Below are 72,089 nucleotides of genomic sequence, written 5' to 3' on the forward strand. Positions count from 1 at the left end.
GGGCCACAGCCCCGTCCTCCAGGGCATGAAGCAGGTATGGAGGAGATCAAAACTCCAGACATCCAGAGGCCCCCAGAACACAAGAGACCAAGGAAGACCAACAGAGGGGCAGCCGCGCCACTGTCCCAGAAAGAGCTGAGGAGAGTCCCAGCTGAGGGCTCACTCAGCAGCCGCGGAGCAGAACCACCAACGCACCGATGTCCGAGGGAGTCCGCTACTGGCAGGGGAAGTGGTGGTAGGGGGAGATAGGCCTCCAAACCTTGGAGGGCCTAAGATGTCCCCAGAGAGGTGGCGCCTGACACCCAACCTGACATATAGACACAGAAATACAGGCACACACATATACAAACATCCATTCCCACCCTCATGCTCTCATATGCACTTACTCCACACTCAACCAACGTGGAGACAGACATAAAGAGACGCTGTACACACGATCACACTCCCCAAGCGTACTCTACAAACCGGGTCTAGGTACCCTTGCCCCTGGAGGGGGAACTGCACCCAGACCCAGGTGGTATTACCCTTTTCCCTGTGGTGGGGGGAGGCAGACCGCCCCGACTCCGCAGCAGCAGGGAGGCCCCACACTCCAGACCGCAGTCGGACGGCCAACTCCTCCTCCTAGCCCCCCCGCTCCAGCAGGTCGCAGAGAATGGGGGTGAGAGAAGACTCCAAACCTCCCTCCACCCGCTCATTGTAGTGTTGATGCATGTGTGTTCTAAGGTGCATTTAAAACCCAGGAGGGCATGGAGCTACCTGCCAGAGAGCAGCAGGTAAGCGCATGGTCCCTCCTGCTAGCCCTCAATGTCTACGTGTATTTAACCTTGAGAGGTGGGCAACGACGCCAGGGGTGGGGTGTACACCCTGATGGTACTTTGGATTCCGTGTATCGTGCCCACCCCCAAGATCCTATATGTATGTGTAATGAGAGTGTGAGTAATGTGAATGTCTAAGTTGTGGGATAAAATTTAGGCAGAGGCAGCCAGAAGGGGACAGGGGGGGGGGGGGGGTAGCCTCCTCTGCACCCTGGTGACATACCCCTACTCCAAGGTCCTGCATGTGTGGGTGGTTGTGGTGGAGCGGGAAGAGGGAGGCAGCTGGAGATGGGGAGGGAAGGAAGGGAGGGGCATGTGACCCCTCCCTGGGGCCAGCTCCCCCGCTGACCCCAGTAGGCACCCCCATACTCCGCAACCCACCAGGGAAAGGGGGCCCAGGCCCATCCAGACCGGGGCCCAATGCAGCAGCGCCTCCCGGCCCCACAGAGCCCGGGACAGTCCACCCAACCCCACCACAGAGAAAACTGCACCCACCCCACCATCCACTCATCTTCCAGACTACATAAGACAATAGACGCCCAGGCTGAGATCTTCCTCCACCTCTCCTGTATCTCCCCCTCCTGCAGAGAAAGCTCCCGAGGAGAGGAAAGCTCCTGCAAGATGTGACAATCTCCCCCACCAGTTGAAGAGCCCCCCAGGTGGCTCGATGCACCGGCGGCACCCTGCTCCAGGGCCGGGCCCCCATGCACCCACCCGCCCACAACCCCGGCAACACACCAACCAGGACCCAAGCCCCCGAGGCCCGGCCCGAGCCCCAGCCCAGAGACGGAGCGCCCCCAGAACCTCACGCCCATCCCGGACCCACTCAGGGGCAGCCAGGCTACCAGGTCAGTAACCCACGTCCGTCAGCACAGACCCTCCCCTAGCCCCGCTGCACGCAGCCGCGAGGAAACAGTCACCTGAGAGCCAACAGAGCCCCTAACCGGACACGACCGCTACCCCGGGTTGAGCCCCCCAAGGAAGATGCCTCCGGGGAACCCCCCGACGCCCTAAGCCTGTCCCTACCCCCACACCAATCACAACAGTGAAGGCGGGACCAAACTATGACCCCCCACCCCCACTAGGTGATGGAGCTGATCAAAGGAGCCCAGAGCAATTGATCTGATGTGGTGGCAGAGGCTGTATCAAGACTAATGTAATCTAATAGATAATTTCTATATTGGTTAGAATTAAGATTATTTTTATTTTTCCAGTTCATGAGGACTGTTTTCTTGGCTATGCATAGGGCAGTGAAAACCATATGGGCGATATTCTTTTCTGAAGTGACATTATCTAAGCTGCCCAACAAACACACTAAGGGGGAAGTTGGAATGTTACATTTCAGACACTTCGATAAGTCTTCACATATCTCGCGCCAAAACTTCTGAACTGGTGGACAGAACCAAAGAGCGTGGATATAATTGTCCGGTGAATTGGTTTGGCAGTGTGAGCAGTTGTTGGTAGACGTAAAGCCCATCTTGAACATCCGATGACCTGTATAGTGCACTCTATGTAATATTTTGTATTGAATTAATTGAAGACTGGGATTTCTAATTAGATGAAAGGTTTTTAAGCAAATCTGAGACCAGAAGTTTAGGTCTAAGTTAACTGATAAATCCGCTTCCCATTTTGCAATAGGAAGTGATATTGATTCATCTGTTTTAGAAAGCATTCTGTATATTTTGGATAGTAATTTGGGGGTTTTAAGAGTAAGAAATTGAACCACACTTGGTGGTGTTTGTAGTTCAACTTGACCCGGTTTAAATTTCTTTTTTACTATGGATTTAATTTGTTGATATTCTAAAAATCTTTTCTTGTTGATCCCATATTGTGTAACTAGTCCGTCAAATGAGATAAATTCTGTTCCTTCTAGTATATGTTCTAAATATTTGATTCCTTTACCACTCCAATCTGAAAAGTTTATCATATTATTGTTTTGTAATATGTCAGGGTTGTTCCAGATAGGTGTACGTTTGCATGGGATTAATGAAGACGCCGTCAATTTTAGAAACTCCCACCATGCTGTCAGAGAAGAGCTGATGTTGATGCTTTTAAAGCATTCATGTCGTTGGATGTTTGAGCTGATAAATGGTAGGTCTGAGATCTCTAGATTATTGCAAAGTGCTTGTTCTACGTCTAGCCAAGGTTCATCTAAGAGGGTATGTTTTAGCCATCCTGAGATAAACTGAAGCCTGTTGGCTAAGAAGTAGTGCTGAAAGTTAGGCAGTTCTAGTCCTCCTTTATCCTTGGTCTTTTGTAGTGTTTTTAAGCTTATACGTGGGGGTTTATTTTTCCAAAGGAATTTGGACATACATGAATCTAGCGATCTGAACCAATCTTGTGGCGGTTTAGTTGGGATCATTGAGAATAAATAATTTATTTTTGGTAAGACCATCATTTTTATAGCGGCAACCCTTCCCATGAGTGATATGGGTAGACATTTCCATCTAGCCAGATCATCTTCTACCTTCTTTAAAAGTGGGATATGGTTTAATTTAGTTAGATCTGCAAGCTTGGGAGAAACATTAATACCTAAATATTTTATATTTCCCGATTGCAGTGGTGTAGAAGAGGAATTATGGAGGGAGCAATTAATCGGTAGAACTGTAGATTTTGACCAGTTAATTGAGTAATCTGATATTCTTGCAAAAGAGTTTATCAATTCAATCACCCCAGAGATATTGGTTTGTGAATTTTGGAGAAAGAGTAACACATCATCCGCATAAAGGCTGATTTTATGTTCCACGTTCTTGCATTTTATGCCCTTAATTACTGAATTCTGTCTAATTGCTGCTGCTAGTGGTTCAATAAAAATTGCAAACAGTGAAGGGGAGAGTGGGCATCCCTGCCTGGTGCCCCTCAAGAGACAGAAGCTGGAGGATGTTTGGTCATTTGTTCTAACACAAGCTGTTGGGGAATTATATAATATTTTTAACCAGTTTATGAAAGAGGATCCAAAACCAAATTTGTGTAAAGTTGCAAATAGAAATTTCCAGTTAACTCTGTCAAATGCTTTTTCTGCGTCTAAAGAGAATATTGTAGTTTCTAGGTTTTTACTGTATGAGTAGTCTATCAAATTAAGTAATCTACGTGTATTTGTTGATGAGTGCCTACCTTTTATGAAACCAGTTTGGTCAGGATGAATTAAGAGGGGGGTTATTTTCTCCAGTCTCTTTGAGAGAGCTTTGCAGATTATTTTAAGGTCTACATTTATAAGGGATATTGGACGATAGCTTGAGGGATACACAGGGTCTTTGCCTGGTTTTAGTAGGAGATTAATGTTTGCAGAATTCATATTTGATGGAAGTCTGCCCTTTTCTTTAATTTCCAACAACGTTCTGTAGAAAACTGGTGCTAGAATCGACCAGAATTCTTTGTAGAATTCTGCAGGAAAGCCGTCTGGACCTGGAGCCTTATTATTGGGCATACTTATCAGGGCTTCCTGGAGTTCACCTGGTGTCAGTGGTGAATCCAGTGCCATTGCTTGAGTGTCTAATAATTTTGGAAGAGTTATGTTGTCCAAAAACTGATCAATTTCTTTTTTAGATGGGTTTATTTGTGGTGAATACAACGTTTTATAGAAATCCCTGAAAATGTTGTTTATTTGTATCGGATCATATATTGTGTTCCCAGATGAATCTTGAACAGCACATATAGTTGTTTTTTCTTTATTTATTTTTAGCTGGTTTGCTAGAAATTGACCGGATTTATTACCATGTTCATAATTTTGTAGGCGTAGTCTTTGTACTAAGAATTTTGTTTTTTTTTATCAATTATCTCATTTAATTCTAGTTTTGTTTTGCGTATTTTGTTCAATGTTTCCTGATCTTGGTGGGACGCGTAGGCTTCTTCTAGTGATTTGATGTTTTTTTCTAATTCCTGAATATTTTTGTTTTCTTTTTTCTTTTTATGTGATGAGAAAGAAATTATTTTACCTCTCATCACAGCTTTCCATGCTTCCCATAGAACAGAAGCTGATGTTTCGGGAGTGTCATTATAGTCCAAATATGAAGTCCACTCTTTTTTAAAATATTTAATAAAGTCTTCATCTTTAAGTAGTGATATATTAAATCTCCAGTTTTTTCTTGGCGTAGTATTATTCTTGTGCATTAGTGTTAAAGATACAGGACCATGATCGCTGACAGCTATAGGGTGAATCTCAGTGTCTGAAATGTCGTTCAGCAGTGAGCTGCTGACCAAAAAATAATCCAGACGAGAGTAGGAGTGATGGACATGTGAGAAAAAAGTATATTCCTTACTGGTGGGGTGAAGGGAGCGCCATGCATCGCAAAGACCAAAGTCGCTCATATACTGTTTGATTATATTTGTGGACTGCCAATTACGCTGAGTTCCCGCTGTATCCATGTCTTCATTTAGTCCAAGGTTGAGGTCGCCTCCAAGAACAAGTGTGCCATCTAAGTGTTCAGAGAGTGCACTGAAAAAACCGTGAAAGAATGAAAGTTATAGTTTAACATCATTGGAAACATGCAGGCCAAGTTTCTGGCTGACTTATTTACAGCGCCATGTGTCTCTCAACCTCACAAGCAAGCAAGCGCTCACCCCTCCCTGAAGACAAGGAATGCAGCTCCAAAGCAATAACATGATAAAGAGACAGCAGCAAGTCCTAAGCAAAGAGTCCCAGCAAAGCAGCAGCAATGTGGACAAACAACATCAGAGAAGAAGAGCAAACCCATCATCCTGACTGATCGGATGAATGGCACTGTGTCTACAACAAGCTGAAACTTCACTGTCCATGTGAAGAAAACGTTTGAGGAGAACTGAACAGTTGGAGTTTGACATTTGCCACCTGTGGAGTAAAATGGCAAGAACAGACAGTGGGACACAGGACAAAGCTGAAGGAGAACTGCCGGCTGTTGGACTGTTGAAGTGGGAGAGGACAACAGAGTGAGAAGACTAGGTGAGAACACATAGGAATTATTTAATGTGGGAAATCAAAATTTGCATTAGCAAACCTGCGGAAAAGAAAACTGACTGCTTAACTTGGAAAATTGTGAAGGAGTCTGAAACACTGCGAAAATAGAAACATACAAAATCACACAAACAAGCAGAACATGCATTAACCCTACTAACAATTCCAAACACAAAATAACTCATGAAGACTCATAGCACATTAGTTAAGAAATGATTAAATAATAGCAGAGAAGTGTGTAGGAAAGGCAGCTCTAAGAACATGCTCTGCTGGATATGCAGCTCCACAGACATGCATTAGACCTGCCTAATAACACAAACACCCATGCAATGAAATTTAGCTTGTTATCTTTCATCAGTGTTAAAATAGTGTCAATTTAGCAGACACTTGTTATCAAATACTGAATTTATCCAATGCAAAAAACTGACTCTCTAGGTTGCAGGACAACAATTTAACCTTTGTGGGGAAAAAAAGATTCTGGTTTGACCAACCAGTGATCTGACAATAAATTTAGTCGTTGATATAGTAAATTGGGAGAAGCTTCCTGCTTGATTGATGCAGCACAAGTAATTTACTGTATGAGGGAAATTGTCTTTTGTGATACTATTTTGAACATGCATTTCTGTTGTCCTGTCAGCTTAGTGGGTTAATAGCTGATATGCAAATTAGTTGATCGTTCTTAGATTAATGAAAGGTGACTGAATTCTAGCACGAGTGAATGAGATGTGTTGGAGTTTGTTGTGTGTTGAGTGGAGACTCTAAAACACTGAGTTTCCTGCTTTGATGTGAGAGTGAATCCTGTATTTAGATACACAACTCTGAATATGTCAGAACAAACGTCTTTTGTGAAGTGCATGACAGCATGTCACATGTTTTATGATGAAGGGAAAAGGAAGACTGAATAAAATCTGTGGCTTAAATGAGTGAAGAGCACAGACCTGGTGATTAAACTCATAGCTAATATGACATTAGGCTTATGTTGTATGTTGTGCAGCTGATGGTTGGTTTGGAGTGAATCTAGCTGATGATTCTTCTCCTGTTGTGAAGTTGATGAGGAGTTTGTGTCATGACTTAACAAGGCCTTTTTATTTGATACTTTCACAGTGCACTGAAAGTTTGGTTTGATAATCTCTGTTATTTTTCATTTTTATCTTTTGAACAGGCACTGATTTTGTTTGTCTATTTCTTTTCTTTAAGCAGATCTGCACGTCAGGAATTAAAAGTGCTATACGACCTGTCGAGAAAGCCGTTACAAGTGAGTTTTCTCCACATTAAAATGGGCTCTGGAGAAAGCCACTTATTGGGACAATATTAAATGAAAGTCCCGGCCTAAAAAGGATTCAGCGATGTAATCCGATCTAAAGTTCTTTTTTTCTTTTTGAGATGACGTCATTTTGCTGAAAGTGGAAACTAAATGCGACAATCGGCTCCACTATCAGCAAAGAAAGAATGAATGCATGAATGAATGAGTGAAAGAAAAAAAAACTGACTGACTGGTAAAAGCTGACAGGACTTGACCACGACTCAAGGTTAACCTCCACCTAAAGGGTGGATGGATTTATGTGTTTTTTGTTACAGGAGCAGAAAGATGACAGCAACATCCGAGGTTGCGTGATGATTTAACCTTTTAAATGCCATTTTTATGTTTGTGAACTCTGAAAATTTAACCTTTTTAGTTTAAATTCTCTGTTTGTGAATTTACCATGTGTGTGTCATTCACTACCTTGTGTTGCTCACAGAGATTACTGTGAGAAAGTGTACACACCTGCGCAGCGCTAACATTTACATTTCTTTTTACAGCAGATGGTTAATCATGTTTTTGATCATGTGATTTACAAGAGGATTAGTTAATGTTTTTTCCTACTACAGGATTTCTGGGTTTATGTGTGAAGAAAACTGTGTTTACAGGTTATGAGTGGTGATACTGTTACACTGTGTTTTTGGGAAAATGTAACGGTTACTTTGATGAGATGAATAACATTCTTTCCACAGCGATGGATGGTTGATTTTATGGTGTTTTTATGGCACCTCTGGAATGTGGATGGCCGACGCCTGCCCACCAGGATGATCAATGTGTATTGCTAATGTTTGTTTTCTGAGACTGCATGTAGAGGAGTCAGCGGAAGCAGACAAGTGACATGAGAAAAATATATAAGGGATTGTTTATGGAATAGTTGAAGATGGGCTATTGAGCTCATAGTAATATTTGAGTGGAGTGACTTTGCTTAAGAGCAGTCACTGATTACATTAATGTTGACTGAGTACATGGGATGATCCATGTCTGAGGCAAATTATGGAAATAATTGTAGTTTACTGATTTGAGAAAACCTGCACATGACACTTGTCTTGCTGATGTTGAAAGCTTATTGTTCTTATGATACAATTGTTTACAGGTATGAAGTTTGATTTCACTTCCAGATTTTGCTTTCCAGGCCATGATGGTGTGTATGCAGGCTCCTGGGAGAGCCAGGTGTTAAGCAAACTTAATATGCAAAACACACTAAGATTTTCATTGCTGGATTATAGGTCCGGGGTGGAGCTACTCCAGCAGAGATGCCCTGATGTTGCCTGGGATGTGATCTAGCTAACCTTTTTCTTTAAGACAGGGATCCAGGTTTGATGAGTTGACTCGTGGGAGTGTCCATGAGTCAAGTGGAGGGGTCCAGGATTAATATTAAACAATGTTTTCTATTATTGTTGCAGTGATTTGTGTGATTAGCCGTTTATTTACAGGTATTAAACCTATGCAAGTGGTGCATCCATGTTCAGATGAGGCTTTGATGGCCTATAAGTGAAGTTCACTGAACTAAAGAATGTTGTTTGATGATTGTTGACATGCTCTCCAAATAGAAGTTTTCCCTCTTAGCAAGGAAATACAGGTGCAGCAGTAATCTCCTGAGAAATCTTAAGAGGCCCAGTGAGAAGCAAGAACCATTCCAGGCATAGCTGACAGCCCAGGCAGTGGTTGAGGTAAAAGGTCGAGCTGGTTGGGGCCCATCATGAGATCAGACTTTGGAGCCACAGCAAGGACCATGAAACTGCGTTGGAATGAGAGCTGTGCCACGGGGGGTTTCCAGAGGCCAAGAGAGGAGATTGTGGACAACAGACGGGCACCTGAAGGATGAGGGGAGCGTGCCAAGCTCCATCGACAGCGCAGAGGGAGTCTAAGGATGACATCATGATTCTGTGAAAAGCACAGGAACCAGAAGCTATGGTGGTGATAACAGCAGTTTCCTATGTGGTCTGCAGCTTTGGAAATAGCTGAGACACATGTTGACAAACAATAAAACTAACTGGTATGTTTGAATGTTTATTCTACATACATTTGGACTCTGGTCCTATGGACAGTGATGGAAACAACTGGAAGAGACATTAATGACGCCCTGCAGAGCTTAAACCACTCTGCAGAGAGACATGTGATGTGCACACCCGGAGGAAGCACCACCAAGCTGAGATGTTTTTGAAAATGTTACTTTCTTATTTCAACTATTACATTAACAATTTCTTTGTTTGCTCGTAAGATGCAGTTTGCCATTGGATGAGATCAATGAATGGGATAACTGCTAATACATTTGTTAAACTGTGTACCTTTTCAGTAATTTAGGGTGATTTGACATATGCTGAGTATAAAAATGTTTGCATTGAAACTGTCAGACATGAGGTATTCATAACTGGGAACTTTTCTAGCATAAAGGGCAAAAAGGGGGGAATGATAGGTTTTGTATTGTTGATTGTAATTTATGCTTAGAAATATTTACTTATATATGCTTAGAAGTATATAATCATTTGTAGATTAAAAGAATGTCTCATCCTAAGAGGTCTGTAACAACTCTGTGTAGCATGAAGAGGGGGGTGAGTTCACTCCCCTACAGAGGAGAGGTCGTATCTTCTTTTGCTGATTTATGGTATAGCAAACACACGTATATCTGTTTAAGTATAAGAGCCTTTTGTTAGATGGACCCAGACTTCTGGCACCAGCTTTGGGGAGTCTTCACAGGGTCACATCTTGACCTCACACAAATCACTCACACACACACACACACACACACACACACACAGTATTCTTTGTTCACATGTATCCCTATGTAAGATGTTATATGTTAATGACCCTATGCATATTCATGTAACCACAATAAAAGGAGTGCTGTGGGGAACCTGGCTGAGAGTCTCTGACGGAGGTCAAGTGGTGGGACGACACTTGGCTCCAGCCAGATACCTCCCTCATGCATGAGTAAACCAGAGCCTTGTGTCTTGCTTTTTGTTGCGTAGCAGATTGTCCTTTATGCTAGGTTTATGCTACAAACCTATCAGCCAGCAACACAATTCCTGGTGAAATGTGGATGGTTTCAGAAAGCACCACAGGCCCGGGTGTAATGTGGATGCCATCAACGAGTAGCAGAGGCCCTGTAACTCGTTGATGTAAAGTGGATGTAAAGTGGATGGCATGAGTCAGCAAAGTAGTTCTGGTGCAATGTGGATAGCCTCAGCCAGCAACGCAGGCCCTGGTGAAATGAGGATGTATCACCCAGCAGCACAGGCCCTGGTGTGGTCAATATGGCCTCACAGGGAGCACTGTCCCTGGTGTAATGTGGATGGCCTCAGCCAACAACACTTTTCCTGGTGAAATGTGGATGGTATTGGCCAGCACCACAGGACCTGGCGTAATGTGCATGTCCCCTGCCAACACCACTGGCCCTGGTGTAATGTGGATGGCATCAGCCAGTATCACAGGCCCTGGTGAAATGTGGATGTTTTCTGACAGCACCACAGGCCCTGGTGAAATGTGGATGGTATTGGCCAGCCCCACAGGCCCTTGTGAAATGTGAATGTCCTCAGCCAACACCACTGGCCCTGGTGTAATGTGGATGGCATCAGCCAGCAACACAGGCTCTGGTGAAATGTGGATGACCTCAGATAGCAGCGCAGGCCCTGCTGTCGTGAAGTTGGCCTCAGAGGGAGCACTAGCCCTGGTGCAATGTGGATGGCCTCAGCCAGCAATACAGGCCCTGGTGTGGAGACGATAGCCTCACAGGGAGCACATGCCGTGGCATAATGTGGATGGCCTCAGCCAGTAGCACAGGCCCTGGTGTAATGTGGATGGCCTCATCTACCAACACTGGCCCAGGTGAAATGTGGATGGTACTGGCCAGCACCACAGGTCCTGGTGTAATGTGAATGTCCTCAGCCATGACCACAGGCCCTGATGAAATGTAGTTGGCCTCAGCCATGACCACAGGCCCTGGTGAAATGTAAATGTCCTCAGCCAGTAGCACAGGCCCTGTTGTAATGTGGATGGCCTCATCTAACAACTCTGTCCCTGGTGAAATATGGATGGTACTGGTCAGCACCACACACCCTGGTGTAATGTGAATCGCCTTAGCCAACACCACTGGCCCTGGTGAAATGTGCATGATATCGGTCAGCACCAGAGGCCCAGGTGTAATGTGGATGGCATCAACGAGCAGCAGACGCACTGGTGGGGTGAAGATGGCCACACAGCAATCACTGTCCCTGGTGTAATGTGGATGGTAGAAGCCGGCATCACAGGCCGTAATGTAATGTGGATCACCTCAGCCAAAAGCACAGGCCCTGGTGTGGTGAAGATGGCCTCACAGGAAGCACTGTAATGTGTATGGCCTCAGCCAACAACAGTGGCCCTGGTGAAATGTGGATTATATTGGCCAGCACCACAGGCCCTGGTGTAATGTGAATATCCTCAGCCAGTAGTAAAGGCCCTTGTGTTATCTGGAACGCATCAGCCGGCAACACAAGCCCTGGTGTAATGTGGATGGCCTCAGCCAGCACCACAGGCCCTGGTTTGGTGATGATGGCATCACAGGAAGCACTGGCAGTGGTGTAATGTGGATGGCCTGAGCCAACAACACTGGCCCTGGTGAAATGTGGATGGTATTGGCCAGCACCAAAGGCCCTGGTGTAATGTTGATGTCATCATCCAGCACCAAAGGCCCTGGTGTGCTGATGATGGCCTGACAGGAAGCACTGTCCCTGATGTAAAGTATATGGCCTCAGCCAACAACAGTGGCCCTGCTGAAATGTGGATGGTATCATTGAGTAGAACAGGCCCTGGTGTAATGTGGATAGAATCATCCAACAGTACAGTCCCTGGTTTGGTGAAGATTTCCTCACAGGAAGCACTGTCCCTGGTGTGAAGTGTATGGCCTCAGCCATCAACAGTGGCCCTGGTGAAATGTGGATGGTATTGGCCAGCACAACAGGCCATGTTGTAATGTGAATGTCCTCAGCCAGTAGACCAGGTCCTTGTGTACTGTGGATCGCATCAGCCAGCAACACCACAGGCACTGGTGAAATGTGGTTGTTTTCGGCCAGCAACACAGGCCCTTGGGTAATTTGGATGGCTAGCAGCACAGGCCCTGGTCTGGTGAAGATGGCCTCACAGGAATCACTGGCCCTGGTGTATTTTCGATGTCATCAGCAAGCAGCACAGACCCTGGTCTATTGAAGATGGCCTCACAGAAATCACTGGCCCTGGTGTATTGTGGATGGCATCAGCCATCAACACAGGCCCTCATGAAATATAGGTGGCCTCAGCCAGTAGCACAGGACCTACTGCAATGTGAATGGCCTCAGCCAGCAACACAGTCGCTGGTGTAATGTTAATGTCCTTATCCAACCCCATGGCCCCGGTGCAATGTGGATGGCCTCAGCCAGCAGCACAGGACCTGGTGTAATGTGGATGGCATAATCTAACAACACTGGCCCTTGTGAAATATGGATGGTATTGGTAAGCACCACACACCCATGTGTAATGTGGATGGCTTTAGCTGACACCACTGGCCCTGGTGTAATGTGCATGATATCGGCCAGCATCAAAGGCCCTAATGTGGATGGCCTCAACGAGCATCAAAGGCCCTGGTGGGGTAAAGATGGCCCTTTACTCTACCAGCAATACATGACATAAATACACATATAAACATTATAAGACATAAATACACACATAAACATTATAAGACATAAAAACAAGTCAAAGATATTTGCAACAAACAGAACTCAGTGGAAGAAAGTTACTTACCAGCAATACAACACATAAATACACATATAAACATTACAAGACATAAATACACACATGAACATTACAAGACATAAATACACACATAAACATTATAAGACATAAAAACAAGTCAAAGATATTTGCAATAAACAGACCACAGTGCAAGAAAGTTACTTACCAGCAATACAACATATAAATACACATATAAACATTACAAGACATAAATACACACATAAACATTATAAGACATAAAAACAAGTCAAAGATATTTGCAACAAACAGACCTTAGTTGAAGAAAGTTACTTACCAGCAATACAACACATAAATACACATTTAACAGCAATACAAGACATAAATACACACATAAACATTACAAGACATAAATACACACATAAACATTATAAGACATAAAAACAAGTCAAAGATATTTGCAACAAACAGACCTTAGTGCAAGAAAGTTACTTACCAGCAATACAACACATAAATACACATTTAACAGCAATACAAGACATAAATACACACATAAACATTACAAGACATAAATACACACATAAACATTATAAGACATTGTTACAGGAAAAATGTTTCTATGTTTCTTTACCTTCTTTTAAATGTGCAAGCATGCCCTTTTGTCTATGGTTAGATTAGTTTAGAATTATCTTTTTAGACTTTCTCAGCAAAGACATACTGTTTTGGGACATATTGTTTTAGATTGTTTTATCTCTCACAGCCTTCTCCCAGCTCTCTGCTGACGAGACTAGCGCCACATATGGAGTTGTTTATTTTATTTGTTTTGTATTTTCTTATCCTGTTCTCACTGTCTTTCCTATAAAAATTACCAAGCCACTGTGCATGGGGTGAGTTGTCCTTAGCAGCTCACCCGTGTACACGTTTGATAAAGAAAGTAACTTTGTCTCATTGTGTCTTTATTTCTCCTGGGTTTTTTACAGAGTTTTCCCCCAACATTTCTTGGTCCTTCGGAGCCGGAGCGCCTCCATCGTGTCCCATCTCCGTGACCAGTCCACGTTGCTCGTCTGTCGACAGCCCACACACTAGGTGTGTGGTCAAAGACCAAGGGCGTTAAATTCGAGTCTTGGCCAACGTTCTTAGAAAGCGACCCACGGTGGTGGGGCCCGATCGAGGTGGACCAGACCCGGCGACACTGACCAGGTAGATACAGACACACTGACACAATCTTGCGTAAAATCGTATTTTAAATTCAGGGAATTTAAAATAGCGAAAGTAGCTCGTCGCGACTGGAAGCTCCCCACTTCTGTGGGTTTAAAGTAGCTCGTCGGCTGGTAGCTTGGAGCTCGTCGACTGGAAGCTCCCCACTCTTGTGGGTTAGGTTTGGAGCTCTGAGTAGCTCCCCCAGCTGGGTCAAGGGAATAAGTAGCTCGTCTACAGAAAGACTGGCAGCTCCCCTTATTATAAGGGTTCCGATCGCGCGAATAAGTGTGAATGTGAATGTATGTGTGTATTGTTGTAACTAACGGAGCAAGCTGACTTTTCACGGTCCAATAAGAGACTGAGCCGCTCCTACTGTGTTTTTCTTTCACTGCTGTTCGCTGAAGTGCTGGTGGCTTGGGAGAACGGTCGAGTTCCGCCTCGTAAAGTTCACACCGCTTTTGGAAATAGTCCGAAAGTAGAAGGGCGTGTGAACAACCACTCTCATTCCTCATACCAGCGAAGGTGGATAGCAGCTGTATTGCCAGTGTATAAATAAATAAATAAATAAAAATAAATAAATAAATAAATACATAAGTAAGATACACTAAATAATAAAAATTGAAAAATGGGGAATAAAACCTCTAAACCTGTTGCCAATAATGGGCAGTATACACAAAAGTTCATTAATGACGAACAGTGGATAGAAAATAAATATCCAGGTGCAGGAAAAATCAGCGCAAGGAGATGGCGTAATCCTAAAAAGACGTCATGTCCTGGGTGGGAGGGTACGTGCAGCCCCGCAGCTTTAACACAGCTCAAAGATAGCTTATTAAAGGAAATAAGTGCAACCACAAATCTTAGAAAGAAAGGAAAACGCACAAATGAATTAACTTTCCTAGATGCATGGAAAAAAGAGCAACAGAGACGTGCTGAGAATAGAGAAAAGAGACAGAATAAAAAACAAAAGCAAAGCTGTGAGGTGCCTGAAGCAACGGCTGCAGCCCCTCCCCCCTATGTTACTGCCTCTGCATCAACTCCCAAGCAAACAGACAAAGATGCAGCTGTGAATAACCCTTACGGTTCAGTGCAGGCAGATTTAGCTAAAATGTCATTAACACATGCACCTGAAGCAGATATAGGGGAAGATCATGTAGGCAGGGAAATATGGCCTGACCCCCCAAGCCCCCCAGGAGTATTTCCATTAATAAGTTCACCTAACCCCAGATATGGTCAGCCGATTGGACCTATGGGGCATCAAGACGCACACCCCACAATTCTTGTGTTTAGACCATGGTCACATGAGGATCGCAAAAATGTTCTTAAAGATGTCCCGCCCCTGCATGACGGTTTTGACACATGGAAGAGAGCAGTTGAAGCAATTAGGACTCAGTGGTATTTAAACGGTCATGAAATGTACCAGGTACTTCAAGATCTTTTAGGTTTGAAGTTTGGCTCAGTGAAAGGCTCTTTCACTGGGGGGGCAATTAATAATCCTTTAGATTCTTTAGTGGTCGGCAACGGACCACAACCCCTGCGTGCAGGTGACCCTGAATTAGAAGGCCAACTACATAATTTCTATGAACGTGTGAAACTACAGCTGGCCCCCAAGCCAAACTACAATAAAATAGGAGAGGTAAAACAGAAAGAAAATGAAACTGCATCAGACTTTTTAGACCGCCTGCGCCCAGTTTTTAGGCAGCATTCAGGTTTAGATTATGCCGATGGCGATGCAACGCCATTCCAGCAGCAATTAAAAAATGCGTTTCTAAATGGCCTGCTCCCACCAATCAGAGCACATGTAGAGAAACATTGGGTCACAATGAACACTGGCAACCTGCCAGATGCCCTGTTACATGCTGAACACGCCACAAAAGTGCACAAACAGAAAAATAAGGCTGACGTCTTCACCATAGATTCAGAGACAGGTTTCCTTGCATTTTCGGGAGGCTATCAGAGACAGAAAGGGAAGCAAGGTAATCGACAGCAAGGCCGCAGACACAGAAACAGAGACAGCAGATATGAAAGAGACAATGCCTGTTTCAACTGTGGAAAACGAGGTCACTTTGAACGAGAGTGCAGAAGTAAGCCACAGACACATAATAGTAGGAGGAACAATGACAGGCAAAATAGTGGCGAATCTATGGAAAACAATGACATGTGACTAGAAAACACACAAGACATGAACATTGATGAGGGAGGGGAAGTTTTTAACATAGAACAATTGCTATTAGGGTCAGAATACAAACCAATGCTGCTAATTCATGTGAACGGGCAACCAATCCAAATGTTGTGTGACACCGGAGCATGTAAAACGGTTCTAAGGCAGCCGCCTAAAAACTTACAGTACTCAAAAGACACATTAGTTGTGAAGTCAGCCACAGGCCACACCACTGTACAACAACTAACTGCCCCGTTAGAACTAATGCATACCGAAAGTGGCCGCAGGTGCTTCATTAAATGCATATATGACCCGTCATGCCCAGTAAACCTGCTAGGAAGAGACGCTCTGACAGAACTCAAGATAGGCGTGGTACCGGAAGAGAATGGCATGATTGCTGAATGCATGCTAAATGACAACACACCAGAGCCAGATAGCATTAACACGGCACACAGCAGCAACGTGTGTCTCTCTCAAGGCTACGGTGTCCCACATTATTACTGGACTCTTGAGTTGCCCGAGCTCACAAAGCTACACAATGTGGCCCGCAAATATACACCCCCCACATCCTATTTCCAGAAACCCACTGACTATCACAACACGTTGAGATTTAAACAAACTCCAGGCCCAGACCCACTTTACGATCAGCAAGTGTGGAAGCTAGGACAACAGAGTTTGACTTTACAACACCTGTATGTCACAAAGTCGGGAAATGCAGTGTGCTCAGTAATCCAATCAGCAGCCGTGAAGGCTTTGAACCGCATGCCTAAGCCACACGTGTCTGTAGCGCATGACTATCATTCAGACTGGAAGGATTTAGGAAATGTGTTAGCCAGGGTTGAAGCAGATACTTATGAAAAAACGGAAGACACTCATGAAGGCTGGCTTCAAGGCCGCCGGACGGGTTGTTTCCGACACACACTGGGTTGGCTGGTCGCAGTCAGGCCCGCTGTACACCTAGCCGATGCCGCTGAAACACATGCACAATTAACTGAATGACATCAGGCAGCACTAGCTCAGCTGCCTAAAACTCTCTGGTCTACAGGCCCTGCTGATGTAGGCCTTGTAAAAAATGCAGATGAAGTAAGAGTAAAACCTCTCTCAAAACACAGACCACTGATATCTCAATACCCACTCACTACTGAGGCTAGACATGGCATTCGCCCAGTGATAGCAGACATGGAAAAGGCAGGAATTTTAATAAAAACAAAGACAGCCACCTGTAACACTCCTATCTTTCCTGTTAAAAAAGCTATCACGGGTGCATACCGTCTAGTACATGACCTGAGAGCTATAAACGAAGTGACTGAACAAATCCCACCTGTGGTTGCCAATCCACACACTATTTTAAATCAGGTCACACCGAACGAACAGTGGTTCTCAGTAATCGACCTTTCAAACGCTTTTTTCTCAGTTCCACTACATCCAGACTCACAGCCATTGTTTGGCTTCACCTTTGAGGGTCAGAGGTACACATACACTCGTTTGCCCCAGGGTTTCCAGAATAGCCCAACCCTCTATGCAGAAGCACTGAAGAAGTCAATGTCTAGCTGTAAGCTCCCACAGCTAGGTCAATACTTGCTGTATGTAGATGACATTTTAATAACCGGTCACACACAGCAGGCGTGCAAAGACAACACACTTGCTGTGCTACAGCATTTGGCTGAACAGGGCCACAAAGTCTCAAAACACAAACTGCAGCTGTGGAGTGATAACGTTACATATCTCGGACACACACTCACAGGCCAGGGCAAAACACTGCTGGGAACCAGAAAGCTGGCAGTGCAAAACACACCCAAACCTAAAACAAAACAACAGATGATGAGTTTTTTAGGTTTGTGTAATTTCTGTAGAGCTTGGATTCCAGAGTATGCACTAACAGTTCAGCCACTCCAAGACATGATTTATGGCAAAAACCTCGCTTTGCGCGACACAATAACGTGGACGGTAGAGGCAGACACAGCATTTACTAACCTAAAGGTGGCTTTACAAACAAATGTAGTCCTGGCCCTGCCTGATTATGACAAGCCTTTCGTGCTGCATGTTGATGGGGGGGCCGGCTACATGAAGGCAGTTCTGACACAGGCTTTTGGTGACAAACAGCGCCCTTTAGCATTCTACTCGTGTAAGTTAGACGCTGTAGTTTCGGGCCTGCCGACTTGCGTCCAAAGCTGTGCAGCGGCCACAGAAGCAGTAAAGAAGTCAGCAGACATTGTCTTAGGCCACAAACTAGTTGTCAAGGTCCCGCATGCTGTCACATCTATACTGCTGCAAGCCAATCTCTCTTACCTGACTCATGCCAGACAGCTATCGTATGTAGGCATTTTACTATCACAGTCTCACATCACACTGGAAAAATGTGGCACACTGAATCCAGGGACTCTAGTGAGCACACCAGCTGATGGAGATGTGCACAACTGCCATGCAGAATTAGACAAAGACACCAAACCCCGCCCTGACATCCATGCTGAGCCACAAGCTGGTTTTACTGATGTCTTTGTGGACGGATCGGCCTCTAAAGACAACACAGGCCGTAATTGTGTAGGTTACGCAGTAACCACAGACAGTAGAATAATAGAAGCAAAACCACTTTCTTCTTCATATTCTGCACAGAGCGCTGAGCTGATAGCTGTTATTCGTGCATGTGAAATACACAAAGATAAACAAATAAACGTTTATACAGACAGCCAGTATGTTTTCTCTGCTGTGCATCATTTTGCAAAGCTCTGGCAAAACAGAGGAATGATTACATCAACCGGTAAACCAGTCCAGCATGGCAGCCTCTTACAACGACTGCTGACTGTAATAAATTTACCACAACAACTCGCATTGTGTAAATGTGCAGCACACAAAACTGATAGCTCTTTTATTACTACAGGCAACAATTTTGCTGACAGTGCCGCAAAACAGGCGGCACAAAAGACAAACATGACACTGATGGCAGTAAACACGCATCAGATTCCACTGGATGTGTTGCAAAGTGAACAAAAAGCAGCGAGCACAGCAGAGCAGGCAAAATGGCTAAAACACGGTGCAGTTCTGACAAACGATTTAATGATGTGTTATGGCAAGCCAGTGTTGCCAAAATCGCTCCACAAGATGGCGGCATTAGTGACTCATGGCTGTACGCATTTGTCATCGGGGGGAATGACCTGTATTGTCCACTCTCATTTCTACACTGTAAATTTTGAAACTTCAGCAAAACAATTTGTCAGAACGTGCATGACGTGTCAAAAATATAATGCTCAAGGTAACCTGCGACCAAGGAGAGGCCGTTTTCCAACTCCGCCTCATCCTTTTCACACAATTCATATGGATTTTATTGAACTAAGCGAATGTCAAGGGTCAAAATACGCCCTAGTGGTTATAGACGTGTTCTCAAAGTGGCCGGAAATCTATCCAGTGAAAAAGGCAGATGCAATTTCAGTAGCAAAGTGCCTGTGCAATCACTTCATACCCACATATGGCATTCCAGCTTTGATACGATCAGACAACGGCACTCATTTTGTAAATGATGTCATCACTAAGGTCTCTGAAGCACTCGGTTTCAGCATAAAACACCACTGTGCTTATCACCCTCAGAGCGCAGGCCTTGTAGAGAGAACTAACGGCACTATAAAACAAAGGCTCAGGAAATGCATGGCAGAAACAGGAAGGCCGTGGCCTGAATGTTTGGGTTTAGTGAAGATGTGGATGCGCTTAACACAAGGCTCCCATAAACTAACTCCATTTGAAATCATTCATGGCAGGCCGTTTCCACTGCCTATTACCAGTCAACCAATAGACAAAGCAATCAGAGAAAACACATTAGCAGAATGGATGTCTAAGCTGTTAGAAAACAAAGAGATCATTGTACATAATCAACAACCTGATGATGTTTCTCCAGTGTCTTGCAGACTAAAGCCCAGTGACTGGGTTCTGATCAAGGTGCTCCAAAGGAAAAACTGGAGCACACCCAGGTGGGAGGGGCCATACCAAGTCCTCCTCACTACACCGACCGCTTGCAAAATTGCGGAACGACCATCCTGGGTCCATCAGAGTCACTGCAGGCGAGTCAGTGAAGCCATCTAAACACAGCTGATGGCAGGCTTGCCTACTTGTTGTGATCTTGCCCGGTGGAGGGGTCAGCTTTCCTGGCCGGGGGGTCTACTCGCGACAGGAGGGTGTGTTCCGTCGTCATGAGGTGGTGGCTCTTATCAACTGCAGCGGCCCTGACCATGGCCGGGCTCCTCACCTTTGCTTCCGTGAGGGACAACAAGTCACGCTATATGGAGAAAAGGCAGACACTGTATGACAAAGGAAAGTACACCAAGTTTCCCCATGGCTACGCCACTAACTTCTGGTGGCAGTTTATGAACACTACAGCTCATTTGAATAACAAAACTGACTGCTATGCATGTACCCATATGCCCCTATCCTCACAGACGTCTGGCCTGTGGCCGTACAGCATACCTGAAGATCGCAGTTGGTGTCTGTTGGGCCTGGCAACACATCCAGGCTACGGTACTCTTTGGTCCAAAGCCAACTACAGCATCCCAGCAAAAGCAACCTGGAGGTCATCATCACTCACAAATGTGAACTGTTCCGGACAGACCTACCTACTGACCTGGCCCCAAGTCTCAGACCCACTGCCTGATGTAATTCTACTGAACAAACTGAACGCATCACAACTGCCAGTATGTGTGATGAACAATGGATCGCGGGCAGTGGGGGAGCTGCCTACTCACCTATGTAAGTCCATATACACTTTCTGCCCACCAAGGAACGAGAGGAAGTGTATGACCTGTTCAATCAACGCCACCTGTGCCAGTAACACGACGCTGATGGGCCTAAACTGTCGCCCCGACTACAGCTACCGAATGCCACTACAAACAAAGACTCAGTACCAGACAGGATGTGCACGGACGGCACCCAGCAGCAGAGGAACCAGAGTTTTGGCTGACTGGTACTTCCTATGTGGCAACAAGGCTTATCTGTCACTCCCTGAAGGTTGGGGAGGTCTGTGCGCCCTGGTGGAATTATCAGATCACGTTTTCTTCATGCAAAGTGTTGCACATCACCCAAGCAGCCGGCAGAGACGTGAAGTGGACATCGCCTCCCCCAATTCTTTCGGCATTACAGTGGACACTGGAGTGCCGGGAGAGTTTCGCATCTGGGGAGGAGGAGTGAAATTCTTACAGAGCTTGATCCCCGGCATTGGAGTTGCCGAGGTGCGGGATCACGTGGAAATCAACCGATATGCTCTGCTACGACACATCAACTTGACTAAGACCCTGGGAACCGCCTTAGCAGGAGAACAGCAGGCCATCAGAACGATGGTGCTGCAGAACAGACTGACACTAGACCTGCTAACAGCATCACAAGGAGGAGTTTGCAAGCTGATCGGGGAAACATGTTGCACTTTTATCCCTGATGGATACGAAACTGGAGGAGACATTTATGAAGCTTTGCAGAATTTGACCGCTCTGCAAAAATATGTCACTGAACACACACCTGGAGCAGCTACAGCACAAAGCTGGCTGGACTGGCTGTTCAGCGGTTCATGGCTGGCTGCTGTAGCAAAGCCATTTTTCCTTCTAGGTCTCATCATGATAGCACTGCTCATATTAGTGTTGTGTGTGTTGCCATGTCTAAGAGTAATGATTTCACAGATGATAACAACTACAATGACTGCTTATGTTGCCGTGCCTGAAGAAGAACAACATCCCGTTGCAATTCTGTTAGAGGAGAACTTGTACTAGCTGCTAATAAATGACGTGGTGATTAAAAATGACTTGTCAAGTGATCATGCACTGATTGAAACATTAGTAGGTTATGCAAGTTTTCATGCTTTTATTTTTTTTTTGAAGTCTTGACTTTTAAACATAAAGTTTTTCATTTTAAATATAACGTTTTCATGCTTTTTTTTTTTTTTTGAAGTTCTCATCCTTTTATTCTTTGAAGTTTTCATTTTAATATGAAGTTTTCATTATTTTACACATAAAGTTTTCAATTTAAGGTTTGCATCATTTTAAGTATAAGGTTTCATGCTTGTATTTTTTGAAGTTTTCATTTTACATATTAGGTTTTCATCATTTTTAAATATAAAGTTTTCATTTTACTTTTCATCCTTTTATTTTTTGTAAGTTTTCGTTTTAAAATATAAGGTTTTTTTCCTTTATTTTTTGTAGTGTTAGTTTTATTATTTTTTCTTGTTTATTCCACTTGTTATTTCATTTACTATGATTTTCATTTACTATGTTTTTCTTTTTATTATTTTCTTTTGTTTTATTCTTTAGACCAAATGACTGCCATTTCTGCTATGCTGACATTTTGAAAATTTAAAAATTGCTTAAGATACTTAATAAATAACCTTCACAGACAATTGTTGTATACATTTAAAATAAGTTAAAACAGGAGGGAATGTTACAGGAAAAATGTTTCTATGTTTCTTTACCTTCTTTTAAATGTGCAAGCATGCCCTTTTGTCTATGGTTAGATTAGTTTAGAATTATCTTTTTAGACTTTCTCAGCAAAGACATACTGTTTTGGGACATATTGTTTTAGATTGTTTTATCTCTCACAGCCTTCTCCCAGCTCTCTGCTGACGAGACTAGCGCCACATATGGAGTTGTTTATTTTATTTGTTTTGTATTTTCTTATCCTGTTCTCACTGTCTTTCCTATAAAAATTACCAAGCCACTGTGCATGGGGTGAGTTGTCCTTAGCAGCTCACCCGTGTACACGTTTGATAAAGAAAGTAACTTTGTCTCATTGTGTCTTTATTTCTCCTGGGTTTTTTACAGAGTTTTCCCCCAACAGACATAAAAACAAGTCAAAGATATTTGCAATAAACAGACCTCAGTGCAAGAAAGTTACTTACCAGCAATACAACACATAACTAGAAAAATTTGCATTTCCTGCGAAAATGCAGTGTGGATGCTTAAAGCTGAAGCTGTATGCAAAAAGTAGCTGAAAAAGCTGAAAAGTTGCAGAAATTGTAAAAACTTTGCAGAAGCAAAGGAACTTTGCTAAAATGGAATAACTTAGCAGAACTGCAATCACTTAGAGGAAACTGTAAAGCTGAAGCTGTCTGCTGAAAATAGTTGAAAATAGCTGAAGAAGCTGAAGAAATCAAAGTCAGTGTTTAAAAAGTTGTTGAAATTTTAATAACTTTGCAGAAGAACATCAAGTTAGCAAAAATGTAATAACTTAGCAGAAATGCAATAACTTAGAAGAAACATAACAATTCAGCAGAAATGTTGTAGTTTACCAGAAGCTACAACTTAGCAGAAATGTAATAATTTATTAAAAAATTAATAACTTGGCAGAAATATTACAACTTACCAGAACTGCTATAATTTTGCAGAAATGTAATTATTAGGAAAAAAATGTATACAGATAACAGCTGAAAACGATGACGTAACCTCAAAGTTACTTGTTTAACTGTGAAAAATGACCAGAAACATTAGAAAAGAAAGAAAACCAATTCAATTCAATTTATATAGCAACAAATCACAACAAAAGTCGCCTTAAGGCGCTTCATAGATACAGAGAAAAACCCAACAATCATATGACATATGACCCCCTATGAGCAAGCACTTTGGCGACAGTGGGAAGGAAAAACTCCCTTTTAACAGGAAGAAACCTCCAGCAGAACCAGGCTCAGGGAGGGGCGGCCATCTGCTGCGACCGGTTGGGGTGAGAGAAGGAAGACAGGAATACCAGCCAGCAGATAAACTGATGTGAAACAAAACCAAGGTAAAATTGCAGAATTTACACAGTTGGTGAAAGGTAAAAATGGCAACAAAAAACCCCCAAACAAACAAACAAAAAAAACAAACAAACAACATTTAGTTAATAAGTGCACAAGATGATTCGATGATAAATATGGTACCAATCTACAAAATACTGTCGAAATGAAGTCCACATTGTGATATATTTCAGGTGTGGAGAGTCACAGAGCTAAACAATCGATGTGCATATTTAAAGAATCAAATAAAGAACATTGTTGTGGAATAAATTACAGTGAATAATAATCACTGCCCTGCGTTAGAGAGTGACTTATGATGATGTATTAATTGGCTTAACTTTACCTCTAACAGCTTTTCACATAGTGCTGTGACCAGGGTGAAATCCATCATAAAGTAACTGTAAACAGTAGAACCATTAGCATGAATGTTATGGTTCTACTCTGATCAAAACTCAAGTCAGCTGTGTGACCTGATATAAAATGATAAAGAGGAACACATATAAATGACCTTTATGAACTTTTCAAAATGACTTTATATGTCTGACCCATTATCTATATATATTAGAGCAGATGTGGAAAACCACTGTTAGACCTACTCTATACTAACAGAAACACAGTCAAAAATTCATTGCTAGTGTGACATGTGGTCCTTTTTGCCTTTGACCAATGATATGCTGGTTACTTGGACCAGTTTAGTATTTGCTGTCACAGAGGAATGTTAACCATAAATCCAAAAGACAAAACTGAAAAAATATGTTAATTGCAAACATGTTTTTGCTTAGTAAAAGGATTGAAATTACATGGAAACTGTCACCTTAAAGCCTCATTGTAAATATCATCACAAACAGATGTTTTCCACACGGTTAACAAAGCTCCACCACATCCAATCACTGCATATAAATCTAAAAGAAAACAACAACAAATAAAATGTAATTAACACAAGTGAAGTCTAAGGAGCTTGGAAAGAAAAGCGTCTGGACTTCTTTGAGTTCCTTGAAGACGTTTCACCTCTCATCCGAGAAGCTTCTTCAGTTCTAAGGGTCAATGGTGGAGAGTCCCAGATTTAAACCCAGTGGGAGTTTCCCCCCAAAGAGGGACAAAGAACCCCCTGATGATCCTCTACCTAATCACATGAGCCAAGGTGTGAAAGTGGGTGTGGGTCCCAATCAGCCAGGGTTTCGGGTGAGCTCATTGTGAAACCTGGCCCCACCCTATCATGTGATTTCCTGAGGTCAGGAAATCACCCACGCCCACTCCCAGGATGTGAGTGGACGTTACGGTGTCTGGGGAGGACGTTACGGTGTCTGGGGAGGGAACTCAAAACTGGATTATAGATGGCAGAGAGTTGGTGTCGTAAACCACCGCCTCTGTTTAAAGATGGTCGCTCACAGTGGACGTAAATGGCTTCTTTCACTCCTCCATCTGTCCAAAATGTGAACATTGGCATCCTCAAAGACTGACCTTTGTCCTTTAGATGCAGATGAACTGCTGAGTCTTGTCCCGTGGAGGTGGCTCTTCTATGTTGTGCCATGTGCTTGTGAAGTGGCTGTTTGGTCTCTCCGATGTAGAAGTCTGGGCATTCCTCGCTGCACTGTACAGCGTACACCACATTGTTAAGTTTGTGTTTAGGAGTTTTGTCTTTCGGGTGAACCAGTTTCTGTCTGAGTGTGTTACTGGGTCTGAAGTACACTGGGATGTCGTATTTGGAGAAAACTCTCCTGAGTTTTTCTGATACACCGGCTACATAGGGGATGACAATGTTGTTGTGTCTGTCTTTCTTATCCTCCCTCGCTGGTGTCTGATGTTCTTTTCTGTGAAGCTGGAATGCAGGCACACTGGACGAGCTTATTCTAAAAAATACAGAAAAAGGAACATTTTATTTGTGTTAAGGCCTAAAAACTACAAATAAGTTATACAATGAACAATATTGAAATACCTTATAGGTGCTGCAGGCCATATAACCAGAATCCAGAGCAATCTCACACTCACATGATGGTGAGGAAAGACATGAGCTCTGCAGTGAGGTTTGAATGTCTCAGTTGGAACACTGAAGAACTCAGAAGACAGCAATACCTGCACAGAGAGACAGAGTAGAAAAAGCATAGATTTGTAATCCATAATGTGAATTAAAACTCAAAAAGTGTCAACAAGTATAATCATTTGAGTGTGGAATTATTTATGCAATAAACAGGATTTAAATTAATTAATTGAATTAAAAAACACTGACATTTTTTTTTATCAAAGATAAAGAATCATACCGCTCTCTGCTCTGAGGATCACTGAGCATCTCTGACAGGAAATACAGTTTCCTCAGTATGAGTCATCATTGATGGTCTCAGAGGTGTGTAGTGTGGCAGCATGATGATGGTCTCCAGATCAGGCAGGAGGTCAGGTGATGGGTGTGTCATCTTCTCCATTGAAGACACACTGGTATGGCAGTTCATAACACAGCAGTCTCCTGTGCAGTCCAGCACTGATGGATCAGGTTTGGCTCAGCAGTTCATGAAGATGGTGTTAAGATGTTGTTGTTTCAGCTGAGGATGGTGAAGTTTGAAGGTTTTGCCACAAAGGAGACTGTGCCGTGTCTGAAAAAATATATCTACAAAACAAGTGCTTTTAACACCACCCACCCAGCTCAGCCCCCTAGTGTCTATGTAATGCTGGTATGGGGTGTCGGTTACTAAGTCTAATTAGTACATAGGGGATGACAATGTTGTTGCATCTGTCTTTCTTATCCTCCCTCGCTGGTATCTGATGTTCTTTTCTGTGCATCTTTGCTGACTTTATAAACGCCCAATTAGGATAGCCACACGTTTTGAGTGCTTCCTTTACATGTGTGTGTTCCTTCTTTTTCCCTTCAGGCTTAGAGGGAACATGTTCTGCCCGGGGGGGGGGGGGGGATGTGTCCTAATTACTCCAAGTTTGTGTTCCAGAGGGTGATGGGAGTCAAAGAGGAGGTACTGGTCCGTGTGTGTGGGCTTCCGGTAAACTTCAATGTTGAGTTTGCCGTTCTCTTCAATGTGCACAGCGCAGTCCAGGAAAAGCAAACAGTCGTCCTTTGTGTCTTCCCTGGTGAACTTGATGTTTTTATCCACGGCGTTAATGTGCGCAGTGAAGGATTCCACTTCTTGCCTTTTGATTTTGACCCAGGTGTCGTCTACATATCTGTACCAGTGGCTGGGTACTCTTCCTTTGAAAGAGCCAAGAGCCTTCCTTTCCACTTCCTCCATGTAAAGGTTGGCTACAAAAGGGGACACAGGGGAACCCATGGCACAGCCATGTTTTTGCCTGTAGAAACCCTCGTTGTATTTGAAATATGTAGTGGTGAGGCAGAGGTCTAACAGTGTGCACATCTGATCGGGTGTGAAGTTGGTCCTGTCTTCCAAGGAGCTGTCTTCTTGCAGTTGTTTTCTGACAGTCTCCACTGCCTCTGTAGTGGGTATGCAAGTGAAGAGAGAGACTACATCAAAGGACATCATGAGAACCTTCACAGACATGACACAAGGGAAGACTTTTGATTTAATAACTAAGCTTAAAACAAGTGTTACCTTTGAATATTTGTGGGAAAAATCTGATGCTACCCCAAGAATACAAAGCCACACTGGAAATGATGACAGGCTTGCAGCCCTCTGTCTTCCTGGAGTGAGGTGCCCGATCAGTAGAAGTGAATTGACAGAAGTCAGTGTCTGTAAGAGTGGCCAAACACTGATACTCTGTCCACTTGCGTAGAGTCTAAGAAGCTGGAATGCAGGCACACTGGACGAGCTTGTTCTAAAAAATACAGAAAAAGGAACATTTTTTTTGTCTGTAGAAACCCTAAAAACTACAAATAAGTTATACAATGAACAATGTTGAAATACCTTATAGGTGCTGCAGACCACATAACCAGAATCCAGAGCAATCTCACACTCACATGATGGTGAGGAAAGACATGAGCTCTGCAATGAGGTTTGAATGTCTCAGTTGGGACACGGAAGAACTCAGAAGACAGCAATACCTGCACAGAGAGACAGAGTAGAAAAAGCATAGATTTGTAATCCATAATGTGAATTAAAACTCAAAAAGTGTCAACAAGTATAATCATTTGAGTGTGGAATTATTTATGCAATAAACAGGATTTAAATTAATTAATTGAATTAAAAACACTGACATTTTTTTTTATCAAAGATAAAGAATGATACCTCTCTCTGCTCTGAGGATCACTGAGCATCTCTGACAGGAAATACAGTTTCCTCAGTATGAGTCATCATTGATGGTCTCAGAGGTGTGTAGTGTGGTAGCATGATGATGGTCTCCAGATCAGGCAGGAGGTCAGGTGATGGGTGTGTCATCTTCTCCATTGAAGACACACTGGTATGGCAATTCATAACACAGCAGTCTCCTTGTGGCATGTAGTTATCTGTGCAGTCCAGCACTGATGGATCAGGTTTGGCTCAGCAGTTCATGAAGATGGTGTCTGAAAAAATATATCTAACAAAACACGTGCTTATAACACCACCCACCCAGCTCAGCCCCCAAGTGTCTATGTAATGCTGGTATGGGGTGTCGGTTACTAAGTCTAATTAGTGCATCAGAAAGCGGGGGCTACACCTAAAGCCCACACTTTTTGATGTCTTTGTTTATTAGCAGCTTTTTCCAGCTGCTCAGAGAATTCTGACTTGGCCTTTATCCACCCAAACCCAAACCCACCCGGATAAAGGCCAAGTCAAACTCACACACCATACCAGCATTACATAGACACTTGGGGGCTGATCTGGGTGGGTGGTGTTAAACTGTAGTCGGGAACTTTCAGAAAACTATCCATTTACTTCTAAATCAGTTTTTATACATATTCTGTAAGCTGTACTAATGTTTTTCTCTACATAATGTATCATTATAGACATCTCTGGTAGCCTAAAGATAGTTTATAACTTTTGACATTTTTTACCTGTAAAACATGATAAGCAAAAACTCATTCATCACAAAAACTTTTGATTCTACAAAATCTACTATAATCAAGAAAATATAATTGTCTGTATTTATTCATGTGACCCATAATAAATACCTGCATTTATGTGGGATTTATTTATTTACTATTTCATATTTTCAAGCCCTTGGAGGGGAAGATCTCGTTTGTTGAGCTACATACGTCACAGTAAAAAGATTTAGTCATTTAAAACATGAGAATAAAAGAAATGATGTTGGTTTAATAAATGTTGCAGCACATTTCAGATCAGAGGTGCATGATAGCAGATGTTCTCTGCTCTGCATGAAGTTCAGCAATGATTTGGTGAAATGATTAATAACATTGCAATAAGAAAGGGTCTTCTGACAGACAGAGTAGGGAAGACCCTTTTTTCAATGAAAAATCTTTTTCATGCTCTACAATCAGTAAACTCTGTAACAAACATGATCTGTAATTGTTTCAAAACTCACCAGACGACTTCATGATTGGCTCGAGGACAGGACACAAAACACAGGGTTGTGGTAACTGTAATATGATCTCAGAACACCTGAATACAGACATTTCTGTGGCTGAGAAATAAAAATGAGGTCAAGCAGGGTGTTCTTGTCTGTAGTGGCAGAAGTGATCAGCTGTGAATACCCTCTCGACTGAAACTGCTCCAGAATCTGTTTTCTTCCACTCTGCAACTGGTTCTCATTAAAATCTCCACACACAATGATTGGGTGACAGTCCATTATTTCAAGTGAATCTAAAAGACTTACCAGGTTTTGCATGAATGGTGTCAAACTGTAGTCAGGGGGTCTGTACACAACAGCAATGAGTGCAGGGAATGGAGCCTGAACCTTCAACACTAAAAACTCAAGATCAGTGACATTATGCAGATACTGTTTTACCTGAACCTGAAAATGATTCCTCAAATACACAACAACTCCCCCACCACTTCTGCTGGCCATGTGAGGAAAGTTTGTGTAGGACACATGTCTGTTGCGTTTGAACATGGTGTAGCCGTCCAAATGAAGACTGTCTGCAACAAAGGAGCCTTGAAGGTGAGACTCAGTGAGACACAAAACATCTGCTAAACACATTTCATGATGACTCTTGATGTCACTGATGTGAGATGGCAAACCCTCCGTATTGTGATGGATCAGTGTAAGAGTGTCAAGTCTGCTGGCTGTTTCTCTGACCTGAAGAAGAGGCATCATTTCCTCAACACTGGCTTGTCTCATGGTTTGGAGCGCTGCAGTTACCTCAGGATTGGCGTAAATCTTTTTCTCATCCAAGTCCTGCAAATAGAGTCCACTGAGAGACGTCACCCTGCTGAGAGCAACATAAGCCATACCTGGTTCAAAAATGTTCTTCATTGAAACTACAGCTGTCTGTGTTGTAAGACCCTGAGTTTTGTGAATTGTGCAAGCGAATGCTAGCTTTACAGGAAACTGTCTGCGTACCGCTCCTTTAAACTTCAGACTCTCCTCTGCTCTCTCAATGTAAACAAGATCATCAGATGCTGCATTAGCACTGCGGTTGTGTCTCATAGGCTGCCGGTTGTCCATCCTGAGCCCCAGTTTAATTATGTGTCCATCATTTTCAGATCTCACCACCTTTACCAGTATACCAAAAGCACCGTTGACTAAACCATTTAGTGTGTCCAAGTTTCTGGTCAGCATGACTCGAGCTCCTTCAGCAACATTCAGAGTGTCAGGTAAATCATTTCGCCCACCTGTAAATGGTTTGTCTCTTCGTTCCATTCTGCCTGTACATTTATCCTTCTGGAAATCGTCTGCATTGATGATTATGATGTTTGAATGAAGCTTCTTCAGGGTATCTGTGTTGTGGGATTCCACATTCTTGTTGGTGGCATAAATGTGTAAGACCTCAGTTGGACATTCTTCTGGTGCAGTCACAGCCTGTGACAACAAATCTCTGTCGCACTGAGAAAGCTCATCTGTCTTTTCTTTGACTCTAATCCTGTTCAGCATCTCTGCAAAGGCCACATCATCTTTCTGACGCATGATCTCGGTTAGAGTGATCATCTGAAAATGCTCCTGCCATAGGTCAATCTGTTCTGGATCGTAAACACAGAGAGGTTTAGACTGTCGCACTGGTGGCAGCTGGTAAAAATCTCCAACAGCTAAAACTGACATTCCACCAAAAGGTCTCTGAGTGCCTTTGATTTGTTTCAGTCTTGCATCCACATAAGCAAAAAGGGGTTTTGAAACCATTGAAATCTCATCAATAACAATAATTTCAGCATTCATCAGCTCAGATCTGACTTCATCCAGTTGGTTACCAAGTCCTTGAATGGGTGGTTTCAGACTCCTGGGTAGTTTCAGTAGAGAATGTAACGTAGAGCCACTGATAGAAAAAGCTGCTGTACCGGTAAATGAAGTCAGTAAAACAGTTGGATTTGATATGTCAGCTTCTTCTGCATTAGCAGGCAGTCTGCTCAGGATCTTTGATGCTTCAGAGTGAATACACTTAATCAGATGTGACTTTCCAGTTCCTGCACCACCATTGATATAGAAGAAAAATGGATCTGGGTTCAAACCACAAACTCGCTGAATACACCAGTCTCTTATGGCATAGAACACGCAGGCCTGCTTCTGGTTCAGATTCTGATACATTACACGTACCACGGCTGGATCTACTGCAGGTTGTTCTCTGACGGCTCTGATCTTTGTTACAGCATCAGACTGACGACTGTAGTCGGGGACATTCTCCTGTTCGTTCTCATCATCAGAATGTCTCTCAGGAAGATTCTCATCACATTGCAGCCTCACAACTTCAGATTCAGGAGCAAGATTACACCATTCATCAATCACAACATCCCTATTTTGTTCAAACTCTTCCAGTGCACTCTCAATATCCTCAGAGTTCTTCTCATACTTGTCTTTATTTCTTTTCACAACCCTTTTCACAGACTCACTGTGGTCTGAACATGGAAGTCGTACAAAACCTGAGTTGTAGAAGGACTGATAGGTTTGGAACCCTTGTGGTTTCAGTTCCTGCTCTGATCTGTGTGGAAGGTAAAGTCTCAACAGTCGACCATAATATTGCTCAGGATCTTTTTCCTGTGAACAGTGGTAATACCTGATTATAGCTGGTTTATCATTCTTTCGCCTTTGTACAAATCCAAGCTGGTTTAGAAGAGGAAGCACATCTTTTCCTTCATTTGGACCACTCACCAACCTGCACAAGGCAGCAAAATCAGCCAGTGACATTTCCTCATATTCTGGGGTCTCAGGTCTGCATTTGTATTTATCACTCAAACTTGTCATCCAAATATTACAACTGTCGTGTGTTGTGCTTTCCAGGAAGCTCATGGGCCGACTCATTTTTACTGGGTTATCATCTGTTGGTACAAATACAACACTGCGGGAACATTTTTTCATTTTTAGGCCACAGACTCGAGTCACACACTCCTGTGCGCTGATTTCTCTCTTTTTTGAGTAAGCCTGCATCACAGCTCTCATTTCATCACACTCATTGACGGTGTTCTTATCAGAGTTGTCAATAACTGTCTTCAGGTATTCAGAGAGGCCAGATTCTTTCTTTGTTATATATTTACAGAGGTATTCTATACATGAATAGGCATTCAAAATGAATGAGACATCTAAATTAGAGTTCCAGGCTTCAAGCAGGTCTGGGTTGTAATTGTTGATCCAACACTCATTTGGGTCACGTTTCAGAATCAGAGCTGTTTTCTTGTTTATGTCTTGGAGGCATTGTTCATACTCATTCATTGTCAAGTTGCATCGTGACAGAATCTGCTCTATGGTGAGGGAAGCAGCTTCAGGTTCCTTCAGCAGGTTCAACAAAGGTCTGAGTTTGGCTTTTGCAGCTTCAGTGTCTGAATCCTCATCCTGTCTCACAATCATTGTTCTTGTGGCTGGTGGTTTGGGAAACCCAAATCTACAACCAGAGTTCACACTCTTAAAGCATGTCTTTGTGTGGTTTTTGCTGTGCTTTTGTAGCTCAGTGACTTTTTTGTGCAGTTCAGGTTGTTTTTCTGGATCAGGGAGTTGAGCTGAGATGTATCTGTCAACAAAGTCACAGACAGTTTGGTCATCATCCACATCTGCTTCTACCTTTTCTCGAATCCACAGCAACATGTGTATATGTGGACTACCTCTGTGCTGGAACTCAACTCTGTAAAAGTAATCAATGATCTCACCAAGGGGCTGTGCAGGAGAAAAAAGCAAATCTCTGAACAAAGCCTCAACACGTTTATCAAACATTCGCATGGTGGTTACTGGATTTGATCTTAGAATTTCACACTTTTCTGACCAGTCCAGGGCTTCAAAATCAACCTCTTCACCTTGCTGTCTCTTTATTGCTTGAATCACTTCAGGCCATCTCATCTCAGCAGCAGAGAAAGTGACAAAGAACTGAGGTGTTCCTATTTGGCGAACCATGCTGAATAGATCTCTGGTAGTTTTCTGCCAGTAAGCTGGAGTTCCTCTGAGTGGCTGCATAAATCTGATTGCATCTTTATTTCTTACCAGCTTCTCTACTTCTGTCTTACTTTGTAACATTCCTGATGTGATTTTGCGTCCATCTTTGGTCATAGTTTTACCTTTCCTTAGCTGTATTGTCATGCTGGAATTAGCCAAGTGTATTTCAGTGACAAACTGTGAGAAAAACAGGTAATTTGTGTCTTTAGCAAATCTTGCATCAATGTTGAAAAGCCTTGACTTGAAGTAAGCACTTGGTGTGAGTTTAAGACGTCTCTTTTCATCCAGTGTATTCTGACCAGTAGGAAACTGCACAGGAAATGCCATGGCTTCCAAATGAGGAGTTCTGAAGAAGCTAACAGGATTGTTTCTTTCTGCAGGAGCCACACAATATGTGTTATCAGTGAAACAGAGAATCTCTTCTGAAATGTCTACAGGCTGCAGACAACTTTCTAGAGCAAAACCTCCATTGTTCAAATCACTTTCTGGTTCATCTGGATTTTGTTCCTCTGGTTGTTCATCACAGGATTGCATATTAATATCTTGGTCACTTTGAGACTCACTTTCACACAAAAGGGCATCTTTTTCATAGTTGTCAATTTCCATTAAATCTGCTTCATTATAATCATCACTTGCCATGCTGGCTTCATCACTGCTGTCATCATCAGGTAACGTTGGATCACAAAGCAATGCATCATCTCTGATAATAATATCTGTGTACTGTGGATGAATTTGTTTCAGTTTACGCAGAGCTTGAATGAGTTTAGACCAGGTGACAGTCTGGAACAGCTGATGGCCTTTGTAGCACAGTCGTCTTTTCAGCTTTATCCTCATGATCTGTGATTGGCTTCTGATCCTCGGTAAACTGTCAACTGTTTGTTGGACCTCAGATGGTACACACACCACATTACCACGTATGAGTCTCTGTCTCCCCTTTGGAAGAGGAATAATCTTAGCAAATGGTATGCATTTGGCAATCAGATGTCTCTCCAGAATGTTGAGATCACAAAGTTCAGCTGGAATATCCTGCAGTTCTAAACCATTAACAGCAGCAAGCCTGGGCATGCATCCACTTTTGAGGGAACTGTGACATGTGTGACAGATATACTCTTTTTTTCTCTCAACAGGAAAGCTGCAGTGATCATGACATGCTTCATCACACACATGAACAAATTTACCAGTTAGGCACTGATGAGCTACAGTCTGGTGTTTTGAGTAATTTTCTCTTTTGCAGATTTTCACCTGATTAGGAAAAGAAGCTTTTAGACAAACAGTACAAACATAAGATGGTGCTGACTTAATGTTTGATCTGAAACGAGATATGGCCTCATTCATTAAAGTGTTCTCTGGATGACACTGTAAAGTCTCAGCTGGTCGATGCATCTGGCGATATTTCCGTTTTATATTCATTGCACATCTGATATTATGCATCTGTCTGAAAGAAAAACCGTTCCAATATTTTACTCTCATTCGTTCTCTCATATTGTCCTTGTGTTGTTGCTGAAATTGTTTTTCTTCTCCATAACGCTTAGTCAGATAAGATCGTTTTTTCTGTTTAAAATCTTCGCTTTTTTTATATAGGTTATATACATATGACCTCATGTAAGCTTTATGTTTTTCTCTGAATTCAGCACAAGTTCTGTAATTTCTTCTTATACGTTCCTTCTGCTGTTCTCTAAACATAGGAAATTGTCTATAAGATTCTTTATATGTTTTTCTCATACGTTCCTTCTGCTTTTCTCGGAATAAAGAATCGTCTTTATACATCCTTATGACACATTCTCTTTTTTTCTCTCTTATTTTAGCACTTTCTCTATAGGTTCTTCTGAAATGTTCTCTCTGTTTCTCTCTATATGTAGCATTTAGTTTATACAGATATTTTTTGTACACACTCTTCTTCTGTCTGTGATCAGGATCATTAGACTTTCTACTACAACCTTTTTTCTTTGCCTTAAAACTTTCATCAAAAGTGTACATCTGCCTTTCTTTCTTTTTCTTATTTTCCTTTCTCTGTGGTAGTTTTTCTTGGGCTAATAATCTTCTCCTTATTTTTCTCCTTTGCTGTTTATTACGTTTCAGCAGTTTATCTGAGAGTTCCTCTGTTGTCTTAGTTAAACAGGAGGCACTGTTTGAATCATTCTGAGGAACAGAATCTGATGTTACCTGCGTTTCTCTCACAGAAGATGCAGATGTTTCTTTTTCTAAATACTCAGAAGGAAGATGGTTGTTTTCAGTAGCAGCTGTCTCATTTGAATAATCCACTCTGGATGATGTCACTTCAGTCGTTAAAGTGTCTCTCACAGTCTTCTGTGTCTGGTCAGTAGATGTTTGGGAGTTTATTTCATGAACAACTTCATTTAAAGCTGGTGCTGGAACAGTTGTAGCTGTTTGTCTGTTTTCATCAGCATCTCTTTGGTCAGCAGCGTTTTCACTGTGAAACTCGATGGGCTGTAGCTCATAAGTGCAGCTTGGTGCGATGCTGAACATTCTGTACAAACGTTTGATCCTGTCAATCATGTCATTAAGACGTGTGAACTTCAACATAACTGCAGTTCCACCACTTACACTTAGCGACAATGGCATACCAGTAGACTTACGTGGGTGAGGGTCAAAATATGCATATTCACCTGAAGTCAGCCTGCTAACAGCGATGACTGTTCCTCCCATGACTAGCAAAGCATAGCGAACGTCTGAAGCCAAACACTGTAATCCCTGTTCAAGGCTCGGAAAGTGATCTGTACCATCAAATGTGCCGTAATGAGCAAACTGAGACATGTCGACTTGATACTCGTGTCTGCGGCTGGTAACAACTGAAGGAAGTTCATCGCAGGCTAGAAACACACTGTTCACAAACCTCAGTCTGGCATCTGAATAGACGGCATGGCCTTTGTCCAACACACGGTTTAGATCTGCTCTGGTAATAAATTCATCCTCGTGTAAGAATGACAGGAAAACCAAACTGTTAGCCATGCATTGCTGATTCCGGTACTTTCCATACCTAGGAGCGGCCTGGCTTCGGGAAGCACAGACGCTACTCACTCGTGGACGACTTTCACTGTTTGTAACCTGTACATGAGACTGTACTGGAGCGTGTCCATCATGCTGTGTTTGTACAGTTAGCTGGGGTTCAGTCTGGATTAGCTGCATAACTTCAGGCTCTGGGACAGACACTGAGGGAACACTTCTCTTTACCACATCTGCATAAGACACTGTGGCTGTCTGAACACTGCTCTGCGCTTCTGTGCTGGGAAAAGCTGAAACACACACCTTTACCTGCTCACTGCTCTGAGAAACATTCAGCTGTTCTTTCTCCTTCTGACGTCTAAGCTTCTGAGACTGAGACCTTTGACCTTTTCTTGGCATTTTGCTGAAGTACAACCTGGAGCTTATATGTGGTTATACACAAATGTAAACAAAACTGAACCTTGAAACACAGAAAAACGTATAACTCCTCAAATTACTGTTAAATCTGAGAAATGTACTATTATATATAAAAAGCTGATTTTCTACTCCAAACTCAAAATAAAGGAAATTCAAAGTTCTCTGGAAACAATTTGATCTGTTTTATTGTAGCTCTTTTTGAAACTGTATAATTTTACTTATATTTTTTTAACCAGACTGGTAAATAATTACAACTTCTGTAAAATGATATGCAGAATAAATCTCAACAATCAACAGGCTATATTAAAAGTCTTAGCTCTTAGGGGAGTTTATGTAAATCTTTCAGATATCTAAAATTGAAATCAAATATATGGAGCTTTGGTGGTGTGGTGATAAGATGACTGGTGATGAGGATTCTCCAGCTGGATTTTCTGCAGCAGTCAGGAAACAGGAAGTCCTCAGGCGCTTCTCGATGACAATACTAACTGAATACTTACACTGAGTGACAAAATGGGTTTGTCCTTAAATAATAGTACTATAAACTTGCAGTCAAATGTTATAGCCAATGAAACAGACTGACTGGATCTAATTTATTATTTATCTGAATGTATGTATTACAAAATAACCAGATTATCTTATTACAAATAAACTTATAAAAAGGTGATATTTTATACAATTGATCAAAGTAAGCCAAACTAGCAGTCCAAACTAAAGTCTAATGCAAAATTAAAATGACAAATGTAGGGCTGTGTAAGTAGTTTCTACTAAAAGTTCTACTGTACTGTAATTCTACTACTGTATATTCAACTTGTAATTTCCAGCAAAATGACTGAATGTGAGAGAGTTTAAAGACAGGAAAGAAAGAGCAGTGAGAGCAGAGATCTCTCAGAATTCTGTAACAGATAGATTGGATTCTGAAAAGGATTTCTGAAAACTTGGATTCTCAAATTAGATAGAGCAGTAGAGATAGAGGGATACAAGATGGAATGGCTTTCAAATTAGATAGAGCGGTAGAGAGAGGGATACAAGATAGAATGGCTTTCAAATTAGATAGAGCGGTAGAGAGAGGGATACAAGATAGAATGGCTTTCAAATTAGATAGAGCGGTAGAGAGAGGGATACAAGATAGAATGGCTTTCAAATTAGATAGAGTTGGGAGAGTGATAGGATAGACAGAATTGCTTATAATGATAGAGAGAGAGAGGATCTTCTGCAGCAGGTCACCTGTAAGACACAAAAGGCCTGGAATTAGTCATATTTCCAACATGCTTGGATTTACCATATTCTTCAGACTATATGGCACACCTAAAATCCTGTCATTATCTCAAAAACATACAATGTGCCTAGCGTATCGATTCTGGTTATGCTTACTGACCTCAAACGGGATTTCTGTGGTACACAGCGCTCAAAATTCTGTCAAATATTTTAGTAATACTTCGGTAAGCTACAAAGCTGCGCTGCTTGATGTATTGTCAGAGCATTATGGCTACCATAGTCAGGACCCTCGTAGAGTAATTCGTATGGTGCTTCAACATAACATTATGGTGTGTGTACAAGGACCTGGCACGTGCTAAGAGACATGCTTATGAAGCAGATTTCAAACTGATCAACCCATGAAGAGTTTGATGAATTTGTGGATGAGGAATGAACTGAAAAAGTGAGTGTATTGTTCTGTATTTTATGTGTTACAACTGAACAGTGTTGAGAGTTGTTTATGAATGACTTGAATAAAGTTTGACTTATCTGACTGTTTGGCTTAATCTGCCTTAAAAACAGGCTTGTTTATTGACATTATGCCTTATAATCTCAAAAATACAGTACATGTAGGGCTTTAAATACTAAAGACTTCTACAGTAAATTATTGGAGTGAACAGAATGACAATGTTTAACAAATGATGGTGGAACTGTTATAAGGACATTTTTACATTCTATTAAAACAATAAACTAAGTCTATAAACTCAAACCAAGACGTGCTGCTACAGTAACTTACTGTAAATATTATATGGTCCAACAAAACCAACACACTGAGGTTACAGCAGACAGTTTCAGGCCACTCTGTATGAATTTTGGCAAAATGAGAAATTTGGAGACAGCTAGTTTCTACACAGCAGTTTCTACATATTTCAGTCACATTTGGGGCATGTTTGATACACAGCAATAAGCACTACACTAAATCTATAATAAACGTATCATAGCTGATATAAAGGCCTAATTAGCAAAATTTAGTATGATGATAATTTCTTTGTAGATCATTTCATGATAAAAAAAAAGAACAGAAGTGAGTGCTGTATCTGAGCTGTTGCATGTAAGATCTTTGCTGGAGATTCCCACATTTCTTAAACAAACAAACAAACAAACAAACAAACAAACATGACTTTCAGACAGTTCATCTTTTGTAAATTAGGGCAGGATTATTTTCAAAAAACAGCCTTGATAAAAATATCAGGCCACTATAAAATGTCTTATGTTTATGTTTTCATCCCACCTATATTTTGCAAGTCATTATGACAAATTACAAAAAGCAGTTTTTAGGCAGTGATTTAAGGGAAGAAGCTTTTGAAATCCACAATGCCCTACCACCAGTGGTCTCAAACTCTGGTCCTTAAGGCCTGGTGTCCAGAAACTTTTCTATGTGTCCCTGTTGCAACACACCTGAATAACATTAGTAGGTCATTAGCAAAACTCTACAGAACCTGACTGCATGCTGAGGTGGTAATTCAGCCATTTGATTCATGTTATAGCAGCTCATGAGTGAATGAACATGATGCAATGAAAGTACTTTTAGAAGTACATTTTTCCAAACACTTAAATTACTTAAATTTGAGTAGTCTTAGGGGATGTCACTTCAGCACACAGTGAAATTCTATCCTCTCACTAATGACCTACAAATGTTATTCAGGTGTTTTGTAACAGGGACGCATGGAAAAGCTTCAGGACACCGGCCCTTGAAGAGTGGAGTTTGAGACCCCTGTCCTATGTGAATATTTAATTGTCCCTAAACTGCTAGTCGTGAGCTGCTCTAATGTGAAACAAACACATATAGTTCTGTAAAGGTTTACAAAGAGATTTCTAAGGATCTGGAGACCCCAGAAAACAGAAACCCTCCCAGACGTTGTAGCTGAACAGGCAAAAACAAGTTGCCTAATAATATCTCAATGATAACCAACAGCTGTGCTGACTAACTGCACTAAACTGAATCATCTATAGTGAGAGAAAAACACCAGCATTAAAGTCAAACATGGTGCTGTTACTGTGATGTCCCAGAGTTCCTTTACTACTTCAGGACCTACATCAACTCATCAGGTCCTGGGCTTAAGTTTAATCACACTTAGGATCTGAAGCACACAAGCAAGTCCAATTGAATGAATGAAACAAAACACTTGGTGTAAACGAATCAGTCTGGACTTTAATGAAATTAAGATTCTTGGTATGACTTGAAAACCCTATATTGGGCCTTAATTAAGACTTTTTTCTTTTCTTTTTTTGCCTGTCCTGTTTGGATCTAATTATGACAATTCTGAAATTATAGTGGACCAAAATCAACCAGTGATGTAAACCAGTCATTACCAGTTACTGTAAATGCTTGATGGTAATTGTTGCTATCAGGGCATCCACAGCTGGGTATTAGAGACCAACATGTTTTTACATTAGACCAGGTTGTTCTGGTTCAAAAATGAAATCATCACTTTAAAACTGCTTTTTGTATTTATCCAGGTCATCCTTGTTAGATGATTTGAAACGTGAAAAAAGCATAAACAAAATAAATCTGCAAGGAAGAAAGACCTTTCTCAGCACTGTACCGCAGACAAAACCTTTACTTACCAGACTTGAGACGATCAGATCAGTATCCTAGAGAAAAGAAACAACACATCAGATCACTGTTTAATGACTTAGACTGTTGAACCTCTTCGCACACAATCCAATTTACTGTGACATGAAATAACTAGTAAAATCCTCAATTTCTCCAAGCCTTTATGAACTCACTGTAGTCTGAAGAGGACAAACTTCAGTTACAGAGTCTCACATGGTGATAACATGTGTAATAAAGGCATGCATACTACAGAAGTGCAAAGAAGAGGCACCAATATTTGTTGGTACAGATTATGGCTTTTTAGCTCCATCATTTTCTATCACAAGTCAGTGCTTAATAAAGTGTGGAAAAACCACAACTGTTAGAATCAACGGAAAACCTCATTAGGTTTTAGTTCTGATCTGAATATGTAAATCCTAAAATACATGTAAATTCTGACATGTTATAGTAACAACAGTGGCACACCATTTTGCAATTACAAAAATTATAATAAAAAGTCCTTCCATTGTACCTGTTGGCAGGAATCTTTTTGTATTTTGCAATATTTCCCTTTTATATAAAATTTTAAACACATTGTATCAAGCAAATTATTAAGAAACTGATTTAAACTTATTGTATATAAATTACACACAGGCTTTAACATACACAACATTGCCTACTCACAACTCTGGTTCTCTGAGTTTTTTTATTATTGCTTAAATGTTTAACCTACCACTTCTGTTCACTCAGGCAAAAATACTTCTATAGTGGTCTGACTTTAATGTAATACATCAGAATCAGAATCAGAATACTTTATTGATCCCTGGGGGAAATTATCAATACATAAGCAGAATATGAGTGAAGATATAAATCAACAACTGTGGTGCTCTGCTACGTAAATCCACAAACAAACGGAGAACACAAACAACTGTATAAAAACAGTTGTTTGTGTTCAAACATAAAAATCAGACACAAATGGCCTGTTAAACTTCAGGGACAGTCAGAGGTCATGTGTGGGGCCTTTGCTGCTACAAGTTATAAATTCTGACCATTTGATTTTGCCCATCAATAAATGGTAATGTCACAAAAACCAAACTACGTTAGGTAAGTTGCTAAACATGTTACACAGTGACAATGTCATATTACTGCAGTTACAATTGCTGCTTACTTACCAGCAAACGCAAAACCAAAGTTCTGTTTCACTCTGTAACAAAAGAACAAAAATACAGAATCAGACAACTGAAATCAGCATCAGAGTCAATACTGCATCACAATCTGTAGTGAAAAAAAAAATCTGTTAAATTCTTTGTTTACAACAGCTTTACTATAAACACCCGATCTTCTCTTTCTGCACCTTATTAAAGATTTCTGTCTTTATTAAGGTGATGTGTCGTTTTATCAATCTGCAATAAGCCACAGAAATTCCTCATTAACGTAAAGCTCTAATACTTTGGTGCTATTACATAACACAGCAGATACCACAAGCAATGATTTGCTCGCATTGCACACTTGATCAAATGATAACATCACAGTTTCAAAGCATGCAACAATCACAAATAATACTTGATACTATAAATGCTTGATGGTAGTTCTTCGTATCAGGGCTTCCACAACTGGGTATTAGAGACCAGCATGTTCTCACATTAGAACAGATAGCTCTGGTTTGGTTTTCTCTGCTTCATACATGAAATCATCACTTTAAAATGCTTTTTTGTATTTATTCATATCATCCCTGTTAGATGATTTGAAACATGTGACAAAAAAGCATGAACAAAATAAATCTGCAAGGAAAAAAAAGAATTTTCCCAGCACTTTACCTCAGACAAAATGAACTCACTTTAGTCTAAAGAGGGCAAAATTTAATTGCAGAGTCTCAAATGGCCTTAACATGTGTAATAAAAACAATAATTACTAGAGAAATGCTTTGATAAGCCTTTAAAATTAAAATTAGACATAAATGGCCTATTAAACTTCAGGGACATTTTTAGGGACACTCAGAGATCTAGTAGGGGGGGGGCTTTACTGCTTATAAATCCTAAATGTGTTTTTGCCCATGAGCAAATGGCAAGATATCACAGAAAGCCAAACTATTGTATATAAATTGCTAAACATGTTACACAATCCCAATTTCATATTGCTTCAGTTACAATCACTGTTTACTTACCAGCAAAGGCAAAACCAAGCTTCTAGTTCACTCTGTGTAACAAAAGACAAAGAACAAAAGTACAGGATCAGAAAACTCAAATCAGCATCAATACTGCATCACTCTCTGTTGTCAAAAAGATTCACTAAACTTCTTTGTTTACTACAGCTGGAATACAAACAACAACTCTCCTCTGTTTTCTTTGGTCTACATCTCATTTAAGATTGCAAAACACTCATACATGAAAAACTGCACGGTGTATATTTTTAAGGCTTTAATATTTGAGGTGGTCTGCATTCAAATTCTACTTCCTAAAATATTACCAACTGCACATAGTATCATTAAATATGCTGTAGTTTTAAAATAAATATCTATATACCATATTAATAATAATAATATACTGACATTTTATTAATGTGAAGGTGGGCTGTTGTTTATTTCATTAATTTTCCACAAAGTGAGAATTTAAACTGTGCTGCAGATTTAGGTTGGCACAAACAAGCCTTGTTAAACAGTTCTTAAAAATTAAAGTCTACAAATTAGGAGTTCTTAATATTCTTGGGCTATGTCCACATGTACACAGGTACTTTTGAAAATGGAGATTTTTCTATCCGTTTGCACCTTTCGTCCACACTTAAACGGCGTTTTCGGTCACTGAAAAACTAAAAACGCTTGCCAGGATATTTTTGAAAACTCCGTTTTTGCATTTATGTGTGGACAGGGACACGGAGAAAACGCAGCGCCTTTTTTGACGTCACACTGTGCGCCACGTTATTGTTTCAATGAAATGCATTTCTACAATACGGTTACTGTTAATTGTTCTCTCTGCAGTGTTTAAATGCTTACATATACGCACACAGTTACTGTCCCCCCACACATATGACTCTGTTCTGCTTTTATGCCCCATCTTTGTTTGCTATTTCCCACCGAGGCTTCTAGACTTCTGATTGGCCAACATTTCTACACTTTAGGAATATATCGCCACCTGTTGCTTTGGTAGGTTCCTAGCAGAGTTTTCCTTCATTTCTGCGTTTATGTGTGGACGGGATTGTTTTTTAAAACGAAAACGTAAAGTCTCAGTTTTCAAAAATACCCGTGTATGTGGGGACATAGCCTATGTTTAATCCTCAGTTTCTCCCCCCCCCCTCCTTTCTCTTAATTAATCCACAAGACCTGGACAAACGTGACTCTTTTTCTCCCGTGTTCGGTCAGAGGCGGTAAAATGGCTCCTTTGATCTTGCCGACAGGTGACACTGAATCTAAGATGGCGGTTCGTTAAAATCTTTACAGCATAAAGAATGAGGCCGTTTTAACCAACTGATTTGTGAAGAGAACTAACTGCACCTTATGTAACAGGCTGACAAACACGAACACACCAAATGTAATTAATAAAACAACACGATAACCGTGGTTCACAGTCAAATTTTCATTTCACACTGGGCTCAAAGGAGCGCTAGGCATTAGCATCGGGTTGTTAGCTCATCAAACACTCCTTTTACATACAAAAATGACAAAGTTTCACTAAGAAAAAGCAACCACTGTGTTACTCTAATATGAGTTATACCTCGGTTGGCTTTATAAATCACTAAAAGAACTCGTTAAATCGCACAAACAGACTATAAACATTTAGGAGAGAAGAGGAGAAGCAGAGCAGCAGCACTCACCCAGAGCGGACTCAGCGAAGTGTGCGGAATGGCGGATGTCCGGCAGTCAGGTAAAAGATGAGGCGTTCACGGGTAGTAGGAAATTCCAGTATTACACACAATGGGCATTGTAAACATCAAAAATGTAGGTGATTTTAAATATTCTATACAATATTTATTTGCTACAGAAAAAACTCGCAGAACTTTAAATCTATAACTTGAATAAATATTATTAGAAGGCTCTACTCCTGAACACCAACACCAAAGAGCTGAGTTCACCAGACCTGAAAAAAAAACAACAACAACCAGTCCAGGACAGTCAGTCTGCAAAGATGTTTTAAAGACAAATATATATATATAAACATTATCCATTAAGGATTCCCCTCAAAACAAATGACTATAATTTCCTAACCGTAAGGGCTAGAACGGTCACTGCACCGTTTTGTTCAGAAGAGATGGGGGAATCTTCAAGTGTTGACAATTTATCATTAAAATGTGAATTTTTAGAGATATATGACATGGATGACTTGTTGACTTAGAAGCCACGAATTCCCCAATATGCAAATAGTATGATTAAGCATAAATACTACATTTAGTAGAAATACTGTGTTTTAGCACAAATAGTATAAAAAGCAGAAATACTGTAATTTAGCAGAAATACTATATTAGGCACAAATTCTATGAAAAGCAGAAATAGTATGATTTAGCAGAATAGTAATATATAGAAATAGTATGATTAAGCATAAATACTACATTTAGTAGAAATACTATGTTTTAGCACAAATCCTATAAAAAGCAGAAATACTATAATTTAGCAGAAATACTATATTAAAATTAAAAATGCAAAAGACAATAAATGTCCCTAAGGACCTCTGAAGGTTAAACACAAATCCTATAAAAAGCAGAAATACTATATTAGGCACAAACAGTATAAAAAGCAGAAATACTATAATTTAGCAGAAATACTATGTTAGGCACAAATAGTATAAAAAGCAGAAATACAATTATATAGCAGAAATGCTGTATTTAGAAAGAAAAATATAACATAGTAGAAATTGTATGATTTGGCAGAAATACTATATTTAGCACATATACTGTAACATGACAGAAATTCCTCCAATTAGTAGTAATACTTTAACATAACACAAATGTTATGATTTGGCACAAAAATCATGATTTGGCAAAAATACTATGATTTAGCAGAAATACTATGATTGAGCAGAAGTACTAAGATGTAGTAAAAGTACTTTGATTGAACAGAAATACAATTATGGAGGAGTAATACTTTAAAATGGGAGAAATATTGATACACACACACACATACACAGAGCCTAAAGGGAAGAGTATTTGTGCCATGGAGTGTTAACAAGAATGTGAGGTCCATATTATCAAAAGCTGGTAAAATCATAAAAGTTTGCAGAATTGTAATAAATGATGAATATGAATTACTGGTCTGTGACAGTGTATTAATTTGTAGGGAAAAAAAAACATGTTGACCAAGGTGGAATCGAACCCACGATCTTTGGCTTGCAGAGCCGTGTCATTACCAACTGCGCCACTAGGAAAGTGAGCGGCCGCTTTGGAAAAACAGGCTGATGAGGAGTCAGAATTAGATTGCGGTGAGAGGCGAAAAACACCGTTTTTTGGAGTTACAAAACGTTGTGTAACTAAAAAACTAGGTGGACTAGAAGCATAATTCTTCTACTGGCTGAATCAGCGGACCTTGGTGTACTTTGACTGCGATTTTCATTGCTCTCTGTACATCTGTCGCTGAGATATGACGAGAGAGGAAACGGGAGACCTCAGATATGATTGGCTGGCTGGGAGGCCGTGCAGGCTGTGATCTGTATACTTGAATGTCTGAGTCCTCACAGAGGATTGGCTGCCTGGGGACCTGGCAGAAATATATAGAAATAGTATGATTAAGCATAAATTCTATAAAAAGCAGAAATAGTATATTAAGCACAAATCCTATAAAAAGCAGAAATAGTATATTAAGCACAAATCCTATAAAAAGCAGAACTAGTATATTAAGCAGAAATCTTATGAAATAGCAGAAATTGTATGATTTAGCACAATAGTAATAAGTTAAACAGAAAAATTGGAAAAGCAAAATGGACAGCTGAAAAAATGCTGAACATGCTGAGGGTCCCTCAAATATACTTGTTAAATGAAAAAAATCGGCAAAAAAAATATAACAGCCACACAATCACAAATATGGACACATAAGGAAACACACAGTCACCCAGTCACCCAGTCTAAATATATTGAATTTGAATCTTAGAATGAGATCATCCGATTAAAAGCCTTTCTCTCTCTCTCTCTCTCTCTCTCTCTCTCACTCTCTCTCACACACACACACACACACACACACACTCACATACACACAGGGAGAGAGAAGTAAGTTTCTAGGTCAGCCTGGGAGCTGCTGAATTTGAATCCACCAATCAGAGAGCCTGTGCACTTTTTCCCTCCAAAACAGGTGCTTCTGTTTACACACGCAGCACAGAGAGGCACAGGATTTTTGCAGTCTATTTCTCATAATGACGACTCACCTCAAACAAATGACCATAATTTCCTAACCGTAGAGGCTAGAACGGTCATTCTTACACCGTTTTGTTCAGAAGTGATGGGGGAATCTTCAAGTGTTGACAATTTATCATTAAAATATGAATTTTTAGAGATATATGACATGGATGACTTGTTGACTTAGAAGCCACGAATTCCCCAATATGCAAATTTGAATGGCTGAGGCCACATATATGATTGGCTGGCTGGGAAGCCGTGCAGGCCCTGATTTGTGGATTTGAATTCCTCAGCCCTGATATGATTGGCTGGCTTAGAAGCCATGAAGGCCCCAATATGCAAATTTGAATGCCTCAGGACACATATATGATTGGCTGGGAAGCCGTGCAGGCCCTGATTTGAAAATTTAAATGTCTCAGTCCTCACAGAGGATTGGCTGCCTAGGGACCTGGCAGAAATATATAGAAATACTATGATTAAGCATAAATACTACATTTAGTAGAAATACTATGTTTTAGCACAAATCCTATAAAAAGCAGAAATACTATATTAGGTACAAATCCTATAAAAAGCAGAAATACTATATTAGGCACAAATAGTATAAAAAGCAGAAATACTATAATTTAGCAGAAATACTATGTTAGGCACAAATCCTATAAAAAGAATAAATACTATAATTTAGCAGAAATACTATATTAGGCACAAATCTTATGAAAAGCAGAAATAGTATGATTTAGCAGAAATACTGTATTTAGCACAAGTACCGAAAAGTACCAGAAATACTATGATTTAGCAGAATAGTAATAACTTACAAAATTACAAATATGGAGGCATATTGAAACACAAATGCACAGAGGGACACACAAACACAGGCTCTAATCCAGTCAACCAGTCTAACTATATTCAATTTAAATCCTACAATGACATGCTGCCAAATAAGGGCAGGGCCCTCTCTCTCCCACTAAACACACACACACACACACACACACACACACACACACACACACACACACACACACACACACACACACAGACAGACACAGAGGGAGAGAGCTGCCGAATTTAAATCCACCAATCAGAGTGGCTGTTTACGTTTTCCCGCCAAAACAGGTGCATCCTTTTTACACACGCAGCACAGAGAGGCACAGGATTATTGCAGCCTATTTCTCATAGTGATGACTCCCCTCAAACAAATGACCATAATTTCCTAACCGTAGGGGCTAGAGCGGTCATTCTTACACCGTTTTGTTCAGAAGAGATGGGGGAATCTTCCAGTGTTTACAATTTATCATTAAAATATGAATTATTAAAGATATTTGACTTCTAATGCACCATAACTGAGTAGAGCGAAGCAAAAACTGCCTTGACTTGCCCTCAAACAACGCTTTCTAACTCTAAATCTATTTGGAGTATCGATATCATTCTTTCACCGTAAGAGACAGCAGGCTTTGGTGAACAATCATGGAAATTTTCAGGTCTCTGTGGAAATCCAACAAAAAGTTATGACGAGAGAAAAAAGTGGTTCATTTCCACAGTTTGAAATCTGAAGAAATCTGAGCGAAGGACGAATTTCCTACCCTCAAACAAGTCCAACTCATTTCAGAATGGTAATAGGTGAGAAAGAAATTCTTGAATTGTGAGCGTCACGAGTGTCTGAAGATATACCGGGACAAGCCTCATGTCTTAACTTTGCTTCGTTAAGGAGATATGACGATTCGAATATGCCTCTCATTACAGAAATCCAGCGATGATTTTGAACAAGCTCTCCATTGACTTTCTATGCAGAGTTTTGAGACCTTGTGTTGGTCTGAGGAGATTTGCGAAAATTCTATAAATCCCACAACAATGATAATGACATTTTCTGAAAGCCAGCAAAAATACCTACGTTTTGATGTATAATTTGTGGAAGTTGAGTGAAAATTGAGCAAGTAGCAAACAGTTGTTCGGACATGAAGAAAAGGCTGCAAAAGCTTCAGTGTCACACTGGAAGCCAAGAGCATAGCAACCATAACAACACATGTATTTTGTGAAAAATCACAATTTTGCAACTCAAAACTTTAAGAGGCATAAAAGTAAAACGGTAAAATATTTGAAAAAGCTGAAACATACATGAATAGCCCAATAATTTGTGAACATTTTAAAGTTTGAATGGTTGTTCTAGGTGAAAATTTGAGGAAGTAGTTAAGTTTCAAAAACAAGCAAAATTTAGCAGAATTGCAGAAGTTTCCCATTAATTTCAATGGGACAAATTAAAGGAAAAAAGTGGAATATTTTAAAAAGTATAATAGTTAAAAATACCAAAAGATATAGCCAGCATTAGCAAAAATAGCAGAATAGTTTAAAATTTGAATGGTGAAAATCGGCTGAAAATTGTGGAAGTAGTTAAGTGCCAAAAAGTGTACGGAAGCAACTAGAACTAGAAAAATTTGCATTTCCTGCGAAAATGCAGTGTGGATGCTTAAAGCTGAAGCTGTATGCAAAAAGTAGCTGAAAAAGCTGAAAAGTTGCAGAAATTGTAAAAACTTTGCAGAAGCAAAAGAAGTTTGCTAAAATGGAATAACTTAGCAGAACTGCAATATCTTAGAGGAAACATAATACTTGGCAGAAATACAATAGCATAGCAGAATTTAGCAGAAATATTGTAACTTACCAGAAACATGATAACTTCTCAAAAATACAAGAATTTAGGAGAAATAGTATAAGATAACAGAAAGAATATATTTAGCCAAAAATACTTAAACATTACAGAAACACTATGATTTAGAAAAATAGTACAACAGAGCAGAAATATTGTGATTTACCAGAGACACTGTGATGAACTATGAATATTGTAATTTTAAATTAAGACTATGTTTTAGCACAAATATTATAATTTGGCAGAAATACTATAATTTAGCAGAAATACTATATTAAGCACAAATCCTATGAAAAGCAGAAATAGTATATTAAGCACAAATCTTATAAAATAGCAGAAATAGTGTGATTTAGCACAATAGTAATAAGTTAAACAGAAAAATTGGAAAAGCAAAATGGACAGCTGAAAAAATGCTGAACATGCTGAGGTTCCCTCAAATATACTTGTTAAATGACAAAAATCAGCAAAAAAATTTATGACAGCCACACAATTACAAATATGTACACATGAGGAAACACACATGCACAGAGAGACACACACACAAGATCCAATTCAGTCAACCAGTCTAAATATATTGAATTTGAATCTTACAATGGGATCATCCCATTAAAAGGCTTTCTCTCTCTCTCTCTCTCTCTCTGTCACACACACACACAAACACACACACACACACACACACACACACACACACACACACACACACAGGGAGAGAGAAGTAAGTTTCTAGGTCAGCCTGGGAGCTGGTGAATTTGAATCCACCAATCAGAGAGGCTGTGCACTTTTCCCCACCAAAACAGGTGCATCTGTTTACACACGCAGCAGCACAGAGAGACACAGGATTTTTGCAGTCTATTTCTCATAGTGACGACTCCCCTCAAACAAATGACCGTAATTTCCTAACCGTAGGGGCTAGAACGGTCATTCTTACACCGTTTTGTTCAGAAGAGATGGGGGAATCTTCAAGTGTTGACAATTTAATATTAAAATATGAATTTTTAGAGATATATGACATGGATGACTTGTTGACTTAGAAGCCACGAATTCCCCAATATGCAAATTTGAATGCCTGAGACCACATATGTGATTGGCTGGCTGGGAAGCCGTGCAGGCCCTGATTTGTGGATTTGAATTCCTCAGCCCTCAGATATGATTGGCTGGCTTAGAAGCCACGAAGGCCCCAATATGCAAATTTGAATGCCTCAGGACACTTATTTGATTGGCTGGGAAACTGTGCAGGCCCTGATTTGAAAATTTGAATGTCTCAGTCCTCACAGAGGATTGGCTGCCTGGGGACCTGGCAGAAGTATATAGAAATACTATTATTAAGCATAAATACTACATTTAGTAGAAATACTATGTTTTAGCACAAATACTATAAAAAGAAGAAAAACTATAATTTAGCAGAAATACTATATTAAGCACAAATCCTATAAAAAGCAGAAATACTATAATTTAGAACAAATAGTATAAAAAGCAGAAATACTATAATTTAGCAGAAATACTATGTTAGGCACAAATCCTATAAAAAGCAGAAATACTATAATTTAGCAGAAATACTATGTTAGGCACAAATCCTATAAAAAGCAGAAATACTATAATTTAGCAGAAATACTATATTAGGCATAAATCCTATGAAAAGCAGAAATAGTATGATTTAGCAGAAATACTGTATTTAGCACAAGTACCGAAAAGTACCAGAAATACTATGATTTAGCAGAATAGTAATAACTTATTGAAACACAAATGCACAGAGGGACACACAAACACAGGCTCTAATCCAGTCAACCAGTCTAACTATGTTCAATTTAAATCCTACAATGACATGCTGCCAAATAAGGGCAGGGTCCTCTCTCTCCCACTAAACACACACACACACACACACACACACACACACACACACACACACACACAGGGAGAGAGGACTAAGTTTCTAGGTCAGCCTGGGAGCTGCTGAATTTGAATCCACCAATCAGAGAGGCTGTTTACGTTTTCCCGCCAAAACAGGTGCATCTTTTTACACACGCAGCACAGAGACATAGACCTGCTTCTTTCAGTTTATTTCACATAGTGAGGATTCCCCTCAAACAAATGACCATAATTTCCTAACCGTAGGGGCTAGAGCGGTCATTCTTACACCGTTTTGTTCAGAAGAGATGGGGGAATCTTCAAGTGTTGACAATTTATCATTAAAATATGAATTTTTAGAGATATATGACATGGATGACTTGTTGACTTAGAAGCCACGAATTCCCCAATATGCAAATTTGAATACCTGGAGCCCACATACATGATTGGCTGGCTGGGAAGCTGTGCAGGCCCTGATTTGTGGATTTGAATTCCTCAGCCCTCAGATATGATTGGCTGGCTTAGAAGCCATGAAGGCCCCAATATGCAAATTTGAATGCCTCAGGACACATATATGATTGGCTGGGAAGCCGTGCAGGCCCTGATTTGAAAATTTGAATGTCTAAGTCCTCACAGAGGATTGGCTGCCTGGGGACCTGGCAGAAATATATAGAAATATATAGAAATACTATGATTAAGCATAAATACTACATTTAGTAGAAATACTATGTTTTAGCACAAATACTATAAAAAGCAGAAATACTATAATTTAGCAGAAATACTATATTAAGCACAAATCCTATAAAAAGCAGAAATAGGATGATTAAGCATAAACACTACATTTAGTAGAAATATTATGTTTGAGCAAAAATCCTATAAAAAGCAGAAATACTATATTAGGCACAAATCCCATAAAAAGCAGAAATAGTATGATTAAGTATAAATACTACATTTAGTAGAAATACTATGTTTTAGCACAAATAGTATAAAAAGCAGAAATACTGTAATTTAGCAGAAATACTATATTAGGCACAAATCTTATAAAATAGCAGAAATAGTATGATTTAGCACAATAGTAATCAGTTAAACAGAAAAATTGGAAAAGCAAAATGGACAGCTGAAAAAATGCTGAACATGCTGAGGGTCCCTCAAATATACTTGTTAAATGAAAAAATCAGCAAAAAAATGCACAGGGAGAGAGAAGTAAGTTTCTAGGTCAGCCTGGGAGCTGCTGAATTTGAATCCACCAATCAGAGAGCCTGTGTACTTTTTCCCGCCAAAACATGTGCCTCTTTTTACACACGCAGCACAGAGAGGCACAGGATTATTGCAGCCTATTTCTCATAGTGAGGACTCCCCTCAAACAAATGACCATAATTCCCAAACCGTAGGGACTAGAGCGGTCATTCTTACACCGTTTTGTTCAGAAGAGATGGGGGAATCTTCCAGTGTTTACAATTTATCATTAAAATATGAATTATTAAAGATATTTGACTTCTAATGCACCATAACTGAGTAGAGCGAAGCAAAAACTGCCTTGACTTGCCCTCAAACAACGCTTTGTAACTCGAAATCTATTTGGAGTATCGATATCATTCTTTCACCGTAAGAGACAGCAGGCTTTGGTGAACAATCATGGAAATTTTCAGGTCTCTGTGGAAATCCAAAAAAAAATTATGACGAGAGAAAAAAGTGGTTCATTTCCAGAGTTTTAAATCTGAAGAAATCTGAGCGAAGGACGAATTTCCTACCCTCAAACAAGTCCAACTCATTTCAGAACGGTAATAGGTGAGAAAGAAATTCTTGAATTGTGAGCGTCAGGGGTGTCTGAAGATATTCGGGGACAAGCCTCATGTCTTAAAGTCGCTTCGTTAAGGAGATATGACGATTCGAATATGCCTCTCATTACAAAAATCCAGCGATGATTTTGAACAAGCTCTCCATTGACTTTATATGGAGAGTTTTGAGACCTTGTGTTGGTCTGAGGAGATTTGCAAAAATTCTATAAATCCCACAACAATGATAGTGACATTTTCTGAAAGCCAGCAAAAATACCTACGTTTTGATGTATAATTTGTGGAAGTTGAGTGAAAATTGAGCAAGTAGCAAGAAGTTGTTCGGACATGAAGTGAAAATTGCAAAACCTTCAGTGGCACACTGGAAGCCAAGAGCATAGCAACCATAACAACGCATGTATTTTGTGAAAAATCACAATTTTGCAACTCAAAACTTTAAGAGGCATAAAAGTAAAACAGTAAAAGATTTGAAAAAGCTGAATCATACCTGAATAGCCCAATAATTTGTGAACATTTTAAAGTTTGAATGGTTGTTCTAGGTGAAAATATGAGGAAGTAGTTAAGTTTCAAAAACAAGCAAATTTTAGCAGAATTGCAGAAGTTTCCCATTCATTTCAATGGGACAAATTAAAGGAAAAAAGCTTAATATTTTAAAAAGTATAATAGTTAAAAATAGCAAAAATCGTAGCGTAAATTAGCAGAAATAGCAGAATAGTTTAAAATTTGAACGGTGAAAATCGGCTGAAAATTGTGGAAGTAGTTAAGTGCCAAAAAGTGTACGGAAGCAACTAGAACTAGAAAAATTTGCATTTCCTGCGAAAATGCAGTGTGGATGCTTAAAGCTGAAGCTGTATGCAAAAAGTAGCTGAAAAAGCTGAAAAGTTGCAGAAATTGTAAAAACTTTGCAGAAGCAAAAGAAGTTTGCTAAAATGGAATAACTTAGCAGAACGGCAATATCTTAGAGGAAACATAATACTTGGCAGAAATACAATAGCATAGCAGAATTTAGCAGAAATATTGTAACTTACCAGAAACATGATAACTTCTCAAAAATACAAGAATTTAGGAGAAATAGTATAAGATAACAGAAAGAATATATTTAGCCAAAAATACTTAAACATTACAGAAACACTATGATTTAGAAAAATAGTACAACAGAGCAGAAATATTGTGATTTACCAGAGACACTGTGATGAGCTATGAATATTGTAATTTTAAATTGAGACTATGTTTTAGCACAAATATTATAATTTGGCAGAAATACTATAATTTAGCAGAAATACTATATTAAGCACAAATCCTATAAAAAGCAGAAATGGTATGATTAAGCACAAATACTACATTTAGTAGAAATACTTTGTTTTAGCACAAATCCCATAAAAAGCAGAAATACTGTACTATGATTTAGTAGAAAAACTATAATTAATCAGAAATACTAAATTTAGCAGAAATACTATATTAAGCACAAATACTATGAAAAGCAGAAATAGTATGATTAAGCATAAATACTACATTTAGCAGAAATACTATATTAAGCACAAATCCTATAAAAGCAGAAATAGTATATTAAGCACAAATCTTATAAAATAGCAGAAATAGTATGATTTAGCACAATAGTAATAAGTTAAACAGAAAAATTGGAAAAGCAAAATGGACAGCTGAAAAAATGATGAACATGCTGAGGGTCCCTCAAATATACTTGTTAAATGACAAAAATCTGCAAAAAAATTTATTACAGCCACACAATCACAAATATGTACACATGAGGAAACACACATGCACAGAGAGACCCACACACAAGATCCAATTCAGTCAACCAGTCTAAATATATTGAATTTAAATCTTAGAATGAGATCATCCCATTAAAAGCCTTTCTCTCTCTCTCTCTCTCTCTCTCTCTCTGTCACACACACACACACACACACACACACACACACACACACACACACACAGGGAGAGAGAAGTAAGTTTCTAGGTCAGCCTGGGAGCTGGTGAATTTGAATCCACCAATCAGAGAGGCTGTGCACTTTTCCCCACCAAAACAGGTGCATCTGTTTACACACGCAGCAGCACAGAGAGACACAGGATTTTTGCAGTCTATTTCTCATAGTGACGACTCCCCTCAAACAAATGACCGTAATTTCCTAACCGTAGGGGCTAGAACGGTCATTCTTACACCGTTTTGTTCAGAAGAGATGGGGGAATCTTCAAGTGTTGACAATTTAATATTAAAATATGAATTTTTAGAGATATATGACATGGATGACTTGTTGACTTAGAAGCCACGAATTCCCCAATATGCAAATTTGAATGCCTGAGACCACATATGTGATTGGCTGGCTGGGAAGCCGTGCAGGCCCTGATTTGTGGATTTGAATTCCTCAGCCCTCAGATATGATTGGCTGGCTTAGAAGCCACGAAGGCCCCAATATGCAAATTTGAATGCCTCAGGACACTTATTTGATTGGCTGGGAAACTGTGCAGGCCCTGATTTGAAAATTTGAATGTCTCAGTCCTCACAGAGGATTGGCTGCCTGGGGACCTGGCAGAAATATATAGAAATACTATTATTAAGCATAAATACTACATTTAGTAGAAATACTATGTTTTAGCACAAATATTATAAAAAGCAGAAAAACTATAATTTAGCAGAAATACTATATTAAGCACAAATCCTATAAAAAGCAGAAATACTATAATTTAGAACAAATAGTATAAAAAGCAGAAATACTATAATTTAGCAGAAATACTATGTTAAGCACAAATCCTATAAAAAGCAGAAATACTATAATTTAGCAGAAATACTATGTTAGGCACAAATCCTATAAAAAGCAGAAATACTATAATTTAGCAGAAATACTATATTAGGCATAAATCCTATGAAAAGCAGAAATAGTATGATTTAGCAGAAATACTGTATTTAGCACAAGTACCGAAAAGTACCAGAAATACTATGATTTAGCAGAATAGTAAAAACTTATTGAAACACAAATGCACAGAGGGACACACAAACACAGGCTCTAATCCAGTCAACCAGTCTAACTATGTTCAATTTAAATCCTACAATGACATGCTGTCAAATAAGGGCAGGGTCCTCTCTCTCCCACTAAACACACACACACACACACACACACACACACACACACACACACACACACACACACACACACACACAGGGAGAGAGGACTAAGTTTCTAGGTCAGCCTGGGAGCTGCTGAATTTGAATCCACCAATCAGAGAGGCTGTTTACGTTTTCCCGCCAAAACAGGTGCATCTTTTTACACACGCAGCACAGAGACATAGACCTGCTTCTTTCAGTTTATTTCACATAGTGAGGATTCCCCTCAAACAAATGACCATAATTTCCTAACCATAGGGGCTAGAGCGGTCATTCTTACACCGTTTTGTTCAGAAGAGATGGGGGAATCTTCAAGTGTTGACAATTTATCATTAAAATATGAATTTTTAGAGATATATGACATGGATGACTTGTTGACTTAGAAGCCACGAATTCCCCAATATGCAAATTTGAATACCTGGAGCCCACATACATGATTGGCTGGCTGGGAAGCTGTGCAGGCCCTGATTTGTGGATTTGAATTCCTCAGCCCTCAGATATGATTGGTTGGCTTAGAAGCCATGAAGGCCCCAATATGCAAATTTGAATGCCTCAGGACACATATATGATTGGCTGGGAAGCCGTGCAGGCCCTGATTTGAAAATTTGAATTTCTCAGTCCTCACAGAGGATTGGCTGCCTGGGGACCTGGCAGAAATATATAGAAATACTATGATTAAGCATAAATACTACATTTAGTAGAAATACTATGTTTTAGCACAAATACTATAAAAAGCAGAAATACTATAATTTAGCAGAAATACTATATTAAGCACAAATCCTATAAAAAGCAGAAATAGGATGATTAAGCATAAACACTACATTTAGTAGAAATACTATGTTTGAGCAAAAATCCTATAAAAAGCAGAAATACTATATTAGGCACAAATCCCATAAAAAGCAGAAATAGTATGATTAAGCATAAATACTACATTTAGTAGAAATACTATGTTTTAGCACAAATAGTATAAAAAGCAGAAATACTGTAATTTAGCAGAAATACTATATTAGGCACAAATCTTATAAAATAGCAGAAATAGTATTATTTAGCACAATAGTAATAAGTTAAACAGAAAAATTGGAAAAGCAAAATGGACAGCTGAAAAAATGCTGAACATGCTGAGGGTCCCTCAAATATACTTGTTAAATGAAAAAAATCAGCAAAAAAATGCACAGGGAGAGAGAAGTAAGTTTCTAGGTCAGCCTGGGAGCTGCTGAATTTGAATCCACCAATCAGAGAGCCTGTGTACTTTTTCCCGCCAAAACAGGTGCCTCTTTTTACACACGCAGCACAGAGAGGCACAGGATTATTGCAGCCTATTTCTCATAGTGAGGACTCCCCTCAAACAAATGACCATAATTTCCAAACCGTAGGGGCTAGAGCGGTCATTCTTACACCGTTTTGTTCAGAAGAGATGGGGGAATCTTCCAGTGTTTACAATTTATCATTAAAATATGAATTATTAAAGATATTTGACTTGTAATGCACCATAACTGAGTAGAGCGAAGCAAAAACTGCCTTGACTTGCCCTCAAACAACGCTTTCTAACTCGAAATCTATTTGGAGTATCGATATCATTCTTTCACCGTAAGAGACAGCAGGCTTTGGTGAACAATCATGGAAATTTTCAGGTCTCTGTGGAAATCCAACAAAAAGTTATGACGAGAGAAAAAAGTGGTTCATTTCCACAGTTTGAAATCTGAAGAAATCTGAGCGAAGGACGAATTTCCTACCCTCAAACAAGTCCAACTCATTTCAGAACGGTAATAGGTGAGAAAGAAATTCTTGAATTGTGAGCGTCAGGGGTGTCTGAAGATATTCGGGGACAAGCCTCATGTCTTAACTTTGCTTCGTTAAGGAGATATGACGATTCGAATATGCCTCTCATTACAGAAATCCAGCGGTGATTTTGAACAAGCTCTCCATTCACTTTATATGGAGAGTTTTCTGACCTTGTGTTAGTCTGAGGAGATTTGCAAAAATTCTATAAATCCCACAACAATGATGGTGACATTTTCTGAAAGCCAGCAAAAATACCTACGTTTTGATGTATAATTTGTGGAAGTTGAGTGAAAATTGAGCAAGTAGCAGGAAGTTGTTCGGACATGAAGTGAAAATTGCAAAACCTTCAGTGGCACACTGGAAGCCAAGAGCATAGCAACCATAACAACACATGTATTTTGTGAAAAATCACAATTTTGCAACTCAAAACTTTAAGAGGCATAAAAGTAAAACAGTAAAACATTTGAAAAAGCTGAATCATACCTGAATAGCCCAATAATTTGTGAACATTTTAAAGTTTGAATGGTTGTTCTAGGTGAAAATATGAGGAAGTAGTTAAGTTTCAAAAACAAGCAAATTTTAGCAGAATTGCTGAAGTTTCCCATTCATTTCAATGGGACAAATTAAAGGAAAAAAGCTTAATATTTTAAAAAGTATAATAGTTAAAAATAGCAAAAATCGTAGCAGGAATTAGCAAAAATAGCTGAATAGTTTAAAATTTGAACGGTGAAAATCGGCTGAAAATTGTGGAAGTAGTTTAACGGCGAAAAGTGTACGGAAGCAACTAGAACTAGAAAAATTTGCATTTCCTGCGAAAATGCAGTGTGGATGCTTAAAGCTGAAGCTGTATGCAAAAAGTAGCTGAAAAAGCTGAAAAGTTGCAGAAATTGTAAAAACTTTGCAGAAGCAAAAGAAGTTTGCTAAAATGGAATAACTTAGCAGAACTGCAATATCTTAGAGGAAACATAATACTTGGCAGAAATACAATAGCATAGCAGAATTTAGCAGAAATATTGTAACTTACCAGAAACATGATAACTTCTCAAAAATACAAGAATTTAGGAGAAATAGTATAAGATAACAGAAAGAATATATTTAGCCAAAAATACTTAAACATTACAGAAACACTATGATTTAGAAAAATAGTACAACAGAGCAGAAATATTGTGATTTACCAGAGACACTGTGATGAACTATGAATATTGTAATTTTAAATTGAGACTATGTTTTAGCACAAATATTATAATTTGGCAGAAATACTATAATTTAGCAGAAATACCATATTAAGCACAAATCCCATAAAAAGCAGAAATACTGTACTATGATTTAGTAGAAAAACTATAATTAATCAGAAATACTAAATTTAGCAGAAATACTATATTAAGCACAAATCCTATGAAAAGCAGAAATAGTATGATTAAGCATAAATACTACATTTAGCAGAAATACTATATTAAGCACAAATCTTATAAAAAGCAGAAATAGTATATTAAGCACAAATCCTATAAAAGCAGAAATAGTATATTAAGCACAAATCTTATAAAATAGCAGAAATAGTATGATTTAGCACAATAGTAATAAGTTAAACAGAAAAATTGGAAAAGCAAAATGGACAGCTGAAAAAATGCTGAACATGCTGAGGGTCCCTCAAATATACTTGTTAAATGACAAAAATCTGCAAAAACATTTATTACAGCCACACAATCACAAATATGTACACATGAGGAAACACACATGCACAGAGAGACCCACACACAAGATCCAATTCAGTCAACCAGTCTAAATATATTGAATTTAAATCTTAGAATGAGATCATCCCATTAAAAGCCTTTCTCTCTCTCTCTCTCTCTCACACACACACACACACACACACAGGGAGAGAGAAGTAAGTTTCTAGGTCAGCCTGGGAGCTGGTGAATTTGAATCCACCAATCAGAGAGGCTGTGCACTTTTCCCCACCAAAACAGGTGCATCTGTTTACACACGCAGCAGCACAGAGAGACACAGGATTTTTGCAGTCTATTTCTCATAGTGACGACTCCCCTCAAACAAATGACCGTAATTTCCTAACCGTAGGGGCTAGAACGGTCATTCTTACACCGTTTTGTTCAGAAGAGATGGGGGAATCTTCAAGTGTTGACAATTTAATATTAAAATATGAATTTTTAGAGATATATGACATGGATGACTTGTTGACTTAGAAGCCACGAATTCCCCAATATGCAAATTTGAATGCCTGAGACCACATATGTGATTGGCTGGCTGGGAAGCCGTGCAGGCCCTGATTTGTGGATTTGAATTCCTCAGCCCTCAGATATGATTGGCTGGCTTAGAAGCCACGAAGGCCCCAATATGCAAATTTGAATGCCTCAGGACACTTATTTGATTGGCTGGGAAACTGTGCAGGCCCTGATTTGAAAATTTGAATGTCTCAGTCCTCACAGAGGATTGGCTGTCTGGGGACCTGGCAGAAATATATAGAAATACTATTATTAAGCATAAATACTACATTTAGTAGAAATACTATGTTTTAGCACAAATATTATAAAAAGAAGAAAAACTATAATTTAGCAGAAATACTATATTAAGCACAAATCCTATGAAAAGCAGAAATAGTATGATTTAGCAGAAATACTGTATTTAGCACAAGTACCGAAAAGTACCAGAAATACTATGATTTAGCAGAATAGTAATAACTTATTGAAACACAAATGCACAGAGGGACACACAAACACAGGCTCTAATCCAGTCAACCAGTCTAACTATGTTCAATTTAAATCCTACAATGACATGCTGTCAAATAAGGGCAGGGTCCTCTCTCTCCCACTAAACACACACACACACACACACACACACACACACACACACACACACACACACACACAGGGAGAGAGGACTAAGTTTCTAGGTCAGCCTGGGAGCTGCTGAATTTGAATCCACCAATCAGAGAGGCTGTTTACGTTTTCCCGCCAAAACAGGTGCATCTTTTTACACACGCAGCACAGAGACATAGACCTGCTTCTTTCAGTTTATTTCACATAGTGAGGATTCCCCTCAAACAAATGACCATAATTTCCTAACCATAGGGGCTAGAGCGGTCATTCTTACACCGTTTTGTTCAGAAGAGATGGGGGAATCTTCAAGTGTTGACAATTTATCATTAAAATATGAATTTTTAGAGATATATGACATGGATGACTTGTTGACTTAGAAGCCACGAATTCCCCAATATGCAAATTTGAATACCTGGAGCCCACATACATGATTGGCTGGCTGGGAAGCTGTGCAGGCCCTGATTTGTGGATTTGAATTCCTCAGCCCTCAGATATGATTGGCTGGCTTAGAAGCCATGAAGGCCCCAATATGCAAATTTGAATGCCTCAGGACACATATATGATTGGCTGGGAAGCCGTGCAGGCCCTGATTTGAAAATTTGAATGTCTAAGTCCTCACAGAGGATTGGCTGCCTGGGGACCTGGCAGAAATATATAGAAATACTATGATTAAGCATAAATACTACATTGAGTAGAAATACTATGTTTTAGCACAAATACTATAAAAAGCAGAAATACTATAATTTAGCAGAAATACTATATTAAGCACAAATCCTATAAAAAGCAGAAATAGGATGATTAAGCATAAACACTACATTTAGTAGAAATACTATGTTTGAGCAAAAATCCTATAAAAAGCAGAAATACTATATTAGGCACAAATCCCATAAAAAGCAGAAATAGTATGATTAAGCATAAATACTACATTTAGTAGAAATACTATGTTTTAGCACAAATAGTATAAAAAGCAGAAATACTGTAATTTAGCAGAAATACTATATTAGGCACAAATCTTATAAAATAGCAGAAATAGTATGATTTAGCACAATAGTAATAAGTTAAACAGAAAAATTGGAAAAGCAAAATGGACAGCTGAAAAAATGCTGAACATGCTGAGGGTCCCTCAAATATACTTGTTAAATGAAAAAATCAGCAAAAAAATGCACAGGGAGAGAGAAGTAAGTTTCTAGGTCAGCCTGGGAGCTGCTGAATTTGAATCCACCAATCAGAGAGCCTGTGTACTTTTTCCCGCCAAAACATGTGCCTCTTTTTACACACGCAGCACAGAGAGGCACAGGATTATTGCAGCCTATTTCTCATAGTGAGGACTCCCCTCAAACAAATGACCATAATTTCCAAACCGTAGGGGCTAGAGCGGTCATTCTTACACCGTTTTGTTCAGAAGAGATGGGGGAATCTTCCAGTGTTTACAATTTATCATTAAAATATGAATTATTAAAGATATTTGACTTCTAATGCACCATAACTGAGTAGAGCGAAGCAAAAACTGCCTTGACTTGCCCTCAAACAACGCTTTGTGACTTGAAATCTATTTGGAGTATCGATATCATTCTTTCACCGTAAGAGACAGCAGGCTTTGGTGAACAATCATGGAAATTTTCAGGTCTCTGTGGAAATCCAACAAAAAGTTATGACGAGAGAAAAAAGTGGTTCATTTCCACAGTTTGAAATCTGAAGAAATCTGAGCGAAGGACGAATTTCCTACCCTCAAACAAGTCCAACTCATTTCAGAACGGTAATAGGTGAGAAAGAAATTCTTGAATTGTGAGCGTCAGGGGTGTCTGAAGATATTCGGGGACAAGCCTCATGTCTTAACTTTGCTTCGTTAAGGAGATATGACGATTCGAATATGCCTCTCATTACAGAAATCCAGCGGTGATTTTGAACAAGCTCTCCATTCACTTTATATGGAGAGTTTTCTGACATTGTGTTGGTCTGAGGAGATTTGCGAAAATTCTATAAATCCCACAACAATGATAGTGACATTTCCTGAAAGCCAGCAAAAATACCTACGTTTTGATGTATAATTTGTGGAAGTTGAGTGAAAATTGAGCAAGTAGCAAACAGTTGTTCGGACATGAAGAGAAGACTGCAAAAGCTTCAGTGACACACTGGAAGCCAAGAGCATAGCAACCATAACAACGCATGTATTTTGTGAAAAATCACAATTGTGCAACTCAAAACTTTAAGAGGCATAAAAGTAAAACGGTAAAAGATTTGAAATAGCTGAATCATACCTGAATAGCCCAATAATTTGTGAACATTTTAAAATTTGAATGGTTGTTCTAGGCGAAAGTATGAGGAAGTAGTTAGGTTTCAAAAACAAGCAAAATTTAGCAGAATTTTGGAAGTTTTCCATTCATTTCAATGGGACAAATTAAAGGAAAAAAGTGGAATATTTTAAAAAGTATAATAGCAAAAAATAGCAAAAATCATAGCAAGAAAGAGCAAAAATAGCAGAATAGTTTAAAATTTGAACGGTGAAAATAGCATAAAAATTGTGGAAGTAGTTAAGTGCCAAAAAGTGTACGGAAGCAACTGGAATAATAATAATAAAGTATAAAGAATAAAGAGAAACAGGAACTCAATAGTGTGGATGCTTAAAGCATCCACACAATAATAACTAGAAAAATTTGCATTTCCTGCGAAAATGCAGTGTGGATGCTTAAAGCTGAAGCTGTATGCAAAAAGTAGCTGAAAAAGCTGAAAAGTTGCAGAAATTGTAAAAACTTTGCAGAAGCAAAAGAAGTTTGCTAAAATGGAATAACTTAGCAGAACTGCAATATCTTAGAGGAAACATAATACTTGGCAGAAATACAATAGCATAGCAGAATTTAGCAGAAATATTGTAACTTACCAGAAACATGATAACTTCTCAAAAATACAAGAATTTAGGAGAAATAGTATAAGATAACAGAAAGAATATATTTAGCCAAAAACACTTAAACATTACAGAAACACTATGATTTAGAAAAATAGTACAACAGAGCAGAAATACTGTGATTTACCAGAGACACTGTGATGAACTATGAATATTGTAATTTTAAATTGAGACTATGTTTTAGCACAAATATTATAATTTGGCAGAAATACTATAATTTAGCAGAAATACTATATTAAGCACAAATCCTATAAAAAGCAGAAATGGTATGATTAAGCACAAATACTACATTTAGTAGAAATACTTTGTTTTAGCACAAATCCCATAAAAAGCAGAAATACTGTACTATGATTTAGTAGAAAAACTATAATTAATCAGAAATACTAAATTTAGCAGAAATACTATATTAAGCACAAATACTATGAAAAGCAGAAATAGTATGATTAAGCATAAATACTACATTTAGCAGAAATACTATATTAAGCACAAATCCTATAAAAGCAGAAATAGTATATTAAGCACAAATCTTATAAAATAGCAGAAACAGTATGATATAGCACAATAGTAATAAGTTAAACAGAAAAATTGGAAAAGCAAAATGGACAGCTGAAAAAATGCTGAACATGCTGAGGGTCCCTCAAATATACTTGTTAAATGACAAAAATCTGCAAAAAAATTTATTACAGCCACACAATCACAAATATGTACACATGAGGAAACACACATGCACAGAGAGACCCACACACAAGATCCAATTCAGTCAACCAGTCTAAATATATTGAATTTAAATCTTAGAATGAGATCATCCCATTAAAAGCCTTTCTCTCTCTCTCTCTCTCTCTCTCTCTGTCTCACACACACACACACACACACACACACACACACACACACACACACAGGGAGAGAGAAGTAAGTTTCTAGGTCAGCCTGGGAGCTGGTGAATTTGAATCCACCAATCAGAGAGGCTGTGCACTTTTCCCCACCAAAACAGGTGCATCTGTTTACACACGCAGCAGCACAGAGAGACACAGGATTTTTGCAGTCTATTTCTCATAGTGACGACTCCCCTCAAACAAATGACCGTAATTTCCTAACTGTAGGGGCTAGAACGGTCATTCTTACACCGTTTTGTTCAGAAGAGATGGGGGAATCTTCAAGTGTTGACAATTTAATATTAAAATATGAATTTTTAGAGATATATGACATGGATGACTTGTTGACTTAGAAGCCACGAATTCCCCAATATGCAAATTTGAATGCCTGAGACCACATATGTGATTGGCTGGCTGGGAAGCCGTGCAGGCCCTGATTTGTGGATTTGAATTCCTCAGCCCTCAGATATGATTGGCTGGCTTAGAAGCCACGAAGGCCCCAATATGCAAATTTGAATGCCTCAGGACACATATATGATTGGCTGGGAAACTGTGCAGGCCCTGATTTGAAAATTTGAATGTCTCAGTCCTCACAGAGGATTGGCTGCCTGGGGACCTGGCAGAAATATATAGAAATACTATTATTAAGCATAAATACTACATTTAGTAGAAATACTATGTTTTAGCACAAATATTATAAAAAGAAGAAAAACTATAATTTAGCAGAAATACTATATTAAGCACAAATCCTATAAAAAGCAGAAATACTATAATTTAGAACAAATAGTATAAAAAGCAGAAATACTATAATTTAGCAGAAATACTATGTTAGGCACAAATCCTATAAAAAGCAGAAATACTATAATTTAGCAGAAATACTATATTAGGCATAAATCCTATGAAAAGCAGAAATAGTATGATTTAGCAGAAATACTGTATTTAGCACAAGTACCGAAAAGTACCAGAAATACTATGATTTAGCAGAATAGTAATAACTTATTGAAACACAAATGCACAGAGGGACACACAAACACAGGCTCTAATCCAGTCAACCAGTCTAACTATGTTCAATTTAAATCCTACAATGACATGCTGTCAAATAAGGGCAGGGTCCTCTCTCTCCCACTAAACACACACACACACACACACACACACACACACACACACACACAGGGAGAGAGGACTAAGTTTCTAGGTCAGCCTGGGAGCTGCTGAATTTGAATCCACCAATCAGAGAGGCTGTTTACGTTTTCCCGCCAAAACAGGTGCATCTTTTTACACACGCAGCACAGAGACATAGACCTGCTTCTTTCAGTTTATTTCACATAGTGAGGATTCCCCTCAAACAAATGACCATAATTTCCTAACCATAGGGGCTAGAGCGGTCATTCTTACACCGTTTTGTTCAGAAGAGATGGGGGAATCTTCAAGTGTTGACAATTTATCATTAAAATATGAATTTTTAGAGATATATGACATGGATGACTTGTTGACTTAGAAGCCACGAATTCCCCAATATGCAAATTTGAATACCTGGAGCCCACATACATGATTGGCTGGCTGGGAAGCTGTGCAGGCCCTGATTTGTGGATTTGAATTCCTCAGCCCTCAGATATGATTGGCTGGCTTAGAAGCCATGAAGGCCCCAATATGCAAATTTGAATGCCTCAGGACACATATATGATTGGCTGGGAAGCCGTGCAGGCCCTGATTTGAAAATTTGAATTTCTCAGTCCTCACAGAGGATTGGCTGCCTGGGGACCTGGCAGAAATATATAGAAATACTATGATTAAGCATAAATACTACATTTAGTAGAAATACTATGTTTTAGCACAAATACTATAAAAAGCAGAAATACTATAATTTAGCAGAAATACTATATTAAGCACAAATCCTATAAAAAGCAGAAATAGGATGATTAAGCATAAACACTACATTTAGTAGAAATACTATGTTTGAGCAAAAATCCTATAAAAAGCAGAAATACTATATTAGGCACAAATCCCATAAAAAGCAGAAATAGTATGATTAAGCATAAATACTACATTTAGTAGAAATACTATGTTTTAGCACAAATAGTATAAAAAGCAGAAATATTGTAATTTAGCAGAAATACTATATTAGGCACAAATCTTATAAAATAGCAGAAATAGTATTATTTAGCACAATAGTAATAAGTTAAACAGAAAAATTGGAAAAGCAAAATGGACAGCTGAAAAAATGCTGAACATGCTGAGGGTCCCTCAAATATACTTGTTAAATGAAAAAAATCAGCAAAAAAATGCACAGGGAGAGAGAAGTAAGTTTCTAGGTCAGCCTGGGAGCTGCTGAATTTGAATCCACCAATCAGAGAGCCTGTGTACTTTTTCCCGCCAAAACATGTGCCTCTTTTTACACACGCAGCACAGAGAGGCACAGGATTATTGCAGCCTATTTCTCATAGTGAGGACTCCCCTCAAACAAATGACCATAATTTCCAAACCGTAGGGGCTAGAGCGGTCATTCTTACACCGTTTTGTTCAGAAGAGATGGGGGAATCTTCCAGTGTTTACAATTTATCATTAAAATATGAATTATTAAAGATATTTGACTTGTAATGCACCATAACTGAGTAGAGCGAAGCAAAAACTGCCTTGACTTGCCCTCAAACAACGCTTTCTAACTCGAAATCTATTTGGAGTATCGATATCATTCTTTCACCGTAAGAGACAGCAGGCTTTGGTGAACAATCATGGAAATTTTCAGGTCTCTGTGGAAATCCAACAAAAAGTTATGACGAGAGAAAAAAGTGGTTCATTTCCACAGTTTGAAATCTGAAGAAATCTGAGCGAAGGACGAATTTCCTACCCTCAAACAAGTCCAACTCATTTCAGAACGGTAATAGGTGAGAAAGAAATTCTTGAATTGTGAGCGTCAGGGGTGTCTGAAGATATTCGGGGACAAGCCTCATGTCTTAACTTTGCTTCGTTAAGGAGATATGACGATTCGAATATGCCTCTCATTACAGAAATCCAGCGGTGATTTTGAACAAGCTCTCCATTCACTTTATATGGAGAGTTTTCTGACCTTGTGTTAGTCTGAGGAGATTTGCAAAAATTCTATAAATCCCACAACAATGATGGTGACATTTTCTGAAAGCCAGCAAAAATACCTACGTTTTGATGTATAAATTGTGGAAGTTGAGTGAAAATTGAGCAAGTAGCAAACAGTTGTTCGGACATGAAGAGAAGACTGCAAAACCTTCAGTGACACACTGGAAGCCAAGAGCATAGCAACCATAACAACGCATGTATTTTGTGAAAAATCACAATTTTGCAACTCAAAACTTTAAGAGGCATAAAAGTAAAACAGTAGAAGATTTGAAAAAGCTGAATCATACCTGAATAGCCCAATAATTTGTGAACATTTTAAAATTTGAATGGTTGTTCTAGGTGAAAATATGAGGAAGTAGTTAAGTTTCAAAAACAAGCAAATTTTAGCAGAATTGCAGAAGTTTCCCATTCATTTCAATGGGACAAATTAAAGGAAAAAAGTGGAATATTTTAAAAAGTATAATAGTTAAAAATAGCAAAAATCGTAGCAGGAAAGAGCAAAAATAGCAGAATAGTTTAAAATTTGAACGGTGAAAATCGGCTGAAAATTGTGGAAGTAGTTAAACGGCGAAAAGTGTACGGAAGCAACTAGAATAATAATAATAATAATAAAGAATAAAGAGAAACAGGAACTCAATAGTGTGGATGCTTAAAGCATCCACACAATAATAATAAAGAATAAAGAGAAACAGGAACTCAATAGTGTGGATGCTTAAAGCATCCACACAATAATAATAATAATAATAATAAAGAATAAAGAGAAACAGGAACTCAATAGTGTGGATGCTTAAAGCATCCACACAACTAGAAAAAAAATTTGCATTTCCTGCGAAAATGCAGTGTGGATGCTTAAAGCTGAAGCTGTATGCAAAAAGTAGCTGAAAAAGCTGAAAAGTTGCAGAAATTGTAAAAACTTTGCAGAAGCAAAAGAAGTTTGCTAAAATGGAATAACTTAGCAGAACTGCAATATCTTAGAGGAAACATAATACTTGGCAGAAATACAATAGCATAGCAGAATTTAGCAGAAATATTGTAACTTACCAGAAACATGATAACTTCTCAAAAATACAAGAATTTAGGAGAAATAGTATAAGATAACAGAAAGAATATATTTAGCCAAAAATACTTAAACATTACAGAAACACTATGATTTAGAAAAATAGTACAACAGAGCAGAAATATTGTGATTTACCAGAGACACTGTGATGAACTATGAATATTGTAATTTTAAATTAAGACTATGTTTTAGCACAAATATTATAATTTGGCAGAAATACTATAATTTAGCAGAAATACTATGTTTTAGCACAAATCCTATAAAAAGCAGAAATACTATAATTTAGCAGAAATACTATATTAAGCACAAATCCTATAAAAAGCAGAAATACTATATTAAGCACAAATCCTATAAAAAGCAGAAATACTATATTAAGCACAAATTCTATAAAAAGCAGAAATACTATATTAAGCACAAATTCTACAAAAAGCAGAAATACTATATTAAGCACAAATCCTTTAAAAAACAGAAATACTATATTAAGCACAAATCTTATGAAATAGCAGAAATAGTATGATTTAGCACAATAGTAAGAAGTTAAACAGAAAAATTGGAAAAGCAAAATGGACAGCTGAAAAAATGCTGAACATGCTGAGGGTCCCTCAAATATACTTGTTAAATGAAAAAAATTGGCAAAAAAATCTATAACAGCCACACAATCACAAATATGTACACATAAGGAAACACACAGTCACCCAGTCTAAATATATTGAATTTGAATCTTAGAATGAGATCATCCGATTAAAAGCCTCTCTCTCTCTCTCTCTCTCTCTCTCTCTCTCACACACACACTCACACACTCACACACACACACACACAGGGAGAGAGAAGTAAGTTTCTAGGTCAGCCTGGGAGCAGCTGAATTTGAATCCACCAATCAGAGAGCCTGTGCACTTTTTCCCTCCAAAACAGGTGCTTCTGTTTACACACGCAGCACAGAGAGGCACAGGATTTTTGCAGTCTATTTCTCATAATGACGACTCACCTCAAACAAATGACCATAATTTCCTAACCGTAGAGGCTAGAACGATCATTCTTACACCGTTTTGTTCAGAAGTGATGGGGGAATCTTCAAGTGTTGACAATTTATCATTAAAATATGAATTTTTAGAGATATATGACATGGATGACTTGTTGACTTAGAAGCCATGAATTCCCCAATATGCAAATTTGAATGGCTGAGGCCACATATATGATTGGCTGGCTGGGAAGCCATGCAGGCCCTGATTTGTGGATTTGAATTCCTCAGCCCTGATATGATTGGCTGGCTTAGAAGCCATGAAGGCCCCAATATGCAAATTTGAATGCCTCAGGACACTTATATGATTGGCTGGGAAACCGTGCAGGCCCTGATTTGAAAATTTGAATGTCTCAGTCCTCACAGAGGATTGGCTGCCTGGGGACCTGGCAGAAATATATAGAAATAGTATGATTAAGCATAAATACTACATTTAGTAGAAATACTATGTTTTAGCACAAATACTATAAAAAGCAGAAATACTATAATTTAGCAGAAATACCATATTAAGCACAAATCATATAAAAAGCAGAAATACTATATTAAGCACAAATTCTATAAAAAGCAGAAATACTATATTAAGCACAAATCCTATTAAAAGCAGAAATACTATATTAAGCACAAATCTTATGAAATAGCAGAAACAGTATGATTTAGCACAATAGTAATAAGTTAAACAGAAAAATTGGAAAAGCAAAATGGACAGCTGAAAAAATGCTGAACATGCTGAGGGTCCCTCAAATATACTTGTTAAATGAAAAAATCAGCATAAAAATGCACAGGGAGAGAGAAGTAAGTTTCTAGGTCAGCCTGGGAGCTGCTGAATTTGAATCCACCAATCAGAGAGCCTGTGTACTTTTTCCCGCCAAAACAGGTGCATCTTTTTACACACGCAACAGAGAGAGGCACAGGATTATTGCAGCCTATTTCTCATAGTGAGGACTCCCCTCAAACAAATGACCATAATTTCCTAACCGTAGGGGCTAGAGCGGTCATTCTTACACCGTTTTGTTCAGAAGAGATGGGGGAATCTTCCAGTGTTAACAATTTATCATTAAAATGTGAATTTTTAGAGATATATGACATGGATGACTTGTTGACTTAGAAGCCACGAATTCCCCCAATATGCAAATTTGAATGCCTGAGGCCACATATATGATTGGCTGCCTGGGAAGCCGTGCAGGCCCTGATTTGTGGATTTGAATTCCTCAGCCCTCAGATATGATTGGCTGGCTTAGAAGCCATGAAGGCCCCAATATGCAAATTTGAATGCCTCAGGACACATATATGATTGGCTGGGAAGCCGTGCAGGCCCTGATTTGAAAATTTGAATGTCTAAGTCCTCACAGAGGATTGGCTGCCTGGGGACCTGGCAGAAATATATAGAAATAGTATGATTAAGCATAAATACTACATTTAGTAGAAATACTATGTTTTAGCACAAATACTATAAAAAGCAGAAATACTATAATTTAGCAGAAATACTATATTAAGCACAAATCCTATAAAAAGCAGAAATAGGATGATTAAGCATAAACACTACATTTAGTAGAAATACTATGTTTGAGCAAAAATCCTATAAAAAGCAGAAATACTATATTAGGCACAAATCCCATAAAAAGCAGAACTAGTATGATTAAGCATAAATACTACATTTAGTAGAAATAGTATGTTTTAGCACAAATAGTATAAAAAGCAGAAATACTGTAATTTAGCAGAAATACTATATTAGGCACAAATCCTATAAAAAGCAGAAATACTATATTAGGCACAAATCTTATAAAAAGCAGAAATACTATATTAGGCACAAATAGTATAAAAAGCAGAAATACTATAATTTAGCAGAAATACTATGTTAGGCACAAATCCTATAAAAAGAATAAATACTATAATTTAGCAGAAATACTATATTAGGCACAAATCTTATGAAAAGCAGAAATAGTATGATTTAGCAGAATAGTAATAACTTACAAAATTACAAATATGGAGGCATATTGAAACACAAATGCACAGAGGGACACACAAACACAGGCTCTAATCCAGTCAACCAGTCTAACTATATTCAATTTAAATCCTACAATGACATGCTGCCAAATAAGGGCAGGGTCCTCTCTCTCCCACTAAACAAACACACACACACACAGAGGGAGAGAGCTGCCGAATTTGAATCCACCAATCAGAGAGCCTGTGTACTTTTTCCCGCCAAAACATGTGCCTCTTTTTACACACGCAGCACAGAGAGGCACAGGATTATTGCAGCCTATTTCTCATAGTGACGACTACCCTCAAACAAATGACCATAATTTCCAAACCGTAGGGGCTAGAGCGGTCATTCTTACACCGTTTTGTTCAGAAGAGATGGGGGAATCTTCCAGTGTTTACAATTTATCATTAAAATATGAATTATTAAAGATATTTGA

The 72,089-nt window shown here is 39.3% G+C and overlaps 2 protein-coding genes and 2 long non-coding RNA genes across 4 annotated transcripts; 1 reads left to right on the top strand and 3 right to left on the bottom strand.

Moving 5' to 3' along the window:
- Positions 1-13,017: 13,017 nt before the first annotated feature.
- LOC147327169 (uncharacterized) lies at positions 13,018-22,894 on the top strand. The gene has a single exon (XM_086294805.1). It carries the CDS (start codon positions 20,282-20,284, stop codon positions 21,842-21,844), a length of 1,563 nt encoding a protein of 520 aa, XP_086150931.1. The 5' UTR covers positions 13,018-20,281; the 3' UTR covers positions 21,845-22,894.
- Positions 22,895-23,228: 334 nt separating this feature from the next.
- On the bottom strand, positions 23,229-27,602 carry LOC147327170 (uncharacterized). Its single transcript, XR_015129818.1, has 4 exons — positions 27,384-27,602; positions 26,094-27,265; positions 25,772-25,908; positions 23,229-25,685 (listed from the first exon to the last, which is right to left on the bottom strand). It is a non-coding gene; the product is annotated as an uncharacterized LOC147327170 (long non-coding RNA).
- A 207-nt stretch (positions 27,603-27,809) lies between these two features.
- Positions 27,810-36,274, bottom strand: LOC147327171 (uncharacterized). Its single transcript, XM_086294807.1, has 2 exons — positions 28,017-36,274; positions 27,810-27,832 (listed from the first exon to the last, which is right to left on the bottom strand). The coding sequence occupies exon 1, from the start codon at positions 36,202-36,204 to the stop codon at positions 29,260-29,262; it is 6,945 nt and encodes a 2,314-aa protein (XP_086150933.1). The 5' UTR covers positions 36,205-36,274; the 3' UTR covers positions 27,810-27,832; positions 28,017-29,259.
- A 488-nt stretch (positions 36,275-36,762) lies between these two features.
- LOC147327172 (uncharacterized) lies at positions 36,763-44,700 on the bottom strand. Its single transcript, XR_015129819.1, has 5 exons — positions 44,213-44,700; positions 42,570-42,601; positions 41,578-41,609; positions 40,438-40,464; positions 36,763-37,839 (listed from the first exon to the last, which is right to left on the bottom strand). It is a non-coding gene; the product is annotated as an uncharacterized LOC147327172 (long non-coding RNA).
- Between the last annotated feature and the right edge of the window lie 27,389 nt (positions 44,701-72,089).

Source organism: Aulonocara sp. 'chitande type north' Nkhata Bay, linkage group LG6 (genome assembly GCF_057382095.1).
Source record: "Aulonocara sp. 'chitande type north' Nkhata Bay isolate Kocher_YH1m ecotype deep benthic linkage group LG6, A_spYH_male_GT1.1, whole genome shotgun sequence".
Classification (NCBI taxonomy): Eukaryota; Metazoa; Chordata; class Actinopteri; order Cichliformes; family Cichlidae; genus Aulonocara; species Aulonocara sp. 'chitande type north' Nkhata Bay.

Bases quoted from the DNA above. Each gene is read 5' to 3' on its own strand.
- LOC147327171 (XM_086294807.1), bottom strand. From the start codon at position 36,204: ATGGCTAACAGTTTGGTTTTCCTGTCATTCTTACACGAGGATGAATTT.
- LOC147327169 (XM_086294805.1), top strand. From the start codon at position 20,282: ATGAGGTGGTGGCTCTTATCAACTGCAGCGGCCCTGACCATGGCCGGG.